This window comes from Silurus meridionalis, chromosome 9 (genome assembly GCF_014805685.1).
Source record: "Silurus meridionalis isolate SWU-2019-XX chromosome 9, ASM1480568v1, whole genome shotgun sequence".
In the NCBI taxonomy this organism is placed as follows: Eukaryota; Metazoa; Chordata; class Actinopteri; order Siluriformes; family Siluridae; genus Silurus; species Silurus meridionalis.
Genome location: NC_060892.1, coordinates 3,206,506 through 3,278,594, shown reverse-complemented (window position 1 = coordinate 3,278,594; position 72,089 = coordinate 3,206,506). Strand labels below are relative to the sequence as shown.

General features: G+C 39.9%; 4 protein-coding genes and 1 long non-coding RNA gene across 6 annotated transcripts in view; 3 read left to right on the top strand and 2 right to left on the bottom strand.

The window, feature by feature from the left end:
- stx6 (syntaxin 6) overlaps nt 1–615 on the bottom strand; it is a 13,324-nt gene extending 12,709 nt beyond the window's left edge. The window contains exon 1 of the mRNA XM_046857174.1: nt 1–615. This exon is cut by the window's left edge and continues 1,160 nt beyond it. The gene's annotated coding sequence lies outside the window, so the exon portion shown is untranslated.
- Nucleotides 616–4,305: 3,690 nt separating this feature from the next.
- On the top strand, nt 4,306–5,938 carry ier5 (immediate early response 5). Its single transcript, XM_046856785.1, has one exon. It carries the CDS (start codon nt 4,587–4,589, stop codon nt 5,304–5,306), a length of 720 nt encoding a protein of 239 aa, XP_046712741.1. The 5' UTR covers nt 4,306–4,586; the 3' UTR covers nt 5,307–5,938.
- A 29,486-nt stretch (nt 5,939–35,424) lies between these two features.
- tal1 (T-cell acute lymphocytic leukemia 1) lies at nt 35,425–42,813 on the top strand. 2 transcript variants are annotated; one of them, XM_046858253.1, is made up of 4 exons: nt 35,425–35,522; nt 37,701–38,305; nt 39,118–39,209; nt 41,299–42,813. In XM_046858253.1, exons 2-4 carry the CDS (start codon nt 37,776–37,778, stop codon nt 41,736–41,738), a joined length of 1,062 nt encoding a protein of 353 aa, XP_046714209.1. In that variant the 5' UTR covers nt 35,425–35,522; nt 37,701–37,775; the 3' UTR covers nt 41,739–42,813. The 2 variants fall into 2 exon arrangements, with proteins under 2 accessions (XP_046714209.1, XP_046714211.1); XM_046858255.1 differs by having other exon boundaries at nt 35,429–35,522; nt 37,760–38,305.
- Nucleotides 42,814–43,483: 670 nt separating this feature from the next.
- Nucleotides 43,484–50,509, bottom strand: LOC124391583. Its single transcript, XR_006927006.1, has 3 exons — nt 50,432–50,509; nt 48,547–48,610; nt 43,484–43,513 (listed from the first exon to the last, which is right to left on the bottom strand). It is a non-coding gene; the product is annotated as an uncharacterized LOC124391583 (long non-coding RNA).
- pdzk1ip1 (PDZK1 interacting protein 1) lies at nt 48,887–53,771 on the top strand. Its single transcript, XM_046858256.1, has 4 exons — nt 48,887–49,051; nt 50,510–50,624; nt 53,178–53,255; nt 53,335–53,771. The coding sequence occupies exons 1-4, from the start codon at nt 48,982–48,984 to the stop codon at nt 53,405–53,407; spliced, it is 336 nt and encodes a 111-aa protein (XP_046714212.1). The 5' UTR covers nt 48,887–48,981; the 3' UTR covers nt 53,408–53,771.
- Nucleotides 53,772–72,089: the final 18,318 nt, after the last annotated feature.

Sequence of the window (72,089 nt, the reverse complement as noted above, 5' to 3'; positions counted from 1 at the left end):
TTGTCTGGTTGTCTCACTGTCTATCTGTCTCACAGTTTGTCTGATTGTCTCACTGTTTGTCTGGTTGTCTCACTGTCTATCTGTCTTACTGTTTGTCTGATTGTCTTACTGTTTGTCTGGTTGTCTCACTGTCTCTGTCTCACTGTTTGTCTCACTGTCTATCTGTCTCACAGTTTGTCTGATTGTCTCACTGTTTGTCTCAATGTCTATCTTTCTCACAGTTTGTCTGATTGTCTCACTGTTTGTTTGGTTGTCTTACTGTCTATCTGTCTTACTGTTTGCCTTTTTGGCTCTCAGTCTGTCTGTCTGTCTGTCTTACAGTTTGTCTGTATCACAGTTTGCTTGTCTTACTCTCTGATTGACTGTCTTTCTGTCTGTCTGTCTCACAATTTGTCTGTCTGACCAATTGACTGTCTGTCTCACTGTTTGACTTCCTATCTGTCTAACTGTCTGTCTGTCTGATGGGTTTTTGCTGAGGTTTTAAAAACTGGAAAATTGAATGACATTTGAGAAAACACCTAGTGGATATTCTATTGTCAGACTAAGACCATAAACACCAGTATTTGAAAAATCAAACTGTAATAAAATAAAATATAAACATATTGAATACAATGTCTAGTGGTCTGTCCCTACCTAGCTACTATGTTGTTTTTTTTTGTTGTTGTTTGTTTGTTTGTTTGTTTTTTGGGGAGGAGTGTTTTTAATGGAATGAATTATTAATATTGTATTAATATTATATTAATATGATATTCCACCAACCCATTCGATGATGATTTGCATGAGTCTGGAACACCTGAAAGTTGGAATGAAACACTTTCTAAATACATATTTTGTGCCTTTTTTATTTTGAAAGACAGAATTCACCAACATCCTAAATAGCGCAGTTCAACATTATATTTCATGCTTCTTGTTTTCTTGACACGGGTAATTGCTATTTAAGAAAAGTGAACATCAAACAAAAAAAGTGTGCTGGAAAAGGTTTAGAACACGTTCTGACATGCCTGTAGAGGGATAAAGTGCTATCAGTGTTTTCTGAATTTAAAACAAATCAAGACATGTATAAAATAAAAAGGAAATGAATCACAGTTTCACCTCCATTCCATGCAACATTACTGGGCTGAAAGGAGTTTACTCAGTAAATTCCAAGTTTATGATGGACGATGAGTATTAGTATGAGGTGTTATTTAATTTGTTAATTATGTCACACTGGTGTAAGAACTGCTTAGAACCCGAGAGCGTGGCAAGATAGAGGCCATTGTACATTTCATTATATTGTAAATGTGTAGTATTTTTCCTACACATATTGTTTTCAATGTTCAACTTGCGTTTTTTAAGTTACTGTATTGGTGGATGTCTCCTTTTTTTGTATGTTTGGCCTGTATCTAGTAATAGTGAATCAATAGTATGATAGTATTATTACTAATTTGCTTGAAAACCACTTGAACAGCTTCTTCACAAAGATCTTTTGAAACAGGTCATGAAATGAGACATCTAAGTCCATTACTAACAGTCGCTGTCATCATGTCGGGCCTAGTGCATTATTAACTGCAGGGCTAAAAATCATTCAATTATTTATATTGCTCGCTCATTAATTGCCATACCTACCCCACTAGCTAGCAGCGTTTTACTGATTACTGTTTTGAATATTATTGCCTACCTTAAATATCTATTTGTCAGTGGTCAGGGATCTGGGCCTTCCTGATTGGAAAGTTAGCAATTGAAGCTCCAGCACTGCCACATTTGGGTTCCTGAGCAAGGATTTCAACCCTCTCTGCTCCTGGAGTGCTGTGCCATGGCTGATCCTGCACTCTGACCCAAGCTTCCTAACAAGCTGGGATATGGGAAGAAAGAATTTCATTGTACTGTAATGTATATGTACCAAGGAAAAGACTCTTTCTATTCAGCCAGACAAAACCTTTATCCGTTCATCCAGAGGAAAAATGTAACTCTGTTGTGTAGTTGTTTTAAAGTCATATTTTGTGTAGATTAATCGTTCTACAGCATCAACACTGTATATTATATAATCCTAAAATGTTAATGCTTTACTGATTTTACTGCCAGAAATCACCATGTACAATCTGAATTCATCTCTGTATAATTATAACCATAAATAACGGTAAATTCACAACATATCCTTAATTATCTGTATATCTGTACATACAATGTACATATTTCATATTGTACAGATCTATATGTTATATTTTTCTACATTTATCATTCCTTACACGTATCTTGCACACAATCCAAAGTTAAAATTTTACATTTAGATCTTTATTCTCATTGCACCAATAGTTTCTGCACATTTTCACATTCTTACACACGATGAATATCTGTCTGTCTGTCTGTCTACCTATCTGTCCGTCTGCCGATCTGTCTGTCTGCCTGCCTGCCTAACTGTCTGTCTGTCTGTCTACCTATCTGTCCGTCTGCCGATCTGTCTGTCTGCCTGCCTAACTGTCTGTCTGTCTGTCTGCCTATCTTTCTGTCTGTCTGTCTACCTATCTGTCCATCTGCCGATCTGTCTGTCTGCCTGCCTGTCTAACTGTCTGTCTGTCTGTCTGCCTAACTGTCTGTCTGTCTGCTGATCTGTCTGCCTGCCTGTCTGTCTGTCTGTCTGTCTGTCTGCCTGTGCTGTGGCAGTTGGCATTAACAATAAATGCAGAAGGTAAGCAGTACACAGAGGTTATTCCCAAAGAGCCTTCTAGACTGGATAATTTTTAAATGCATGATGCAACATCATGTAATACTCACTTGGCATAAAAAAAAAAAACGTTGGCATAAATGCACAAAGAAATTGTTGTCTTCTTCACACCGCACCAAAATGCCTGTTTATAATAAATACTGCTCAGAGGCTTCTAATGCAGTTACAGCAATGCTGACAACCTACTTTCCTAGTTGTGTATCTACAGAGAAACGAGAAATGAAAGAAAACAACATTAAGAGTGTTAAGACGCTGTCGTGCTACCATAAGATAACAGCATTCGTCCAGTTCAGCCTCATCAAACTGTGCCCTATATTTGGGCAAGAAGTAATCCTTGAAAAGAAAACAGATATCAGCACAGAAATGTTAATCTTGATATAAAGATCACATCCTATGTTGTTGTTGTTTTTGTTTGTTTTCATATTTACGTTTTATGTCTGCAATTTGGTAGACTCTCTAATCCAAAGCAATTTACAAATATCTGAACTGGGCTGTAATTCATAAAATCAGTTCCCACAATCAATTCCCATAGGTGTGAATAAGTGTGAATGAGTGTGAGTCTGGGTTGTATTGTTTCTGTGATGGCCTGGTGTATGCATTCACATTCTCGAGACATTGGATCATACTTAGAGACATGGACGAATGACTCTATTTATATATGTGCACCACATGTGGGACATTTTGATCCACAGCCATGTGGAGACATAAAGGAAACTTTATATTTGTGGGGTCTGATTTGAAAGCCATGACGTATGCACTTCCAAGTCATATCTGATCCAGAGTGAAAATAAACCTTATACGTCACAACTTAGGCAAAGAGTCCCAGAGTCTTGTTTTTGGCCTTTATTTGTTTGGGGAATGTCACACTGAGCTAACGGTCTTTTGAAAACACAAGGCCGCATGTCTCCCATCCCCCCTATACTACTAACGGCCCCATTCACATTTCCACGGTCACAATTCACAATAGCGATCACGTGACTGCGCTGTAAACCACACACACACACACACACACACACACACACACACACACACACACACACACACACACACACACACGTACGCACACACCATTACATCAGTCTAGAACATTTTAAAGGGCCAGAGACTATTTTCTGTTCGATCAACCCAAAACAACCCTCCAGCCATTTCTAACATATTAATCATCATAATAAAAAAAATATATATATAAGACTTGTGACGTCACAGTCTCTAAATTCTGTTTGTTATTATTATTTTTTAAAACCTCGGAATTGATCCTGTCCCTTTCGACTTAATACTTGCCATCAGACGAGTCATTAGGCAAGTATGAATCTATCAAGTACGTCTTTGATTATACAATTTTAGCTTTTTTTCTATTGTACTATAATGAAATGTTTATTTAAAAAAAACACAGGCCGAAAAAAACATTACTGTCCCTTTTAATCTTTTTTTTTTTCTTTCCGACGCTCGTATTCAAATCGATTTCATTTGCATATCGCACTCCGATTGGCCCGTGTCGGATGGCGGGGCGGAAATCCGAACGCTCGCGCTCGCAAAAGTCGTGACGTGATTGGCTCAGGGCCGCTGCCACGTCCCGGTATAAAAGGCGCCTAAAAATAGACGCGGTCTCATTCCTCTTTAGGCTGCCGTTCAGTTGTGTTCGGAGACGGAGCGCGCTGAGGTAAATGACAACCTGAAAAAAAAACAACACGGTTTTATTTATGTGTTTGTTTTTAAAGCGATACGATCCTAAAACCCGATTGTGAACAGAAAACCGCCTTAAAGAGGAAGTACAATTTTTTTTTTTGGATCATGTTCAAATAAAAATCGGAAAATCCCTTCAGATTAAAGCGGAACTTATCGTGGAAATATTTTTTTAACCCTCACGAACCGATTCGTAGCGATTATGGAGTACAAAGTGGAGGCACACCGGATCATGAGCATCTCGTTGGGGAAAATTTACAACTCCCGAGTACAACGTGGAGGCATCAAGCTACACAAGAACCTCCTGGTGTCCCTGGTCCTCCGAAGCGCCCGACAGGTTTACCTCAGCGACTATTACAGTGGAATGTGTCTCAGTTCCCAGCATGGAGGAGACACCAGGGAGTGGGAAGTCGTGGAGGGGAAGGAGACGCTAACGGCGGCCGTTGAGGGTGAACCGAACGAGTGTCAAACGCGAACCGATTCCCAGCAGGACTCAAACGTCACAGGAGACTCGTCCGAACCCGGTGTGGTTACTGACACCGACTCTGAAAAGACCCAACTGGCGTCCTCGGACACTGCTTCAGAACCGGAAGGGATTTCAGAGCAAAAACCAGCCGCTTGTTCAACCAGGAAACGAAGCGCTGAGAAATCCTCCACCACCACCACCACGACGTCCACGGAATCTCCTCAGAAACGGACTAAAAAGACTTTAGATCCGGAGGAAACCGAGGAGATGGACACGGGCAACGTGTCGAACCTCATCAACATTTTCGGCTCAAGTTTCTCTGGACTATTAAGTAAGGAGAACCCGAAAGAGGACACTCAGGAGGAGGAGGAGGACACGGGGGACTCGGGGCAAATCTGCTGCGACCAAATGCTTAAGAACCTCAACCCATGGAGCACAGCGATCGTCGCGTTTTGAGACTGACTTTTCTTTTTTTTTTTTCTTGTCGACGTGTTCACTCGCACGTGGGGCTTTTTTGGGCCGAGGTTTTCTCGAAAACACGTGGTTGGGGGGGTCGGGACTTCCCCTCCCGCACCGCGGCTACAAGGCCGAACTGCAGCGTTTCCACCGCAGGCCAGTTCCAAATCCACTTCCTGGTTTCTGATGGGCCCTGGAGTATGTCCTCTCAACGGGAGCGGTTTGGATCGAAGCGCGTGCTATAAACTTTAACATGTTGGTGCTACTACAGATTAATGACGTCAAGGGATGTGACGTCAGTGAACGGAACTTATTTTTTTTCCCCACCAGACATTTGTGGGCTCAGCTGAATTTAACCAGCAATCAGATCAGAACGATCAGGAGAGTATTGATCATGTGTGATGTGTTTTTAATGCTGATTCGATTTGTACAAAAAAATGTCGAATGGTGATCACATGATATCCAGATGTTCTGTCTCCTCCCCATGATGTCTTTGTTTTATGAAGACTTGTAAATTTTGTAATGTTCATGTAAATATTGTTTTGCAATGTTGCATTATGAATCTGTATTTTTGGTATTTACTTGTTCTGACTATTACGTGAAGGTCACGTATTAAAAAAAGTGAAACCATCTCCCTTTTTTTCCTCTTTCATTTCTATTTGCACATCTGACTCATTAACCCATAAGATCTTTTTTTTTTTTTTTTAGAACTGATATTAATATTGACCAGGATTTGAATTTGGATTTTTTTTTTTTTTTTTTTTTTTTTATATAAACTGCCACTTCGTGTCTTCAGGAAACTCAGATCTTACATAGGGTGAATATAGTAAAGTGTAACTTCCAGCCAATAAAGACAACCTTAAATGCACTTGAACTCCTCCACTTCCTCTAAAACGAGCAGAAATAACCATAAGAGGAAGACAGTGGTGAGATAAGATCCAGACTTCTGCTGTTCAGAAACTGAAACCTCTTCTACCGCTCGGAAAGTAAGCCGTTTATTCGCTGAAGAATTCACGGCATGCAGGTTATAGTATCCATCTTGGCTCCAAGGCTTATCTTAACTACGTCTGTTTAGTGTGCTCTAAAACACTAGGCCATTCCGTGTGTGTGTGTGTGTGTGTGTGAGATGTTCAGGGAATTTATATACAACACTAGTAAGATTTACGAGCTGCTACTCCTGTAATAGCCTGTGACTGATGGCTTAATGATAAATGTATACAAGTCTAAATATAGATACACATTTTATATATAACTAGAATTGCACATTAATTTCTTAAGGAAATACAACCACTGTTATGACCCATATGGGTGTGTCCTCAAAGGAAAAAACCCAGAAGCTTGATAAAGTTGCTGCTGTTGTGACTGAAAAAAATAAATATGGGTCAGTCAAACCCCAAGTCAGCTGACCACAAGCCATCAGCGCTGCACTTTCCGAGGCTGAGCTCATGCAGGAACGACTGCGTCATGCCTCCATGGGAACTTCTAAACTGATCAGACACTGTTCAATTTATTTATTAGCACTTCAGGACTCAGGACCGCTAAGCTTGAAGCAGCCATGATGTCAGTTTGAACAAAATGTCCCTGGCATGTTGTCCTTTTTAAGATGTTATTGTTTGTGATGTAGTTGCTGTGATTTGCTTGATGTCCACTCTAGAACACTAGAAAGAAGATGCTTGTGAGTACGTGCCTGAGCCAAGCTAAACACATGCAGCTGTCCATCTCCTTCACCAGATTCTTCCCCTCCTCCTCCTCGTTCTCTTTTTACTCCTGCATTCCTCATTCCTGGAAGGAAGAGAGGGGGAAAAAAAAGGGGGGATTGCAAAAGTGTTTCCTGGCGATATCCACAGCAGGAGCACATGTGTGTCTGGAATGTTGGGTGAAAGTAGAGAAATGTTGGAGTAAATTTCACAATATAAGTAAATTCTATCTATCTATCTATCTATCTATCTATCTATCTATCTATCTGCCTGTCGATAAAGAGTCAGACAGACAGACAGACAGATAGATAGATAGATAGATAGATAGATAGATAGATAGATAGATAGATAGATAGATAGATAGATAGATAGATAGATAGATAGATAATGAGTCACTCGGTTTTGGAGATGAAACCATTTCAGATGCATCAAGCTCATTTTCAGTGCTATGAATGATTAATCACACACTCACCAGGAGCTCATGTGTGTGTGTGTGTGTGTTTGTGTGTGTGTCTGATTTAATGTGGTCACCGGTTGCGCCCTCCTTCCGCAAAAGGAACTGGGAGTGGTCCAAAGCAAACACCCGCCTGTAAACATGTAGAGACATGATCTGCTCTAACAGAGCTTTTGTTCTGTGACAGCGAAATAAAAAAGAGAAGTAAAGAAACAACTCCACTTGTTTCTATTTATTCAAGAAGATAGATATCTTCAAGCTGGTCCGTGATTTGAGTAAATTAATCACTTGGCTCATCAATCAATTACCCATCTTTAATTAAATGAAGTTATCCACGAAGCAGAGAAGAGAATTCGAGTTTACATATCAGACAAACACACACAGTGTATTTTAGGCCAACGGTCAACAGTGAGATGTTTGGTTTTAATAAACAGACTGAACACTAATGTAAAGACACGAATAAAGCGTTAACATTATTTAATGGGGACAGTATCTGCTTACATCAGCTTTATGGAAGATCTCCTTAAAAACTTTTTCAAATCTTTATCAGTGAATAGATTCTGGACACAGAGTAAGAATTCCATCAGTCTACAATTCTGAAGAAAACATGCTAATTAAAGTTTTAGGAAAAGTTAGGTCTTTAGACATTGTTTGAAGACCAATAGCAAGTCAAGCGCTGGTGTAGACATCAAATTGAAGTTCCACCCCTTTCATGTATCCTAAGAGATAAATGGAGCAGTGTTAGGGAATGGAGGGATGAGTGGAGCAGTGGTAGAGGATGGAGGAAGCGTGGTGCAGTGGTAGAGGATAAGGGGTTCAGCAGAACAGTGGTAGAGCATTTAGTCAGCATGGTGCATTGTCTGGGAACGAGGGAGTATTGCAGTGGTAGAGGATGGAGATATGAATGAGTGGAGCAGTGGAAAAAGGAGGTAGGCATCAGTGGTAGAGGATGGAGAGAGCATGGCACAATGGTAGTGGATGGATGGATCAGTGAAACAGTGGTAGATGATAGGAGCATGGAGCACTGTAGATGGATCAGTGGAGCAATCATCGAGGAGAAAGGTAGTGTGTTGCAATAGTAGAGAATGGAGTCAGCATTGTGCAGTGGTAGAAGATGGAAGAATAAGTGGAAGAGAGGTAGAGGATGGAGGGATTGGTGGAACAGTGGTAGAAGATGGAGGGATCATTTGAACAGTGGTAGAGCATGGAGGAAACATGGTGCAGTGTGTATTAGGATAAGTGTTGTGTGGAAGAGGAGTGGGAGGATATGGGCAGCTCTGGAAAGCAAGTTGAGGGAACATAGCAACTGGGTGGTGTGTGAAAACCTAGGAGACATTTAGTTTCAACTTTTTTGTTCATTTTTTCCCCAATTTGTCCATCTCCCAATTCTCCTGCCAGCTATAGAGCATGGTTAGTTCTGCTCTCAACCACACTACTCCCAATCACCAATGACCTCCTCTGTCCGAATTCCCCCGGCTGATTTGAAACACGCATCAGCCAAGGTGTAATCTATAAAGTCAAACCAGAAAACCAGCATCCAACATGTGATCAGTTAAATATATCTGAAGAGAAGTGAAAGACGTGATGCCAGGAGAACCTCACCTATAGAGGGCACGAATACTACAAATACTAAAACCTACAGGTAGTCACTGAGCTATACACACTATACCTAACCAACCCCATCCTCCACGCAACACACACACACACACACACACACACACACACACACATAGAATAACAAAGACAACAGTAGAGTGATTCTTTAAAGAAAAAGAGTAAGGCTGAGAGAAAGAGAAGGAGAGCGAGCCCTTGCTTTGGCCCCTCCATTCATTTCATGTGACCTCCGCTGGAGCGCAGACAAACTGAACTCTTTGTTTGTCTTGGGAACTGGCAGAGGACAGGAGGAAGAGATGGGTGGGGGAGGGCAGAGGGACAGAGGAAGGTGGAGGGATCCGGAGCAGAAAAGGGGATGGGTGTCAGGGTGGAGGGGTATCCTGGGAAAAATGCCAGCGTGGGATCAGTAGCAGGCTTCCTGAAACAGGAGCATGTATAGGGGGGGAAGGGATGGGTGGGTGGTGGTGGAACAGGGGAACAGGCCACATGACAGCGGATTGCTCGAAGAACTTGTGGCGGAATCCAACACATATTCACGCACAGACTTTACAAACTGTGTGACGTGTGAGAAAAAAATCTCCTTCAGGCTAAAAGGTGGGAGCAGATCCCATGACTCATGCGTTCACACCATTAAAACCTGCCATGAGCAACTACAATGGTTTCAAAGCTGACGAGCGAGAATGGAAGTGCGTGTACGCTCGTTCAAGCCCAGACATGCTTAGCGAGAGTTTGGCTCAGAGCCAATGGACGAGACAGATGGTCCTTGAGGAACAAATAGCCGCTGCACTTTTCTCATATTCTGTTAAAACAGAACTAAACGCCACTCCACAAGGAAGCGGCTACACGCTGAGCTGCTGGGAAGAGTAGCATTACATTCCAGAGGAGGGGTCAGCCGGTTTGCTACCTCGCTGTCTTCCGCTTTCCCTCAGACACACACACACACACACGCCATTAATGCCATCCAGGTGGTCACAATATTCCAATAAATTCTCAGGTTTTCGTAAATGGAAGCAAGTTCTCTTACAATTTTTTTTTTATCAAACCAACACATACACACTAAGACAAAGTTTCTCACTAGAAAATCAGAATCAGGTTTATTAGCCAAGTGTGTTGACACACAAGGAATTTGGTTCCAGCTATTGGTGACTCTCAAAATCAATAACAACACTACACATTTAGCTTAATGACAGTCTATACAAGACAATACAGACTGTAGGAGACTATATAGACAATACTGATAAAAAAAAAGACCACAATATACAGAGTATATGAGATCAGTAATGTACATAAAGTGTAAGAGTGCATGGTGTTGCAAAATAAAAACGGTCCTAATGCCCCAAGCAATAAATATAAAGTAGCTTAGAAAACCCCCAAACTGTACTTAATAGGAAAAAAGGAAGTACCAATGATCACACCGGACAAAAATTTAGCTTTTCCTCAGATCTTTAACTTCTCCAAACTGGTTCAAATTCCACTTAAGAGTCTAAAAGTACAACATTAGACAGAATGTTTGCGCCAGAAACATGTTGACTGTTATTAAGAATGCGCTCATGCTGTCTCACGCGAACGAGAAAAAAAGAAATCCACCCTGATGACACAGCCAACCTTTGGAGCATGAGCTGTCATCACTGTTTATCAAAGAGACTGGATTTCCAGCCACTGAGCCTTTGGAATCACTGTGGATTTATGTAATACAATATATTTAAGGAAACAGGACCTATTCACTCCAAAATGTAACTATTGTTTAGACGTTTTTTTAGTGTCCTCTGTCTCTGCGCTTTATACAGTCAGAAATTGCTGGTCTGACACAGGAGAGCCGAGTGTTTTCCCGCTGCCATGTTACTAGGAGACATAACACGCCTTGCACTGCACTGCATAAATAGCCTAGTAACGTACAGCAGCTGCCACAACAATAAACACGACAGAAGAGCATTCGAAACTCTTCTGAACGAAACCCCATACTTTTCCATTCATTTTTCCACGAAGAAGGAATCCACAGGACTTGGCTTGGATTACTGAACGATTTGACGTAATGACTAGCGTTCAATCATTAAACCTTGCCATGTGCGCTAACCTACAACCCAAAGTTGACATTGCATCACTATAGCAACACTTTTGGGTGAATTGTTCTAGGAAACACTGAATCTTTTATGGTTTACCATACGGAAATCTGATATATGGCCATATATAAACATATTTATAAAATGATAGTTAATAAATGTGAAAATATATATATATATATATATATATATATATATATATATATATATATATATATATACAGTATATACGAACGTTTGTAGTTTTATTGGTTGCTTGAGACATATGTAATAAAGTTCTGTATATGTACCTATGTGGAAAACGTTTTTCATTTTTCACTTACTATCTTGTGTTTATATAGATATGTAGGATACACACAACCTGACTGTTGACTTATGGAATTAGTTACTATGTGAAAATAGTATCATATAGATGTTAATGTAGAATTTACTCATGGGACTATTCAACATTGATACACTCGTAGAGAGTCATTTGAGAGCACGGTCTTGTGCTGATCTCTGCATCTCTGCTGTTGTTGTGGATCTACCAAATGCATAAAGGTAAATGCAGGGGAATAAAATTATTCAGGCTCTTCTTTGACTCAAAGCAAACAATTCAAATAAGATGTAGTTAAAATGCTAGAACTATAAATGGTCCAAATTACTCTTGAATGGAATGAAACCAACCTGATCAAATGACATACACTATACCTGATTTTCTGTTCACAAAAAATTAATAAATAAATTCTAAAAAATAAAATAGATGGTGGCAAGTCAGGGTATAATACGTCCTGCAATTGTGACTCCGTGACAAGGAAGGTTTCGATAAAAAGATGTGGAGATTTTACAAGGTAAAGCTATTTTCTATATTTATTCATTTTACTTTGCTACAAAATGTCCTTTGCAAATATGCCAAAACGTTGCACATTTGGTCAACTGTTTATGAAAATTATCTACAATTAAAGGTTTGGTTTTATGTTAAAACAAAAATGTATACATGAAGTAAAACATGCATTTTAATGCTGAGTTGTAACTTTATTTAAAAAAACATCTAACTATGATCTATTTTTTTTACTATTTTAGAGACTTAATCGTTGTTACATCATTACACATTCTTGCATTTTTTACTTTGGGACAATCACTAAATCATGGTATGTTTTTTTTCCTTAATTTTTGTATTTTTTTAAACAACTTTACTTGTGTAATTTCTTTATAAAGGGTTGATGTCTTTTTTTTTACTTTTAGATATGTTTTATAAGTGACATTATTCCAACATTTTGGACTTCAGGTCCCAGATCAGGGGAAAGTGCAAATTGATTACTGTACCATGCAATGATCTCACAATATTACCTGTGAAAATGTGAAAATAATGTTTAATATTGCAATGTTACAATTTTGTTAAATTATGTTTAATGTTTAATTTTGGTTCCTTGTTGATCTCTGTTACTTGTTGGCACAAAGGTTTTAAACAATTGCAGTAATTGAAGTACTGCATTAAACCAACAATAAATGTTTGAAAATAAAACATGTTTTTGACCATTTATTAAATATAATTAGGGGAATTTAAGGTAGTTATATAAAGTAAGTAATAAGTTATAAAAAAAAAAAAAGAGAGAGGGAATTTTATTTATTACTCAGGTTAAAATCACAGTTCATCAGTTTACATAAAGTTTATTTAATTAATTTACACACACATTTATTGGCACCCCTGTTTAAGATGTGTTCTTAGGTTTCTAATGAATTATTTTTTTAATGAAGAATCATAATCTCACACTGAAAATTGTAAAAAAAAAAAAAAAAATCAAACCTTTAACTGAAGTAAAAAAAAAAAACCTAGACTAAAAAATAGTTTTTTATAAAATCACCTGTTCCACAATTATTGGCATGCCTAACTATTCCTATAAAATAAACGTAATCAAAGCCTTTATTTATTACTGTAGTTTTTAAAGTTGATCAGAGTATCTAGAAACGTTTAATTAATAATTCATGACTTCCTGTTTCCCTGTGGTATCAATATGATGACACAGAGGCCTATTTCTCTTATCCAATCTTCAACATGGGAAAGACCAGAGAAAACCCCATTGTGCAGATGTGTGTTGACCTTCATAAGTCAGGCAATGGCTACAAGAAAATAGTCACTCATCTAAACTTGCCCATATCTACATTCAGAGGAATCATTAACAAGTTTAAAACAACTGGAACAGTGACAAACAAAGCTGGACGAGGACCAAAGTTAAAAAAATCTCCAAAGCTCACTGTAAAAGAACTGCAACAAAGAGTGGCATCTTGGGGCCACAAAGTCTCCATACCAACCATCAGACACAATCTACATGCCAACAAGCTGTTTGGGAGGTATGCAAGGAAAAAGTTTGCTAAGCGGTACTGGGATTTCAACTGGGACAGTGTGCTTTGGTCAGATGAGACTGAGATAGAGCTTTTTGGCAACAAACACTCTAAGTGAGTCCGGCGTAAAACAAAAGACAAGTATGCGAAAAAGCACCTCATGCCCACTGTGAAGTATGGTGGAGGATCTGTGATGCTGTGGGCCTGTTTGTCCTCCAAAGGCCCTGGGAACCTTGTCAGGGTGCCTGGCATCATGCACTCTTTAAAATACCAGGACATTTTAAATCAAAACCTAATGGCCTCTGTCAGAAAGCTGAAGATGGATCATCATTGAGTCTTTCAGCAGGATAATGACCCAAAACATGGCCAAATCTACACAAAAATGATTCAGCAGACACAAAATCAAGCCCCTCCCATGGCCATCTCAGTCACCAGACCTCAACCCATTTGAAAACCTGTGGAGTGAGCTGAAGACAAGAGTGCATAAGAGAGGACCAAGGACTCTGGATGGCAAAAGGGGGTTGTACGCAGTATTATCATCAGGGGGCAGTTCTAATGAGCCGCAGTCTAGACGGAATTGCATAGCGTAATGGTGAAGTATGGATTGGTTGCCATGTTGGTTCAGGATTCTTTTCACTTTCCAGAATAAGTCTCCAACCTTCTCTGCGCCAAAACAACCCTAAAACTTTAAGCTTCTACCTCCAGGTTTGACTGTGGGGGCGAGGCAGTCTGCTAACATTGTTTTTTCCTGTTCTCTGTCTTACACAAGTATGCTGTTAGAGACAAACATGCCTAACTCATCCATAGGAGTCTGTTTCACTCATTTACTGTCCAATTATTGTATTTTTACCTTGTTTGTTGCATAGAAACAAAAGGAACCTGCATGTATTTTAGGAAAAAGCAGTGTGGTGTGTATTTAGCATTTCACAACTCTACATATGGTTGAACATACTTTGTTTACTTCTAGTTTTCACTGCCACAATAATCCTCTCGGGTAACTTTCCTTCAGCTACAAATACAACAAAATCTGAGTCAAAGAGTTTGTGCAACATCTGAAAAAACAAAAAATCTATAAAACACTGAGCATGATTAGCAATTCTCACTAAAGCACTAGCTCACACTTCACTTGAAACACAGCTTTATATTATTAGCAAAAAAATATATTAACAGTGTGCTTACAATATCATATTTAGCTTCTTCAGTGCTGAATTTTAAATTCTGGACATACTGTATATTCACAGATATTTTATTGTGACGGGACATTAAAGTGTTTTTGTGCTACATAAGTGGCTGTAAGGCTTATAATAGTTTATTTTTTTGGTTAAAAAGTACTATAAATGTAAAAATAGATGAATGTGTAATAAAACATTCTAATGAACTTAAACCAGTGTCTGTATATAATTCACTGCTGTAGACGTTATATTTATTTGCTGTACATACACATCTATCTATCTATCTATCTATCTATCTATCTATCTATCTATCTATCTATCTATCTATCTATCTATCTATCTATCTATCTGTCTGTCTTTACAAACATACAGAGGCTCTTACATAAGGTTCACACGTCTATCTGTGCTCGTCTGTACTTTATGGACTGTTTGTAAGAAAACATATGCTAATGCTAACAGGGGCCTTGGTTGAACCGTTTAAACGTTTGGGTTTCCCAATGTGTCAGATGTCATTGTGATGATCTCTGTCCAACTTCCTGAGGGTGATACCACTCATTTAGCCCATTCACCAGCTGCCTTTATTCTTTGGGGTGCAATTATTTTCCAAATCAGACCGAGTTCATTCCCACCTGCTAGCTGAATGTATCTCACAACAAATATCAATCAGAAAGGGTGATTTCTAATAACACATGCTTCCTCTTGCACATGTAGTGCTAACCAATGCATACTTTCAAATGCAGCATAATAGAGGGATTATGCTAATCCCTGTACTGTATAAGTTAACAGATGCTCACAATTGGCTACAATTATGGTTTATTAGAATTCTGGCCATGGATGGTGGTTTGGCTTCTGACTCACTAGAAGATATTCCAAGGCAAAACAGACGATTAAGGAGATGTGAAGGATTTAGTACAAATGATAGAATCAAAGCCTCCTCCTTAGCATTGATTTAAACTAAATTAACTTGGACGCTAATTTGGACGCATGGACCGATAGAAGGAAAGAACTCAGGGACGAGGTTGCATGTTTTGTAAACTCATCTACTTATCATTAGTATTTAAGGACACTCTGTTATTTATGTCATTTGGCCGATGCCCTTATCCAGAACGATTTACAATCGAGCAGTTGAGGGTTGAGGGGCCTTGCACAAAGGACCAGAAGTGTCAGCTTGTTGTTGCTGTGATTTAAACTTGTGACCTTCCGATCCAGAGTCTAATGCTTTAACCCACCTCTCCGTTATTCAGCAACGCTTGAAGAACCACACACACTGCATTAAAGGAGACCCTTCCTGGAATGCTGTTGGCATCACTATCTGATGAACTCTATGTATATTTATTGGTTTGTTAGCAGGAGCTTACAGTGCAGCACAAATAAGACAAATAATATCCGATTTTAGCACTCAAACTGCATATTCCAGTGTGAAAAGATAAGGATTAGACTGGTTGTTACATTTATCTCGTTCATGCAATAGAGCAGCTTTGCGATTAAGGACCTCGCACAGGGGCCCAGCTTGGTGCGGTCGGGATTTGAACTCACAACCTTTGGAGTTAAAGTCTAATGCATTAACCACTAAGCTACCACCTCCCCTGTGCAGCATCCTGTTAAAGAAATCTACTAGGCAGGAATCCGACGTGGACCCTCCATAAACCGGCTCACAATTAGTAGCTCCCTGGACCACCCACTGCGTCTTGGAAAGAAGATGGCCATGAAAACCGATCTCAGAACGCACCAATGTTCACCCAAAATATACAACGGCTCATGAAATTCTCAACAGCGTCTGATGGAGCCATCACAGCAAATGGACGGCATCCAGAAGCCGGCTAGACAGTAGACTGTACATGTGTGACAAATTGGCAAAGGAGGGTACTGAGCAGTGAATTATGCAGCTTGTGTGTGTGTGTGTGTGTGTGTGTGTGTGTGTGTGTGTGTGTGTGTGTGTGTGTGTAGGTGCGAGTGTGTGTGGTTTGGGGTGGTGCTTAGCCAAGAGAGGAAACAAAGGCCAGAGTAGAAGAGAGGGGGGAGATCAGAGGGACACAGGAGCTTGCTGAGGGGTGGATGTGGTGGTGGAGGGTAACAGATGCTCTCTCAGCGTGACTTCAGTGAATCTGTGGGGGAGGGGGAGGGAGCGCAGCCTTGTTTGACATCAGCAACAAATCTCACCGAAGCGCACGTATGGGATTGTTTGTGTTGGCGTTTGTGCGCATGTAGACAGATGAGGCGACGGGAATGAGGGTGGCTGAAGTGTGCTCGTTTGTGGTTGTGTCATAGTGTGTGTATGTGTGTGTGAGATAGCGGAAAGGGAAGGGTGGAATGATCCTGCTCTTGTGTGTCCTCTAAATGCCTGTGTATGGATGGGATTTTAGGTTCTCATATAGATGTTTTTCCCCCACAAAGGCATATGGTAAAGAGGGGTATAAATCAAACATCACAGAAAAAGCTCCAATGTGAAAGTTTAATACCGATACACAGCACAGATGTGCATGAGGGCCTGGTTTCCTTTTACAAGACGACTTTTTCAGGGGAATTCGGCATTAATGAAAGGGAGACGTGTGATAATGTGATATGATCAAGGTAATGAGATCAGACTTCTGAAAAGATTTAACAACGTCAGTCTATTGGTTAGACTGTCGTTTTGATTCAACATTCAGGGCTCAATCTACAAATTCCCAGAAAAATATCAGTATTTGTGATGATGAGAACAAAAGCAGACGCATTTTTTAGGAAAAAGAAGATGGCTGGATACAGAAATGTCAAATGTGGAGAAAAGAAAATCTCCATCCATACCGCCGTCTCCAAATTTCCAAATACGATCAATTTCATTAGCTGCTGTTATGTGGGATTTGATAGTACATAAAATTGGATGCAAAGCACAGACATTATTAGTGAAGTTCTTTTCACCAACAATGCCCCATTCGAGTGTGAAAGTACTATAGTAGCCTTCCTCCAAGCTAATCTCTGGAGACTGAGTAGCTAAACATTACCTTTGTAGTTATCTAGCTGTTTAGCTAATGTTTAGCTACTGCACTGATAGCCTTTTCTGTGGTAACACCAGCTTATTTTAGAGCCTTGTTGCAGTTTTTTATGTTTATACTCTTATACCAAGCTGCTTAGTGATTTTCCCACTGTACGTTAAGCTACAAGGGACACCCCTTCTATATATGATGCTAGCCAGCTAGTTATAATTAAAGCATTTTTAATGAAGCTATAAGTCTGTAAAGATTAATACTGCTAACTGATTTACTCCAACACCCCTCATAATAGCGTCTATTTAGTCTATATTATCTGTTATTAGTCAACAATTGTTTGTAACTGTGCCAAGCTATATTTAGCTAGATAATTATGCTTAACCACTTTGCATTTTTTCTTTCTAGCCGTCCTCACCCATGGAAAGACACGTAGCTTTTGAGTCATCAATAACAGTCTGACGACATTCTGACACAGACATGGTAGTGATACCATGTAAACTCTGTGTAACCATCAGAGTGATAACAGAAGGATGACTCTGTGTCAGCATTTGGAAAAACAGAGAGAGAGATAGAACGATAGAAGGAGATAGCAACAAAACAGAACTTTTCTTCTTCTTCTCTTTGCCTTTGTGTTGCTGCTATAACAGTAATCCCTCACTTCCTGAGAACATTACACACACACACACACACACACACTCACACACACACACACACACACACACACACACACACACACACACAGAACTCAGATCCTTTCCACATCAGGCATGTTCACCCTCCACACACCCACACAACTGCCTTTCTCCCCCTTTTTTTTCTTTTTAACCCACATACTCTGTTCTTTCTCTTCCTGATTACACTGTCATGTTTTTTGATCCCTTCTTCATCCCCCTTCTTTATCCTTCTCTGTCTCAGCCTCCACCGACGTCTCTCTTCTCCCCCCTTCCTTTAATGCCCTCCTGCTTAAACTCAACCTTTCTCTATAATTAGTGTTCATTCTGTCACTCGCCCTTCCGCCTCTGTCTCCATCTGACTGGTGGAGATCAAAAGCAAACTGTCGCCGCCGAGTCCTGTATTAACTACAGCTGGAATTATATAACCAGACACATAGAATATGTGTGTGTATGTGTGTTTGTTTGTGTGTAGGTAGGTGTGTCAGAGGTATTGTAATTCTGAATGTCATGAACAGCTGAGTATGTTGATCATGCTCGTATCTGTGTGTGTGTGGTTGTGTGTATGTGTGTGTGTTTGTGTGTGCGTGCCTATATTTCACTGCATGTTTTGTATGACGGTTACTATTTACGTATGCAGCACAATAGCAATAAAAAGCATTATTAGAAAAAGCAAGGGCATTTGAAAAGTCAAAATTGTACATCACATGTATGCTTATTTATATAGGTATAAATATATATAAATAAATTCATAAATATATACATAAATCAGGCAGAACTTTACGACCACCTGCCTAATATTGTGTTGGTCCCCCTTTTGCTGCTAAAACAGTCGTGACCTGTCGTGCATTACCAGCATTAACTTCTTCAGCAATTTGAGCTACAGGATTGGACTAGTCAGACCAGCCTTCTCTCCTACGTGCATAAATGAGCCTCGGCTGCCCACTGTTCCTTCCTTGGAGCACTTTTGATAGATACCAACCACTGCAGACCAGGAACAGCCCACAAAAGCTGCAGTTTAGGAGATGCTCCACCGTTTTTCCTGCTTCTAACACAACAAACTTTGAGGACAAAATGTTCACTTACTGCCTAATAAATACCACAAACTTATAGGTGCTATGATGAGGAGATAATCTGCATTATTCACTTCACCGCTCCTAATGTCATGCCTTATCGGTGATGTATATATGTGCGTAGGGGGGCTGAATCGCTTCACTAAAATCTAACACACTCAAAACAAGAAGCAAAAAAAAAAATCTTATTATTTGTAAATAAAGACTAAATAAATGTCCTGACCAGGTCATAACCATGATGTCTTCCTGTGATCGTTAGATAAAGCTATCTAGAAATCAGGACACACACTCACACACTACCAAAGAACAATCCAGGGGTGTTATTTGTTGCATATCCAAGCAATGCTAGGAAGCTATGGTCAGAGCAAAGAGAGCATAGAGGGTTAAGGGCCACCCAAGGGCCCCAAGAATGCAGCTTAGTAATATCAGTGCTTGAACTCCCAACCTTTGAATCCATAACCCACAGCTACCACCTCCATAATTATATTGAATCACTCAGTCAATGGAAGTATCTTATCAATCCTCTCATTTACACTAAAGTCAACAGACAGCATGATGATAGATGATAATGATAACACTAAATCGGTGATGTAATAGGTCAAAGTCTGTTTACTCTCTGTTTACTCTCTGTACAGGTTAGTTTTTGCCACTGTAACAGTGACAAAGCAGTGTGATAAGGAAGTGCTTGTTTGCATTTAACATTCTGATAAGGAAGTATTGGGTTTGTTGTCAAGGCAGAAAAAAAAAATCCTAACAGTGTCGCACTGGAGATTCAGGCGTTTAACAGGTTTGGCAGGAGTGACGCATGGTGAGCGAAGAGCCACAAATCTCACTCATGCGGTTCAACTCGTCCGGTAAGAACCCACACCCGGCATGACATCTCACACCTTCACATTTAAATGTTGTCTAAATCAACACTGTTTTCTCTCAGCAAATCGTAGTGAAACCATTTTTATCCCTCTTCCCCTTTCACTGTAAATGTACAAGCACTAAAAAAACCACTAGCGGTCATTACGTGTCATGAGGGAGAAACTGAAAATCCCCAGCGCTTCACATTTTTTCATTATCGAACTGATTATTTATACTCACATAGTACATTTGTGATATGGATTTAGAAAGATAATGATCATAATTTACAATAAACACAGTTTAGTCCTATTTTTGTCCTATTTTTAATAGCACCAGGCTATATATTTAGCTAGATAATTATGATTAGCCACTCCGTGTCATATTTTTCCTTTGTAAATATTTTCACCCGTGGAAAGACCCCGGGGGCTTTTAAACCGTCAACAACAATCGAGTGAAAGAAAGAAATTTTACAAATGCTACTGAGGTACCAGTGATCAGTGTTCCTGTCCCTATCTTCTCTCTGAAACTACTTGAGGTTGCATGAGAAGTTCTGCGTTTAAGTGACTGAACCTGTGGTGGACGGAGTACACAAAGAGATACACTAGATGTTACTCCAGAAAGTCAAATGGTTTAGAGACTTCGTTGTCATTGTAGTGATACAATTTTAGTTTATAGAATATAAATATCTATAAAATATAGAATATATATATATAGAGAGAATAACTCTATAGATTAGTGAGAAAACTAGTTATTAAAAGTAATTTTTTTGGGTGAGAAGGTAAAAAAAAACAGCTTTGTCCTGAGGGGAAGGTTAGCACTATGGGGTAAACTGTGACGAACAAGACAAACGAGATGATCGCTGTAAGTTTGTTTGCATTTGTTTGTGAGGAAAGTGGCATTAACAACCCAAACAGTGTAATTACACCGTGAGCTACAGGCTGCATGTGTGTGTGTGTATTATTGTTTCAATGACCTCAAAGGACCCATCACACCCCTAAGGCTTATAGGATATTATCCCCCTCACATTAAACTCCCTCTATCAGGCCCTCGTTTTCTCTCTCGGAGGGAAAAAGAGGAAAGATTTAATGGGTTAATTTCACCCAGGAGGCCGCATACAAGTTGCAGGGGGAAACAGAAACGTATCGGTATATGCGTCAAGGCATAAAACAAGGACCGATTAAACACACATGAATGTTTTTAGAAGCTTCCAATCAGGAGTCATGAATGGCAGATGTAAATAGGCCACTGAACGTTAACACTCTACGGCGGGAAACTTTTTGATGAGTCAAGTGTTGATGAGAGAGCAACAAAAGGCCCAAGACAAGAGGTCCATTTAAGAAAAGCTAACCTTACATCAGAAGCCATCCTGGGAACTGTGAGGGCGGTCAGCAAATGGGGGAGGGTTTGGGTATGTGTGTGTGTGTGTGTGTGTGTGTGTGTGTGTGTGTGTGTGTGTGTGTGTGTGTGAGGTAAACACATTCCTGCTTGAGGAGCTGTGGCAACCTCCCATCCCCCATTACAATACACAAACAGCATGGCCTCCCCTCCTCCCACGCCCTCCCCCACTTTTTAATGCCCCCAACTGCTAAACCCCCCCTCTCCAACTCACACCCCGGGGGCAAAGGGGTCCGACCTCCTGCCGGCAAGCTGCCCCATTGTTCAAAGCCAGCCAGCGATTAAAAGAACAGGATAAAACACATACGGTACATAATCTGTTTTCACCTATGGCTGGCTCACACTCTCACTGACAACTGCCTCCATACTGGAGATGACGCTTCTTTTTTTTTTACAGCTTATTGAGGGAATATTACCCCAAAACTGTCACACGTAATCCTAGTAATAATGTTTATAAAATTGGGTAAATCATGTTGTATGTTTTAAAGCAAATTTAACGTATTCCTGATGTTTCATGTAATGTTTTCGTTGTAAACCAATTTCGTTTTGATTTAAATATGTTCGTTATGCCAATACGACATAGATAGATAGATAGATAGATAGATAGATAGATAGATAGATAGATAGATAGATAGATAGATAGATAGATAGATAGATAGATACACTAAATACATAGTTAGAGTAGTTATTTGGGTTGGCAGGACCACATGACACCTTTTTTAACTGGAATAATCATGTATTTTATAGATTCCAATATTTTCAATGAAGTCCAAAATCCAAATTTTCACTGAAGTCCAAAATCTTCTGAAGTCCAAAAATAAATAAATAAATAAATAAAAAATAAAAATCTTCTCAAGTCCAAAATTTGGAATCCAAAATCCAGTTTTCAGTGAAGTCCAAAATCATTCTCTAATGTTCCTTAGATGTTAAAAATAATCCCTGTTTAAACTGTATTGTTTATGTAAATGATATTTAATGGTATACAATTACTGGGGGGAAAAATAACCTTTAAATGAGACTAATTCATATTTATTGTTGCTTGATTGCCTTTCTTTTGGTTTTGTTCCCGTTTCCTCACATTCTAATGATGGCATCTAACGTGGTCTGCATTAGCATGTCTGGCAGGTAAAAACACATCTCCTTAATATGTATGTTGGGGGTGGGTGAAAGTGAGTACGTGTACAGAAACGTGCCCTCCGGCGGGGTGACTACACGCTTGTCAAAACAGCACTTCTTCAGACCCGTCTCACCTCAGACAGTTTTGTCTGACATGAAGTCGCCCCTCCCCCCCACACAGCCCCAGCACTCGTCTCGACACGTCCTGGAGCCGACGGGGTCAAGGTTCAACACCTGAGGTGCATGAGAACACATTTGCACACCCGTATACATTTACACAGATACACAGACACACACACATAGACAAAAACACAACTGAATATGAAGCCATGTGATAGACACACTCCACCCCTGCGCATGGAGCCGGTCAGGTCTTTCTGAATCCATCACATTCCTTTGAGAGATCTTTTTCCCACAAGACACAGCAGAGGCTGTGAATAAGCCGCCTGTGACCAGGCCGATGATTCAGACAGCAACACACAGAGGTGAGAGGTTTGTACGTGCCCACGACAAGAAAGGCAAAGCTGAGCTACAGCGCCCCCTTTACACCAAATATAGCGTGGGCTGAGTATTTATAGAGGCGAAGAGGAGGCGACTGAGCAGCCTGCCAACACGAGGATGACTCACTCTTCTAACCTGAAGAGATGAGATGAGAAAGAGAGAGAGAGAGAGAGAGAGAGAGAGCACATCTGTCTGCCACACACTCCTCCACGACTTTTTATCTCATCCCTCGTTCTGGCAAATGCACTCGCCGACGCGTCAGCATGCAGACACTCATTGACATTCCCACCTACTGGAACCAACTCACACGTCCCAGAATAGCATTTTTATGCAGCGGGCTGTAAACGTGTAGCAAATCATATGACTCAGACAGGCATGAACATTTTCACTGTCCATCATAAATGTACATCATGTTCCACCATAGTTACCCAGTTCATGCCTATTTAGAAAATCAAGATACATAAATGAATAAAACCAAACTGCTTTGTAAGGTTTGAGAAGTGTTGAGCAGCCACTGCTGGGCCCTTGAGCAAGGCCCTTAACTCTGTTGTATCAAAATAGCTGTGGATTAATCCATCTACCAAATGCTGGAAATGTATAATTGCATATTTACATTTATGGTGTTTGGCAGATGCCCTTATGCAGAGTGATTTACATTTATCTCATTCATAAAACTGAGACGCTCTGGGGTTGAGGGCCTTGCTCAGGGGCTCAGGAGTGACAGCGTATTGTGGCTTGGATTTGAACTCACGATCTTCTCATACAAAGTCCAATGGCTTAACCACTAAGCTACACTATATTGCAAATGTATAGAAGATGTCCCACCAGATTTTGGAGTGTGCTTGTGGACATTTGTGTTCATCAGCTGCAAGGAGGTTAGTAAAGTCAGGTATTGATGTAGGTGAGGTGATGAAGCCTGGGGTGCAGTCAGCATTTCAGTTAATTCCAAAGGTGTTCAGTAGGGTTGAGATCAGAGCTCTATAGCAGGTCACTTAAGATCTTCCTCTCCAAACTATGTAAGCTAGATCTTCATGGAGCTGGCTTTGTGAACTGGAGCATTGCAATGCTGGAACAGGTTTGGTGAACAAGTGAACGCAATATTTTATTGCACCGCATCCAAAGATGTCCAATACAATTATGTGCCTCCGGTTTGGAGAAGAACCACATTTGACAGGAAATTTCAGGTGTCCCAATACTTTTGTCCATATAATGTATCACCTCCCTCCCTCCCTCCCTCCTTCCTGCATATCAGATTAAAGTAGATTAGAATAGCAAAGTCCACTAAAGGCGGTTAAGCATTTTCACATTTAGCTCCTAAACTTTGGAATAGTCTTCCTGACAGTGTTCGTGGTTCAGACACACTCTCCCAGTTTAAGTGCAGATTAAAAACTTTTTAGTAAAGCCTACACATAACACACATCAAATATCATAACCTTGTGCTCCAGAACATCTGATCACATGCACATTATTATCTTGTGCTGTTCATATCATGAACAGCAGCTACGCTAATTCCTCTCCAATGCTTCTCTTTATCTCCCCATCCTGAGGCATCCTGAGGTTGCTCCAGCCACGTCCCACCTCATGAAGATTGTGGACCCTGCAAACTCCCGAAGCATCTAGAGCAGACCAGTGCCAATTGGATCCTACTTCATGTGTGGAGTTTTGATATTGGACCTCCTTGAGTGTTTAAAGGCTCTGGCATGGAGAAGCTGGTGTTGGATCTGTGATGATCGCAAATGTTGAGCTATTTTATAGTTTTTATTTATTATAGGAGTTGCTAAGTAGCTCCTAGTTTTATAACCACAAATGACTGTAGAAGACTGTAGAAAGAACATTACTTATAATCTTACACTCCAGTGCTCATGTTAGTTCTCACTCTCCAGTGTTCTGTATTGTTTAAAGATTTATAATCACACCAAATGAGGATGGGTTCCCCTTTTGAGTCTGGTTCCTCTCAAGGTTTCTTCCTCATAACATCTAAGGGAGTTTTTCCTTTACCACAGTTGCCATGGCTGCTCATCAGGGATAAATAAACATTGTTCACTTTAACTGTTGATTTTGTAAAGCTGTTTTGAGACAATGTCTGTTGTGAAAAGCGCAACAGAAATAAACTTGACTTGAATCAAAGTGAAAAGGAAAGAAACGCTGCACCTTACCTGAGCATTAATATTGTTCATCTTGTTCTTTCAGACAAAACCACTAGCTTGTGCACATGCATCTGCAGAATGGATCCATTTGTAGCTGGCCATGGTGTATTCAGATCTGAAACTGACCAAAAACTCTTGATGATGAGATCATTCACCTTTGATGAGATGCCAGTCTATTTCAAGGCATCCTGCAAACATACAGTGAGGACATTCAGGCATACGTTCACACCTGGTATGTTTTTGCAAGAAAACTCTGATTGAACATTAAAAACTCCACACAAACAGCAACCTGGGTACAGTGCAGTTCTGTAAGGCAGCAACCTTACCCAATACACGACCTGGCATTCGTTCCAGCGCTCACTTCAGTACACATGAACTGTTTTGCCGGCTGACCTTTTCATTCACACCCACCCTAATGTCCACCGACAGCACCGCAATGTGTTAGATCAGACGTCATGTTTCACGAGTTCTGAGTTGAAAAACTGACGTACGAAAACACAGAGGCCTGTGTCTTCTAAATCGACATGAGAATTAATTCAATTTCAGGAGGGTTGTGTAGGATCAGTGGCATTCAGTGGCATGTTACTGACGCTGTGGATGAGTTGGCACCATGTTGATCCACTGCTGAAGAGTGGGCCTTGAACCCGGAACTGGACTGGGGGATGTGGTAGATCATTGGTTAAGACATTGCACTTCTGATCTGAAGGTTGTGCGAAACAAACAAACACACAAACAGACAGACAGACAGACAGACAGACAGACAGACAAACAAACAAACAAACAAACAAACAAACAAACAAACAAACAAACAAACAGACAGACAGACAGACAGACAGACAGACCTGCACTGGGGGAAGGGGTAGCTTGGTGGTTAAGACATCAGACATCTGATCTGAAGGTTGTGAGTTCAAATCCAAGCACCACCTAGCTTCCACGGTTGGGCCCCTGAGCCAGGCCCCCAATCCTCAACTGCTCAGCTGAATGAATAAGATAACTGCAAGTCGCTCTGTATGAGGCTGACAAATGCCGTAAATGTAAACGACTGGTCAAAGCACATCAACTAGATGCCCTCTAACAGTAAGAAGCCTAATTTTTAAAAGAACAGCTTTACATTGACCCCATTTGCTGCTGTTTATTTAGGACACATGACCCCATTCTGCTTCTCCTCTCACAGCCACTCTGAAAACCAACTCACTCCCTGTGGCTACTGTACTACACACCGTGTATTTATGAAGGACAGTGTATGTGTTGTGCCCACATGTCTCAGTTTGTTGACATTGCATTAAAACACAAACTGGACAAACAACACTACAAATTTATTCCAATGAGTGTTTTGTTGAAGTAGCTTAGTTACAGGATCGGATCAAACGTGCAGCTATCCTACACTCCCCCCTTCTGAAGCTTGTTCTGGTTTTGATTCTTCTGCACTCCCAATACACAGGGAAGCATACCGTGAGTGTAATGAGCAGTCTGACATATGGACCTAGTTGCTTTTGATCGAGTGGTTGGAGAGCGAGTGTAATGAACACTGAGCGAGCGAGTGGGTGGGTGAGCGGAGGGGTTGGCTGACCTGGTTTGAGTGGAAAGAATTTCTTCCCTTTAAAAATTACCTTCTAGAAACTCTCCACAGTCCCCACCTCTCTTCCACAGCCCACTAAAGACAAACAGCATGACCTTATACGGACAGAGATTGTGGGGAAGACCAGGAGTCATGCTCAGGATCTTTGTGAGCTTATAAATGGTTCCTGGCTCTGGTTTGACAGTGTGACTGGAATCAGGACAAACATATTTCAAAAACTGGGAAAGATTTTTGTTCTTAGAAGCACTGATGCGTTTGTAAATGTAAACCCAGGCAGAGCAGAACAGATATGTGCAGGCTGCCATCCAGTGGACAAGAGCTATACAAATATGTCTGGAAAAAACCAACTAACTAGTCTAGATACTGTAAGTAGGTAAGTAGGAAAACAGACAGACAGGCAGGCAGGCAGACAGACAGACAGACGGACGGACGGACGGACGGACGGACGGACGGACAGACAGACAGACAGACAGACAGACAGACAGACAGATAGATAGATAGATAGATAGATAGATAGATAGATAGATAGATAGATAGATGTGTATGTACAGCAAATAAATATAAAGTCTACAGCAGTGAATTATATACAGACACTGTTGAAATGTTCATTAGAATGTTTTATTACACACTCATCTATTTTTACATTTATAGTACTTTTTCTATAGATAGATAGATAGATAGATAGATAGATAGATAGATAGATAGATAGATAGATAGATAGATAGATAGATAGATAGATAGATAGATAATTTTGCCGGAACCTATCACGTGATGAACCCTGTAAAGATGTTGCAGTAATATCCAAAAATAAATAATAAAACCTTACACCTGAAGTAATTTTACTGATTGACATTATGATATGAAATACGTTATAATTTTATATTATATATATTTCCATGCACTTTATATATCCAAGTAGTTTATATTTTCTTTTACAACTCTAGCTACACGTCAGGCTGAACATAGGCAAATATTATTTGATATATTTATTATGAGTTATCAGCCATGGTTTACTTTGTAGAATTAATGATTAAAAGCTCTTTCAGGGAAAAGTCTAATTATTAGGCTTTACTGCCATCTACTGGCCAAATGAAATTCTCTTAATTGCACTCTACATTATACATCTTGTTCTTCTCCCACTAGGGGTCGCCACAGCGGATCATCTGTCTCCATACCCCCCCTGTCCTCTACATCTGAATCTTTCAAACCAACTACCTGCATGTCTTCCATCACCACATCCATAAACCTCCTCCTTGTCCTTCCTCTTTTCCTCCTTCCTGGTGGCTCAATCACACCGTCCTCATCTTTTCTCCAAAACATCCTACATGCGCTGTCCCTCTAATAAACTCAATTCTGTCCATCCTCGTCACTCCCAATGAAAACCTCAACATTTTCAGCTCTGCTACCTCCAGCTCCACATGCCACTGTCTCTAAACCATACAACATCTCAGGTCTCACCACAGTCATATAAACTTTTCCTTTCACTCTAACAGATACTCTTCTTTCACAAATCACTCCTGCTATCACTCTTCTCCACCCACTTCACCCTGCCTGCACTCTTTTCTTCACTTCGCTAACACACTCTCCATTACTTTGCACTGTTGACCCCAGGTACCTGAACTCCTCCACCTTCTCCACACATGTACTCTGTCTTACTCCTACTGACTTTAATTCCCCCTCTCTCCAGCACGTACCTCTACATCTCCAGGCTCTTCCCAACCTGCTCCCTGCTCTCACCACAAATCACAATATCATCCGCAAACATCATGGTCCATGAAGACTTCTGTCTGACCTCGTCCGTCAACCTGTCCATCACCACTGCAAACAGAAAAGGGCTTAGAGCTGATCCTTGATGCAGTCCAACCTTCACCTTAAACCAGTCTGTCATTCCTACTGCACACTTTGCTGCTTTCACACTGTCCTCATACATGTCCTGCACCACCCTCACATACTTCTCTGGCACACCAGACTTTCTCATACAATACCACAACTCCTCTCTCCACCCTGTCGTACGCTTTCTCTAAATCCACAAACACACAATGCAACTCCTTCTGACCTTCTCTATACTTTTCCATCAACATTCTTAAAACAAATAATGCGTCTGTGGTGCTCTTCCTCGGCATGAAACCATACTGCTGCTCACAGATGGTCACCTCTTCTCTCAGCCTGGCTTCCACTACTCTTTCCCATAACTTCATGGTGTGACTGATCAACTTAATTCCCCTGTAGTTACTGCAGGTCTGCACATCTCCCTTATGCTTAAAGATCGCTACCAGCACACTCCTTCTCCATTCCTCAGGCATCTTCTCACCTTCCAAAATCTTGTTAAACAATCTGGTTAAAAACTCCACTGCATCTCTCCTAAACATCTCCATGCTTCTACCGGTATGTCATCTGGTCCAACCGACTTTCCACTCTTCATCCTTTTAATCGCTGCTCTCACAACCTCCTTACTAATTCTATCCACTTCCTGCTTCACCATCTCCACACCATCCAACCTTCTTTCTCTCGCATTTTCCTCGTTCATCAGCTGTTAAAAATACTCCCTCCATCTTCTCAACACACTCTCCTCATTAGTCAACACATTTCCATCTCCATCCTTTATAGCTCTAACTTGCAGTACATCCTTCCCAGCTCGGTCCCTCTGCCTGGCCAATCGGTATAAATCCTTTTCTCCTTCCTTAGTGTCCAACCTCTCATACAGCTCCTCATATGCCTTTTCCTTGGCTTTCGCCACATCCCTCTTTACCTGCTGCCGCATCTCCTTGTACTCCTGCCTACTTTTCTCATCACTCTGTTGATCCCAATTCTGTTTCATCAACCTCTTTCTCCTTATTCTTTCCTGCACTTCCTCATTCCACCACTATGTCTCTTTCTCTTCCTTTCTATTTCCAGATCTTACACCAAGGACCTTTTTAGCTGTCTCTCTCATCACCCCTGCAGTAGTTGCCCAATCATCCAGCACCTCTTCACCACCACCGAGCCCCTGTCTGACCTCTTCCCTGAACCTCACACTACAGTCTTCCTCCTTCAGTTTCCACCATCTTATTCTTCATTTAGTCCTCGTTCTCCTCCTCTTCTTCACCTCCAAAACCATCCTACAGACCACCATCCGATGCTGTCTAGCTACACTGTCCCCTGCCAACACCTTAGAGTCTTCAATCTCCTTCAGGTTGCATCTCCTACATAGAACATGGTCCACCTGTGTGCACCTTCCTCCACTCTTATACGTCACCCTATGATCCTCCTTTTTCTTAAAATAAGTGTTCACCACTGCCATTTCCATCTTTTTAGCAAAATCTACCAACATCTGCCCTTCCACATTCCTCTCCTTAAAGCCATACCTACCCATCACCTCCTCATCACCTCTGTTCCCTTCACCTACATGCCCATTAAAGTCTGCCCCAATCACCAATCGTTCATTTCTAGGTTCACCTTCTACCACTTCATCCAATTCACACCAGAATTCTTCCTTCTCCTCCATCTCACAACCCACTTGTGTAGCATAAGCACTGATGACATTTATCATCATGCTTCAACTTCCTACTTCATGTTCATCACCCTATCAGAAACTCTCTTCACCTCCACTACACTCTTACTGTACTCTTCCTTCAGAATCACCCCTACACCATTTCTCTTTCCATCCACACCATGATAGAACAGTTTAAACACCTCCAATGTTCCTGGTATTACTCCCTTTCCACTTGGTCTCCTGAACACACACCATATCTACCTTTCTCCTCTCCATCATATCAGCTACCTCTCTCCTTTTACCAGTCATAGTACCAACATTTAAAGTACCAACCCGAACCTCCACTCTCCTACACTTCTCCTTTCCCTGTCATCTCTGTAGACATCTTCCTCCTCTCCTTCTCCTCCTTCGGCCAACAGTAGCCCAATTTTCACCGGTACCCTGTCGGCTAACGATACCTTTGGCGGTTGTTGGTTACCCGGGCCTCGACCGATCCGGTATGAAATTCTGATTTGTGATCATCATACCTTCCTAACGCAACCCTTCCCATTTATCCGGGCTTGGGACCAGCACTAAGAGTGCACTGGCTTGTGCAACCCTAATGGATGGGTTTACTATAGACTATACAGTAAAATAGTAAAATAAAATACAAAGGCATTGTTAGTTTTTTTTGGAAGTTGTCAATAAAGAGTTTTTCGTTATTATTATTGTTGTTATTCAATTCACTCATAGAAAAGCGCATCATATTTGGACCTAATAGTGGTTTGCAAGATTTGGACTTAGCGCCATCTAGCGGAAATAAGAATGCAGTGAATGAAATGTGTTACTGTGATTGGATTAGGCTACAATAATTTAATTATTTACTCATTTATGATATAACTCTATATTTATATCTAATGTTGTTGTAACTATAATGTAAATGTAAAACCAGTTGCACCAAAAGCCTATTTCTTTGTCATTCACATATTTATGTATAAAAAACAGATTATTCAATTGGAATAATTTATTGGCCACATCACTTCAGCTTCAGCTTCAGGAAAAGCATGAGAGAGAAAGAGATTGGTCGTCCAGCACCTTCATACAAAAAAAAGGAGCAAAAGTATTCAGGGACCATATGTGGTTCCAAACCACAAAGCTTAAGGCACACGGTTGAATAGAATGTCTCTGCCTTCACTTGAACTAGGAAACCCAAACCTGTAATAGCACAACAATGCCCCTGTGCACAAAGCCAGCTCCATAAACATCTGCTCCACACGGGTTGCAAGTATCTTTAAGATCTTCAGTGGACTGCTATTGAGCTCAGATCTCAACCCTGTAAAACATAATGGAAGACTGACTGCATCCCAGGCCTCCTCACTTCCCTCAGATCAGTACCTGGCTTTACTAACACCCTTGTGGGTAAATGAATCTCACACAAATCTCAACAAGCATACTCCACAATCTAGTGGAACATCTTCCTAGGAGAGTGGAGATTATTATAGGGGATGTTTAAGAAGCACAAACCAATTTTTTGGTCAGGTGTCCACAAACTTTGTCTATTCAGTGTATATTGTGGAATCACTTGGCTATTTGTTTTGTTTGATTATTATATATATATATTTTTTTAATTATTATTATTCAACTTTTATTTTACAATTTATTGAGAAGTGATTCCAAAATAAATCTATCGTGACAGGGCCAATTTTATTAGAATTGCTGAGAGCGCTTGCAGGATGTCACCGGTAGGGGGCGGTATAGCAACAGATTTTAACTGATAGCATTTCTTAAAATTTTCAGCACAATGGAGTAAATCTAACGTTTGGCATCATGAGATGAAAACCACAAAAAGCTGAATTTTTTTATTATCCAATCCAAAACACAATCCAAACCATCCAAAACACAATATTCATATTATCGGATTTGATGCAGCCGCACTGAAAAAACGAAAAAATGTTTTAATGAACAAACCAACCAAAAAAAGAATAAATAAAATATGCATCTGTGTCTCATGTCCATGTATCCTGGAGTTTTTTAGTAAGCAAGTGAGTAACGAGGTCCTCAGTAATTGCATTGTTTGAGAGATAATTGCCAAAGCGTGTAAAGAAGAGGAAAGACGTGTTGGGAAGAGTTACACGTGATAGCGTGGTATGGCCAAAAATCCCCCCTGCACCAAAATCCAGGAAGTGTGTCGTGACCATTAACCTCCCTGTAAGACCCCAGCAGACAGACAGTCGTGACTTCACCTATGGGTTATGAGGACAATCTGTTTTATCTGTTGGACTCTTTATTTATTTATTTATTTATTTATTTATTTATTGATCATTTCTGGTCTTGATCTAAAAAAAAAAAAAAAAGGCAGACCAATAGAAGACCACCTAAAGGAAATATTCTCATCTATTACATTAAAATTAATTATTGGAAAGGGATTTTTATTTTATTTTATAATAAACTACAGATAATTAATAATTGAAATCATTCAGCATTGTAATAATTATTTGACGTATTGTTTTAACAGTGTGTAATTTTTACAACATTTTTATGATCATACTCGCGTGTGAAAAGTGACTAAAAGGTTTTGGTTTAAGCCCCGACATTCTCTAAACCAGGGCTCCTCCATTACCGGGCAGCGGACCGGAACCGGAGCATGGATCATTTGGTACCGGTTCTCACAGAAAAAAAGGGTTAGTGGGTTAGTAATTATTCAGTGGCATTTTTTTTCTAAGTATCTTAAACATTGTCCTAATTAAAATCATTAGTATAATTGAAATAGAATTCAATTGAATTATAATTATGCACGTTAACGAGCGTGACAATATTGCGTACACGCGCGTGAAATCACTCTTTTCACGGTCTTGCGTGAAACTGGACCGTGATGCAAAAAAAAAGGTTGTTGACCTCTGCTCCAAAAGACTTAAAATCCTCACGTGCAATTCCCAGTAATTACACAATTTTCTTAATGGCTGTTCCACACCAAAAAGATGACCGTCATGGAGCATTCGATTCGATTCGATAAAATCCGGTTTTTTATTAGTATGGCGTGTTTAATAATGGACTGAGATGGCTTGAGGAAGAAACCTTGATAGCAACCAGACTCAAAAGCAAACCCATCCTCATCTGTGTGGCACCAAATTGGTGGTTCAATACGTCGTACTGTGAGACAGGGGTTCCAACCAGACCCCTTGTCACGGTGCGACCAAAGAAACTCTGCATGAAACCCAAATGTTTCGACCAAATGTTCATCTTCAGTGGGTTTGATATTATGGCTGCCTAGAAGGTCAGAGGGTGCTATAAAAATCAAACATGATCCAGTGCAAATTTGTTGTGTAGATGTTTGATGATTGTGGTGTGGAGGAGATCTACAGTACAGTGTGGTGTGATATATGATAATGATGTACAGTAGATCGCTGTGTTGGTGTGCATCACTGTAGTGGGTGTATACCTTCATGTTCAGCTCATTCTGAGATGTTAAACGTTGGTCTGCTCGGTGTCTCTCTCTCTCTCTCTCTCTCTCTCTCTCATCCTCAGTGTGATGAGCTCGGGGTCTCGGTAGCTCTGATATGGTCTTATCGCGGCCTGCAAGCTGCAGCTCCGGGATTCACACCACATCAGCTCATCTCCCCTGGGCATCCTTCCCAAATCACTCAGATCCGCAGCAATGAACTAACAAAAGACAAGAGATCAGAGGCTCTCAGATAGAACCGAGAACTGATTTCACCTCTTATTTAAGCCTGTTTTATGCTCATTTCATTCATCAGGATGTGTTAATAATGCTGCTAGAAAACTTCTCTTCTAACATCAGACCTAAAAAAACCTGATGATGATAATGATTCTAACATTATTGTTTCTGCTCACGTGTGTAATGTGCTGTTAATCCTATAGGGTCATCAATTCGGTTTGTCTTATTGATCTGAAAATCTGATTTTTTTGCTGTATAATCTTTAAATACCACATTTGGTCCAACAGACACTAATGATTTTATTCTGTTTGATTGTTAAGGTCAAGATCATCATGATGTCTTCATGTTCATGCACCAAAAACCAGACGGACAGGAAACTCCAAAGAGTAGCAGAGATGTTTCCATCATAGTTTAAACAAAAACACACGGGAATGGGAAAGAAAACTCTTAGTATTTTACTATTTTATATAAAAAAAACAAAACAAAACATTATTTTGGTTTTAAGTTGGATTGCGCTGTCTCTTTCTCTTTATATATATATATATATATATATATATATATATATATATATATATATATATATATATATATATATATATATATATATATATAGAGAGAGAGAGAGAGAGAGAGAGAGAGAGAGAGAGAGAGAAAATATATATACAGTATATATACATCTCTCTCTCTCTCTCTCTCTCTCTCTCTATATATATATATATATATAGAGAGAGAGAGAGATAAAATATATATACAGTATATATACATATATATATATATATATATATATATATATATATATATATGTGTGTGTGTGTGTGTGTGTGTGTGTGTGTGTGTGTGTGTGTGTGTATACGTATCTCTCTCACTCTCTCTCTCTCTCTCTCTCTCTCTCTCTCTCTCTCTCTCTCTCTCTATATATATATATATATATATATATATATATATATATAAAAGAGTAGTGTTATTAGGTGTTTGTTACATCATTGTATAACATTGTAAAACATTACAACACATTTTCCGACTTTTCTTCCCGCCCTGATGTTACACTTCCCCTCAAACACATGCTCTTGTTTTGATCATTTTGCGCTTCTTTGGGTTGTTACACACCTGCCCATACTGTACGTGTTTCAAATCATTTCTTCATAGTTACCTATGTTTCTATGCATATCCATTAACAATATAAAGTATATATAAATATATACCCCCCCCCCACCCCCTTTCGGGTTTACATTCAGTGATTATAATATAAAAAAAAAACAGAATAATAAGAAATGGTTTGATAAGTAATGGCTTTAGGGTTCTTATCTGCCACAGCCACATTTGCCCCTGTGTTGTTGTGCGGTGTGTGAAGGGTGATTATAGAGAGCTTCACTCCCACTTCCACACAGTGCATGGAAAAAAAAAAGCCCTCAGACATGGACGAGCACAAAATGGCTCCTCACACACACTCACACTGACCACAGCCCGAGCACGGTAAGACCAATATATACACACACTCATATATATATATATATACATATACATTATATATACAGGTACATATTCATAACCTTTATAATCGAATAGAATAGAATTGTTGATGATTCCGTCCCACTTCATACATTTCATTTGATTCGAATTCGATATTGAGTTTTTTTTTCCTCCTTAATTTGCGCTGGAGAACCCGCACAGGCCCAGAGCTTTACCGGTTTAGCGGTTAATTATCGGAATGTAATTAATTTGGACGATATGAAGAGTAAAAAGTAGCTGATTCGATGCCACATTCGATCCTGGAATGTTTCAAAAATGTCACTTTTTTTCCAATCGAAATAATGAACCGAGTGAACAAAGCATTCATGCAAAAACAGAGAAAAATCACCCGAATAATAATAATTATTAAGATTATCCCGGTTTTAACTGACCTTCTTTTTTAATATTTAAAAGAATATTTGAGGTTTTATTGTAGGATTCATCAAGCTGGTGTCGCTTTTGAATATCTATTTGTTTATTTATATATTTGTTTATATGTGTTTGGAGACGGCACGATGGGAAAATGCCGTAAAAATGCGCACGTTCGATCGAAAAACGTAAACGACTCCCCAAAATATTGTTTTTTACTACAAAATATGTTTGATTTTAACACTTAATGTGTTCGAGGTTATTTAGTAGAGCAGTGAATTTTTAACCTGAGATGCAGATATTCTTTTTTTATAGAAATGCATTCCATATTATTATTATTATTATTATTATTATTATTATTATGTCGCAAAGTTAATTTGTTTTGGATTGTGGGCCTAAAAAAATAAACATATCTAAATATATAAGACGTCTTTTTTCTTCTGTCAAAAATATTAATACTAATATTATTACTATTATGCTATAATATATTTACTAATATAAATATATTAATACTAATAATAATTAATCAAAAAAGCAACTTGTCAAACCTGAATGAATGAATTAGTATATTAGACCACTGAAATATTTTCTGAATCTATTTTCGGTGGCCATTTTCAAATTGAAAATAAATCATATTTAATTCTGTAGAAGAGAAAATGTAAATGTCGGATGTAAATCTAATTGAAATGGACAATTTGTGCAGCAAAAATGAAACAATGCGATGCTCCTAAATTAATAATACGAATTAATAAGCCTTATGATATAAATATATACCTCTAAATATCCACAATAAGCAAAGGATAGTCAAAGAAAAACTCTAGATTATGGTACAGTATGATTATAAATGCACTGTACCACATACCAGGGAGGATGAAAATTATATTCTGTTGTACCCAAGAAACACTGTTTTGGAGAGATAAGCTCCCTGTCGACTGAGACACTGGTATGGGTCCCTTATCTACAGACACCATGACCAGAATATTGATATGATGGAACAAGGTCAAGCAAAAAAAGAAAAAAGAAGACACTTGGTCGTTTTTACAATTCGGAGCAATAGAACTATAGTGACGTCATAGATTCAGATTTCCAATGTGCATTTTATTTACTCAAATATATTACAAATAAGATGAGAATTATTTTGTACTCATGTGTACAAAACATAGATAGATAGATAGATAGATAGATAGATAGATAGATAGATAGATAGATAGATAGATAGATAGATAGTGCAACTTTATTTACATCATTGTGCAAATGATAAATATATAAATATGTACACAAAACCAATATAAAGGCTCTATATATGTATTTCTTGGTCTAATATGATTGGTGCAGGTATCTCTAGGGGGTGAGGAGCAGGTATCTCTAGAGGGTGAGGAGCAGGTATCTTTAGGGGGTGAGGAGCAGGTATCTCTAAGGGGTGAGCAAAGCACCCATGCTGGTGGACCATCTCTTCTTTTCAGTCCACTCCATGCAGCCTATATTTAGAGTAAAATCCTGATTAGTATACAGTGATGATATGATGTGCATGAGCTGTGCTGTGTAACACACGCTCATCCTCATCCTCATCCTCATGCTCTGTCGGATACTGTACTGCTCAGCTGTCAGCTTTTGCAGCGTAGGCGCGCGCACACGACGCACAGGTACACACACACACACACACACACACACACACACACACACACACACACACACACACACACACACACACAGGTTGTGAATACGCTGGGGTTTTTTTTCCCATTCGAAAACACTCTGTTTTTGTTATATAAGGTGACTGTAGGAGACATTGGGAGTCTGTTTTTGGATTAACAGTCAGCATCCCCACACAGCGAGACAGGAGACAGGATGATGGAGAAGCTGAAGCGGGAGCGCGCCAGCCCGGGCGTCGAGGACGAGCATAAAGGGGAGAACGTCTCGCCGAGGGGTGACGGCGCTGGGGAGGAGGTCGAGGCGCACGGGAAACAGGAAGACACGACGTGCACCACCGCCATCTCCACCATCACGACGACCACCATCACGACGACGCCCGGGTGCGCCGAGAGCGCTCGGAGGGAAGCCCCCCACCTCCTGCTCCTCCACCTGAACGGCGTTGCCAAGGAAACGGCGCTCGGAGGAGGCGAGCTCAAACCGGAAGTGGCAGTGATCGAGCTGGCCACGAGAGGCGGTATAAAAGGCGCAGAGCTCGAGGCGGACTTCAGACATACGGTGCAGACCACCGAACTGCGCAGACCACCCGTTCCTCTACCGCTGCCCCCGAGGGAGCCGCCGAACGAAGCCAAGCGAATGGTGCAACTGAGCCCGGCCGCCTTCCCCGCTCTGCCCGCCCGCGCCATGCTCTACAGCAACGTGGCGCAACCGCTCGCCACTCTCAACAGGTCAGTACCGGTACCGGTACCGGGGGGCTTCTCCATCCACATTTATTACGAGTTTATTATTCATTAATTATTATTATTTTTATGGATACAACATTTAATCTAAACACCTCACATTTTACCTGTGCAGGTGCTTGTAGACAGAGTTCACATTTAAAGCTACTAATTAATAATGCTAATTGCATTCTAAAGGCACGTGCACGTTATATAATGGCGTGTTTGATTTGTACTAATTGTTTTTTTCACGTGTACATTTTTTTGTCACACGTGCGCATTTGAAAATCAACTTCAGGGATGCTTCATTTTTGACTTTGAATTATCCAACAAACCCGTCAATAATTGTTGCTCGTGCAGGTGTGCAATTCAATAGCACGATATAAACGCATAATATTGGGATATTTGTGTATTTTTACGACGATTCGATTTATTTCCCTATTTTATATAATAATATGATCATTTTTGAATAATGTTAAAGAATTATATTACAAAGCATTTTATTTTTTGGGAAAAAAAGGTTTAAAAGAATAGCTTTTGGTATTCCCGTAGTTCCATGTGTAGTGATTTCAATATAAATCTAAATAACAGATTAAATAAATAGCCGAAAGCAGCGTTAATACAGAATGTCATTAATCTATTATGCGTCACAGATGTTTTTTTTCCGATATCTTATTATTATTATTATTATTATTATTTTTACATTAGCGTCATTTGACGGTATTTGACGGTACATGACTTTACTGTCTATTGCTGTATAATGGAGCACTATTGCACCATTAATTCTGTGCTAATGGTGGTTCACCTCATTTCCGGTGCAGTGGCTTCGCTGGGGATGCGGAGCAGTACGGCATGTACCCCAGCAACCGCATGAAGCGCAGAGCTGCGCCCTACGAGATCGAGATCAGCGATGGTAGGAATATTTGAGATCTTTCTAAATAAACCACTCTTCGGCTATGACCTTTTTTATTTTGCTCTTTGGTCCTTCATCTATTTTTTTCTCCTGGCATCAAACTAAAGACTATAAAATCCTCAGCAGTTCATGTGCCCCAATTCCTATAACCAGTTTCTTTTATATCGAAATGAAAATTTGACAAAAAATAATATATGTATAATATATATATCAACCATGTCATTTCAAATCGAAACCATTTACCCAAAAACTCGTAGTGTATGTAATGTAGCCCCCCCCTCCCCTAATGCACTAATAATATTCTTCATTAGGATATTTATATCTCCTAATGCATTGCTATTGCTTTTAATATTATACAATGCAATGGCACTATATTTTTGTTTCATGATGATATAGACAATGACAGACTGATATGCATTAATATCATAATGTTTTTTGCCAATTCATATTTTTCAATCATTTCTCATTCATCCTGCATGCATCCTTTTTTTTTCATAATCATTTATATCATTCAGTAATAAAACGGTCAAGTTATACTGGAGCTCGTGGATAATCCCAGACCTTTCATAATAAAATCGGACACTATTTATGCACAAACAAAGCTCAAAGAATAAAGCATGAAGCATTATAACACATTATAACACATTATAATTATTACACATTACACAGTGTCCTAACCTAAAATTAGTGCATTTTAGACATCTTTTTTATTAAACCTGTGACTCAGTCCATATTAATGAGCAACACTTACATTTCTTGGAAAACGTGAATTTAAGGTTGATCGAATGAAAAAATTAATCTCTGAATTTTGCCTTTATAGAAATAGAATTTATTATTTCAAGTGTTAATGCAGACCAGGATTGCGAGATTAGTACGTGATCTCTGGAGTCACCTGATGCTCACTGGACATTTTTACACCGTTTCTCTGCACAATGCACCTCTAGGTTTTGGGCACATTATTTTTGCAACCCCAAACATGCACTTTATATAGAATATAATATACTATTATGTGCACTCACACACACATTTATTGCTATTTGGACCTTTGGTTAAATACTAGCATCAATCCATTGGCTCTGCACATGTACTCTGCGTAATGATAATTAGATTAGACTCAACCGTATTAAGTCGAACTAATTTTTATCATGATCATGTGATCAAATTTACAGTTGAGTAATGTTAGCTGAGGGATGCTTCATGTGAAATAATCCTGAGGAGAAAAAGCAGTTAAATATATAAAAGGTGGCTCTGATCTCTATACCTGCATTTTATTAATTATATCCTGGAAATAAATCATTCCATTAAATAAAAAAATTCATGAATCAGCGGTGATGTCAGTAAACCTGGGGATTCTGACTTCAATACATACTCAAAGATGAAATCTGACTCTGAGTCCATAGTAGAGATTCTTTGCTGGGTGCTGATGGTTAAAGCTTCTGAGCTGCCATCTTTAAAAAATGCAAATGTTAGACAAAGTGCTTGAGTGCCAGCTGAGAGAAGCGTGCAGGAGAGAGTGCAGAAATGTTTGCTTGAAAATAAAACTTAATGCAACACTCACTCAAGCGTGAAACGTGATTCCGAATGCCTAGCTACCCTAATTTTTAGTGGCGTTCGAATAAAACAGTCTATTATTCGGCTTGATTAATAATATGTATCCGAGCTGAGTAGCTTACCGTGCGCTCAGTCATCAGTTTATTAACTGCAATGCGAGACGGAGCTGGTTCTGTTCCAAAAGAGCTGTCTGGGATGAGGAATGAGCTCGAATAATTGAATGTAAAATGGCATAGATAATAGAAAGGTTAATTAATTCTTCGCTAAATAGGTTGAGATAAAGAGCTTATCTATCACTGAGCCGAGGAGAGAAGGGACTCGGCACCAGAGGTGGATTCACAACCACCACAAGTCCTGCTAAAGCCGGTCAGCCGTTCCGAGATTGCACGCTGAGATTCTGACTTGCTAAAATAACATTTAATTGAAGAAGGAGTGTAGGGATTGAGTTGGAGTCAGTTGAGATTTTTGAGGCATTATCAGTACGATCGGATATCACCAGTGTTCACCCTGCTGATGCTATTCCTTCGATTTTTTTCAGGTTCACAGCCGAAGATTGTGCGGCGCATCTTCACAAACAGCCGTGAGCGTTGGAGGCAGCAGAACGTGAACGGTGCCTTCGCCGAGCTGCGAAAACTCATCCCTACTCATCCTCCTGACAAGAAGCTGAGCAAGAACGAGATCCTGCGCCTGGCTATGAAGTACATCAACTTCCTGGCCAAGCTGCTGAACGACCAGGACGACGTGATGGGCGGCGAAGCTGCGACTCGGGTGCGGGACGGACGAGACGGGGGTCTGGTAAGGGAAGACCTCCTGCAGGACATGCTGAGTCCAAACTCCAGCTGCGGGAGTCTGCTGGACGGAGAAGGAAGCCCGGACAGCTTCGCCGAGGAGCAGGACTCGTCGGTGGAGTCTAGAGCATCTGGGCGAGGAGGACTCCACCACTCGACCATTACCGTAGACACCAGTAACCAGCGATGACTGAACGCGAATGGAAATGGACTCGAGCGAAACTGTGTGGAGCACAGCTTAATGGAAGCTGATGGACCTGAGATGATTCACGTTATGTGCAGTCATAACCACCCCCACCCCCACTCTTTTAATTATGTCTTGTGCTAATTTCCATTTGGACACTGCCCCCTATGGGTAAATGCTGGTACGGGGGAATCGTAATGGTAGATTTTGAGATAAGAGAGCATGGTTTTGAGACACAAGTGAGATTTTCAGAACGGTACCCTTCCTAGAATTCAGCTCCATCATCTGGTCAGGTACACATCACTATTGAAGAAAAAAAATCCCATTGAATATCGCAGGAATTTTTCTTAACCATCCTTCAGTGTGGAAAATATCAGACAGAACTCTTCCTGGTGTTGGAGGTTGATAAGACACTTTTTTTGTATAGAACATGTCTATGTTATATTCATGGTAATTACTGTACCCACAGTAGCAGCTACAATAATGAAGAAATAAAAGCTGCCATTTTGTAAATGGCGTTTAAATACGAACACATTGGATATAAACCTACAAACACACACACACACACACACACACACTTAAACACATGTAAGTAAGAAGGTCGTGATGGTCCGAGGTACAAGCGTGACGCTCCAAGTGTACATAAATAAACTCAATAATGTCGTACATGTGTATCTAAAGCCGAACCCCACGCATCCGTACTGTTCATCTTCATTGTGAATATGGTACAATGAAAATCAAATATTTTTTTTCCCCCTTTTCTTACGTTGTTCATCTCCTTTTCCGAAATCATTCCTAAAGAATCCAGTAAGTGTGTTATCACTGTATTTAAATTTTATCCAATTGATCTGCTTTTTCAGCAGACTATTGAGTAACCAGTCTTGGTACCTTTAATTCTTTTTTTTTGTGTATTATTAAAAAAAAGAAAAAAAAACAACAACAAAGCTGTTATTTTAAATGTGATATTTAGTAGACAGACCTTTGTTGTAAGGTGAAGATGAAATCTATATATAAACATGCAATGTTATATCTTACAGAATTTTATAGAACATGAAATAAAACTGAACAAACAGGAGTGAAATCTCACACTCATTTTTGTCACTTGCGCACACACACACACACACACACACACACACACACACACACACACACACACACACACACACACAGAACTCATAAGGCACTTGACTATCTAATTAAGGACACACACAAAAAAGATAAAATTTATAGTTGTTTTTAATGAAGTGCCACTTACACCAGGAGTCTGTTCATGAGAGCTGGAGGTTATTTACACTTCCACTCTGGCGTTTCAGGTTAATCAGACAGCATGCTAAATGTGTGTGAGACTCGACTAATGTTAAAACAAAGATACACAAGCAGATTTTATTACCACAAAGAATAATGCAATTTCATATTGCATATACAAAATATACACACACACACACTACATAGACAAACGTCTGTGGACACCTGAACCACAAGATTCCTATGTGCATTTTTAACATCTCATTACACATTTAGTCCCCATTTGCTTTTTATAATAACCTCCACTCTTTGTGATGTTCTACAAGATTTTATGAAGATTCCCAAAGCCACAAGAGTTTTAGTAAAGTTAAGTACTGGTGTAGGTGAAGTGAGGAGGCCTGGGGTGCAGTCAGTGTTTACATTTATCCCAAAAGCGCTTAATAGGGTTAAGGGTCAGTGCTCTATAGCAGGTCAGTCATGATCCATGTAAAGCATATCTTCACAGAGCTGGCTTTGTGCACGGCGGCATTGTCATGCTGGAACAGAAAAATTTGTGGTAACAATTTAGTACCACATATGGCTGGAAAAGTCTCAATACTTTGTCCATATATTGTACATATATCCACATTTTTATATACAACTAAGCTATTTTTCTATAACCATCATTACCAAGGGTTCCAATCATTCTTGACTGTGTGATTACCCATCTGCCTCAACTTCCTGTCACTGGTATGAAACCAGACCTGCTGAAATGAAGCGAATGGGTTTTTAAGGCATCCAGATGATATTTATCTGTATTTATAGTTACTTATATTATACTTGTCTATACTTTTTTTTTTAAATATTTGTAATATATTGTATAGATTGTAATTTAACTAAGAAAAAAAAAAAACAATAAAAATTCATCAATGCAAAGCAACAAAATGCGACTGTAACAGTACTGAAATTTTAGACCCCAAAAACGAGATCTAAAATTGCCATAAAATATAAAACGCATATAAATGAATATATGATGACGAGGTGATGGCTATATGGTAACGATTCCTCCAACTCTCAGTGATAAAACTATGCAGTAAAGCATACAAACCATAACCTGCATAACATACACCGATATACGTCTAAAGCAGAGCGCAGACCCCATCAGTGTCTCGTTGGCAGAGAGACCGGGGGTGTTGGCGTCTGAGTGAAGGGAAGGGGAGGAGATTTGGGGTTTGAGAGCGGGTCATTATTATTTGAGGCAGTGGCCTGACTTTATGGATTTAAATTGCTGATAAGCATCAAAGCCAATATAAAAGTCATTGGTGGGCCGAGCGGTCTCCGGAGACTGCAGAGACTGAATGTGAAAAAGCAATCCAAGGACAGTTCCCAGCTACTGAGATCGAACATGAATACACACACACACACACACACACACACACACACACACACACACACACACACACACACACACACTTGCTGCATTTTCTAAATCTTTGAAGTTGTACAGGTGTGTAGTAATTATATAAAATTATATTTAACCTTTACATTTTTACTTTATGGCAAATAAAACCAATAATGTATTAATTATGTGTTGCTTTACTTGAATGTAAAGGAATAATAAATACACATGAAATATGATTTATTACTACTACCACTAATTATAATAATTAAATGCTTTAAAATGGCATTTCTTCATTTATATTAAAAAGATTGTGTAAAAATTAAACCTGTAACAATGTGGATTTTTTAAAAATTTAATAAATACATTGTAAGTAAAAGATATTTTCTTGTATACACGTTTTAAAAGGGAAATAAAAAAAAAAACACAAATCATGAAATAATAAAAGATAAAAGAAAAAATCTAATCCTACAAAATCAGTATATTTTTTGGAAGAATAGCCTTTATTTGTCACATATACATTACAGCACAGTGAAATTTGTTCTTCGCATATCCCAGCTTGCTTAGAAGCTGGGGTCAGAGCGCAGGGTCGGCCATGATACGGCGCCCCTGGAGCATAGAGGGTTAAGGGCCTTGCTCAAGGGCCTTGCCCAAGAGTGGAAGCTTGGCGATACCGGGCTTGAACCCCCGACCTTCCGATCGGTAACCCAGCGCCTTACCCGCTGGAGCTACCACTCCCCACTGCTTTTTTCTCTCTCTGTCTACAGAAAATTCCTCTGTGGCGTTTACCTGCCGTCTGCTTTCCTTTCCAGATCTTCATTACGCATAACTTCCGTCAGTCATTATGGAAACGTTCAGTATCATTACATCTGGCAAGAATTTTGTGCACATTAATGAAAAGTCTGATCTAAATCGAGCTGGGTCGAGTTGTTCGGTATCAGTATTGTGCAATAACTTGTTCACGTTCCTTAATTTGATTGGACAAGCGACAATGTTTAGTGTTAAGTGTACTACTGGTACAATTCACTTTGTGTGTGTGTGTGTGTGTGTGTGTGTGTGTGTGTCTACATATGTCCTGTCAGTCAGTCTGTGTGTTGTCATGGCAACACACAATGCTCTATCCAGCTGTGGCTACTTTGGGGACTGTTTTTGTTGGCGGACCAAAGATTTGCTCAAGTTAAGTTATAAAATGACAGTTACTTGATTATAAAATGTACTTTCACTTGTAATAGATGTATATCTAGCGTCAAGACAGATTAAAAACTCTTCCATTACAATGAAGAACAGCTTTTTACACACTCAGCATTCGGACGTTCATTTCTCCAAAGCTTCATCTGAAACGCTTCGCCGTGCCGCTTGTAAAACATGCTGAAGCTGTTTTTCACTAATTGGAGATTTCTTTCTTTCTTGCTTTCATCCCAGAGCAGTTTAATAGGATTCAGGTGTGGTGACTGGGCAGGCCATTCAATTATAAATATCACTCCAGACGTCTGTTTGCTCTCTAATTAACACTTACAGAACTCAGACGTACGCTTCGGATCATCGTCTTGTTGTAGGCGAAGTCCGTTGCACTGAGCCGCAGTTCAGACGGTGTTGAAGTATAGAATAAAATGGTAGCCATGTTGATTCAGGATTCCTTTTACTTTCCAGAAAAAAACCTTCCCTGCTTCAAAAGAACCCCAAACTATTAAGCTTCCACTTCCATGTGTTGACTGTGGGGGTGAGGGAGTCTGCTTCTTTCCTGTTCTCTGTCTTTCTGTCAAGTTCTTCTCTTAAAGACAGACATGTCAAACTTATCCATCCACAGAACTTTCTTCCACTCATTCACTGTCCAATTCTCAGAGTTTGTTGCATAAAAACACGAACATAACTGATACAAGACTGAAGGTTTCCACACTTTTCACAGGCGCTGTATATGTAACACGTATACCGTAAATACCGAGGTAAGACATTTAGCAGGACATGTTTCAACCTTTGCTCTAGTGACTGGAATGATGGGTGACCAAATCCATGTCTGTTAAACACAAACTCCTCATCTGTGTGCTTGGATTAGATGAAAGTGTCTGCAAAATGAAAGCAACATAATGTATTTCAAGAGGTAAAGAAAAAGGAGTTTTCCACTGGCACAAAAGTGTTTAATGTGAGAGGAGGTGGTACAGGGTCTCGGATCTCCTTGTCGTTCAGCATGGACTCAATGAGCTTCACTTTGGCCCATTGGTCAGTCATGTAGAAACACAATGATATTGACCGAGTGGTTTATTAACACAGCATCAGATACAGAGGACAATCTGAGGAGATGATACACTATACATAAATATCTATACTCTGTTTATCTAAATTTCTCCTCTGTGCTCCTTTTAGACTTATAATATACAACCAAAGGTTTGTAGACACCCAACCATAAGATTCCTATATGCTTTTTAAACATCCCATTCCATATTTATTCTCCATTCGCTGTCATAATAACCTCCACTCTTCAGGGCAGATGTTCCACCCGTTTTATGAGTGTGCATGTAGAGATTTCTGGAGATTCCTTCAGCCACAAGGGTGTTCGTGGAGTCAGGTACTGATGAAGGTGAGGTAAAAGGGCCTGGGGTGCATGAAAAATTCATCCCAAAAAAATGTTCAGTAGATCTCAAGATCTTCCAAAAAACATCAGGTGCCCCAAAAGATTTAGTCCATATGTATAGTGTATATTGATGCATACGATTTCCTTAAAACTGCATTTGTGTGTGAACAACGTGCCGAATTCGTAAAAGAGAGAAAACGTGATGGTGTGAACCCAAAGCTCAACACAAACCTAATTGTGATCAGCAGTTCTGATCAGCGAGGCAGAACAACCTGCTGTATCTATCATCCATTTTAAGTATTTTTAATTTTTATAAAACAAGTCTTTTAATATAAATCGGTGAACGTTTCTACAATCAGAGCTGCTCTTTCAGAAAACTGATCAACACCATCTGATCTGATTTGTGTAAACCGGGACAATGCATTTGCTCTTCATTAAAAAAAAAAAAATCTTCTGACAATCATCACTGGTTATGAATACTAAAAACACCTGTCATTGATGGCCGCGTATTATATCTCACTACAGATTACACCCATCATCAAACACTTCCAGGACAATCTAATTCTATTAAGCCCCTCTATTCATCTTCTCACCACTCGAAACACTCGGCGTGATGGATTCGACGTGAGCTCTCTTTTGACCACCGTTTGACAGCAGTGTTTCCCTTTTTAATTATCTGCAGCAAATACTCCTCCTCTTTTTCCCACCAGGAACCCAATGTGTGTGTGTGTGTGTGAGAGAGAGAGTGTCTCACAAACATGGAAGCATGGAGAGAGTGATGGATCTCAGAGGAGTCCACTGACAACAAAGGACGTCCTCATGGATGGATAAAAAAACATTATTGCCTATTACAGATAAGTAGATTTGGGGGGGGGATTCAATTAACAGACCCCTCCCTGTGTCCGGCAGTGAATCCTGGAGGCCACCAGTTCTCAGAGCTCTGCTATGGAAAGATCCGACCCACGGCTCTCTCATGGCTATCTGCTTAGCCATCACCGCTGCATGCCCCCCAGGGGAGAAGCCCACTGTGTGTGAAAGCTAAAGAGGAGGCAGGACAGTTTGGCTGCTCATAAAGAGCTGCTAATTTGGCCGGCGCTGAGACGACCTTGGGGAGAAAGACTCATCTCCTCAGGATTGTAGGATGCTCATGAGTCCCCTGAGTGCTGAGGGGGCGGATCCTGCTGTCCTTCAGCCCCGCCCCCATGCCCTACACTGTTGCTTTGTTAATCAAGCTTTTCACACCCTGATGCTTTTCTCTCCAAACATTAGAAAATAATTAACGCATCTTGTTTTTTTTTGTATCCCAGCACTTTTGGTATTCCATGTGCACATTTATTTATATTTATTTTCTAATAAACGATCTAGATTTTTATTTCACCTAAACATATTAGATGGTTTCTTCTAAGATTGGCTAATGGACAACTTGGAAAAGTTGCAAGATTTGCTTTCTAGGGTGATCCTTTGGTGATGTATTACTCGCTGAAACACACACACACACACACACACACACACACACACACACACACACACACACACACACACACACACACACTCACACCTAACAAAGCCAAAGTCCCCCATAATCGGCTACATTCATGGGCCAATGGAATGTGTTTACTTACTTATGAGCTTCCTGCTTTGGTGGAGAATGACTTCCTGCAGCAATGTGCACACTGCCATGGACATCTACCAAAACAGAGAACACACAGCATGTGGCATTATATATATATATATATATATATATATATATATATATATATATATATATATATATATATAATAATAAAAAAATCCTGATCTGAATGTTTTAACACAAAAAAAAATTAACAAAATGTCAAATGAATAAAATACACTTAAAAAAAAAAAAAATCAGGCTGCATTGATTGATGAAGTGAGTAAATGATTGACTTCACAGGTGTGGGTTTAATAGATAGAGAGCTTCATATGACTCTCCTGCTCAGTCTGAGGAACTCGTGATAGAACCTGAATGCATTTCAGCAGTGTATCACATTATAGACTATAAGTGTTGTAGTAATTTTGTAATAAAAAGACCTGAAATGGGAAAAGCGAGTGTGCGAGCGCTTTACTGCCTGCTGCTGATGCTGGGAGCTGTTACAGCACAAGCAGGTGAGATTTCTTCAATCGTTATCTTGTTGGGGCGAGAATTGTGATCTTGACATTTTTAACATTATTAAGGGTATTCTTTATTATTCTTTAATATAATAATTATTACTGGGGAGGTGGTAGCTCAGTGGTTAAAGTGCTGGGTTCAGAAGGTTGGGAGTTCATGCCAAGCAGGCACTATTGGGCCCTTGAGCACGGCCCTTAACTAACAAGAAAGAATTTAACTGTGCTGTAATGTACATATGACATGTACATTTTTATATTTTAAGATAAGATTTACCTTTATTAATCCCACAGTGAGAATTTCTCTGTTACAGCAGCAACGCAAAAGAAATGCAAATATATAAAAGAATAGAGACATAATACAGTATACAGTATATACACAACACAAAAATAAATTATATTAATATTATAATATTATTTATTAATCTTTAAATAATTAATATTATAATAATATAATAATAATATTAAATAACTAATATAATATTAATATTATATTAATTATTTAAAAAATGATATTTATATACTGTAGAATTATTATATTAATATAAATTTTATTATTTATTATTATTATTACATTTACATTATGGCATTTTGCAGTAATTTAATGACCTTCCTGTTATTATTATTATTATTATTATATCATCAGCATGTAAAAACAAGGCACCTGACCATGGAAACCAATATGCAAAAAATACCCAATGACATTGCAGTGTAATGTTAGGACCCCTGGGGTATTTTCCTAAACCAGCATATCCCAGGTATGCTATAGCTTAACCCCCTTATACCTCAATAATTTGCAAGCAATTACAATTTAGATAAAAAAACCATTTCATTTGTACATTTTGATCATTTATGTTTGATCATGGAACGTCATCGATTGTGTTATAGCAGCAATAAACGGTCATTCTTTCACCAAGCCTCTCTTTTCATTCCTCTTGTGCTGTTACTAATAACAGAATTTATTTGTAACCTGAGAAAAACGAAACGCATTTATGTTACATTCTTACAATCATCTCATAACAAGTGAGCAGTAGCTCAGAAACGGCAGGTTATATTCGTTGTGCTGGGATTAGAACTCACAGCCTTCTGATCAGACGTCAAACATCTTAACTGTTGAGTTTCCACAAACGCCTTTGATCCGAAGTTGTAAATTTACAGCTTTAAGTGTTGTTAAAGAGAAAACCCACTGAAACTAGAGACTCCTTTCTCATCTGCTGAACCAGTGGCTTCTTACGGAAATCTCCAGCATATCAGTGGTTATATGTTGTTTGGAAATTTCTTTTTTACGAGGATTTGACCATAGAATCCCTGAAATGTTCTAAAAAAATATATTCATTTCTATTTCATTACATCAAATACTTACAATAGTTGCATACTTACAATATCTGGACATTGAGGGAAGTGTTTTATCAGCATCATGTGTAGGTTTCTACATATATGGTTTGGTCTGTGTTTTAGAGAGTGCTGCTCGAGCTCTACCAAACTGGCTCACTGGCATCATCGCTGTTTCAGTGTTTCTCTTCCTGGTCTTCGTTGCTTTCCTTGTCAACAAAGTCTGGTTTGAGGACTCGAGGTAATCACCTGAACATTACCTCAGCCTTCGTTTATCATTTAGCTCACAAAGAAATGCTGAACACTATTTTTTATAATTACCCAGTGGTATGGTGTATCTGAATCCTGGATTGTGATTGACTGAAGGGAGTTCAGGAAGCTTGCAGTCAGTTTAACCATTAATGCTTTCAATATAAACATATGTATCCATAGTAACGGAGTTAGAGTTTTATAGAGAGTTGTACATTTCCTAAAATGACCTACTGAGCTGAGGATTTCTGAGTGTCATTTAAGTCATATGAAGAATATGCAGATTTGACAAAATAAAGAAGAAAACGTTCAAGAAGAAAACACAACATTAAAATGCTTTATTGATTAACTGGTTTGGATCAGCAGAATTCTAAACCCGTATATACAATAATTTACAAAAGTGATCCACTCTTTACAGTGGTGTGAAAAAGTGCATGTTTTTGGCATGTTTGTCACACTAATGTTTCAGATCATCAAACTAACTTAAATATTAGTAAAACTTAAAACAAGTGAACACAACATGCAGTTTTTAAATGAAGGTTTTTATTATTGAGGGAAAACAAAACCCAAAACTACATGGTCCTGTGTGAAAGTGTTAAAACAGTGGTTTATCACACCCGAGTTTATTTCTCTCGCCACATCCAGGCCTGATTACTGCTACACCTGTTCACAATCAAGAAATCTCTTAAATAGGACCTGCCTGAAAAAGTGAAGTAGATCAAAAGATCATCAAAACCTAGACATCATGCTGAGATCCAAAGAAATTCAGAAACAAATAAGAAAGAAATTAATTTCTATGAGTCTGGAAAAGGTTATAAAGCCATTTCTAAAGCTTTGGGACTCCAGTGAACCACAGTGAGAGAAATTATTCACAAATGGCAAAAACATGGAACAGTGGAGAATCTTCGCAGGAGTGGCCAGGTGACCAAAATTACCCCAAAAGCACAGTGACGACTCATCCAAGAGGTCACAAAAGACCCCACAACAACATTCAAAGAACTGCAGGCCTCACTTGCCTCAGTTAAGGTCAGTGTTCATGACTCCACCATAAGAAAGAGACTCGGCAAAAATAGTCCAAGTGTTCCAAGACCAACACCGCTGATGAGCAAAAAGAACATAAAGGCTCATCTCAGTTTTGCCAGAAAACATTTTGATGATCCCCAAGACTTTTGGGAAAATACTCTTGGACTGAGGAGACAAACATTAAACTTTTTGGAAGGTGTGTGTCCCATTATGTCTGGTGTAAAAGTAACACCGCATTTCAGAAAAAGAACATCATACCAACAGTAAAATATGGTGGTGGTAGTGTGATGGTCTGGGGCTGTTTTGCTGCTTTAGGACCTGGAAGACTTGCTGTGAAAAATATAACCATGAATTCGGCTGTTTCCCAAAAAATCCTGAAGGAGAATGTCCAGCCATCTGTTCGTGACCAAAACACACCAGCTGACAAAAAAACAAAATGAAGACTTTGGAGTGGCCTAGTCAAAGTCCTGACCTAAATCCTATTGAGATGCAGTTCATGCTCGAAAATCCTCCAATGTGTCTGAATTACAACAATTCTGCACAGATGAGTGGAGCAAAATTCCTCCACAGTGCAGTAACAGACTCACTGCAAGTTCTCGCAAACGCTTGATTGCAGTTGTCGCTGCTAAGGGTGGACCAACCAGTTATTAGGTTTAGGGGCAAACACTTTTTCACACAGGGCCATGTTGTTTTGGATTTTGTTTTCCCTCAAAAATAAAAACCTTCATTTAAAAACTGCATGTTGTGTTCACTTGTCTTCTTTTACTACTCCTTTAATAAAAATGGTGATAATGATGAGGTTAACAGTTATGACGTCATGATTGTGACCCGTCTGCTCATGTAATTACAACATTGGTGCATCATTACAAAGACACGGCTTGACACGGCGATGACGCGTGCTGTGGAACGGAGTGGTGAGAGCTCCTCAAGATTTCAGCTCGAACAGCCTCGATATTCTCTGGCGCAAGCGTCATTGGAACACCACCTGGAAACCTCTTTATTTTTAAGGCTAAACCGGTTGCTTTGAAATAATCAAAAGGGATTATGACATTTTTCCTAGTAATAACACAAGATTCCTTTTGTGCAGCACTCACACTATCAGGATTCATAAAAAAAGGCTTTACACTGAACGCTCGTTGCGCACCAGTCCACTGCTCCATTATAACTAATGGCAAGGGGTTCATTATGAGCTCGGGTTCCAAACAATTGCAGACGCCCTCAGGGTCCTAGTTCCCAAATTTCCCCTTTTCCTGAGCCACTCTGTATAACGTGATAATCCACAGCAAGATGTGAGGCCTTACACCTTATAATGTTCTCCATATTTAATCATGAGCTTATTTAGCCTTTGGTGTCGTACATTAAAATCATGTAACACATGCCGAGCCCTGGATTATCATTTCACAATAACACTGTAGCATGATGCTAGCTCCTGTTTTAAACACTAGTCGTTTCAGCAATGTCTCAAAGAGTAATCAATAACTTCCTGAGTCGACACTTTTTGCTTGTTGTCGTTTGATACTAGCCAGGAGGAAAAGGTTACTGTAATACCCAATGAATATGCCATGAGCAACGGATCGAACTCAAATCTCGATTCAGTCAGGTGAGATTTTAAACTTTATCATCTTTATCTTCCATCCTCTATGCTAATCAGTACTAACTTACCTTGTTCTGATTTTCAGGAGCCATGAGCACTCTGATGCTTATGAGAATGTGACTTTTCACAAATCAGAAGAAACCGTGACGGCCATGTGACTCTGGAAACAGATCTGCAACTCCATTCCACGTTTAGGATGTTTAAGACCTTAATCTTTTTTGGCCACTTTTATACACGTATACAAGTTTATGGATATACACATATGGATCTATTTCAAATGATTTTTTTTTACCAGTTATGTCACTATGTGCTAATTGTATCCATAAAGTTAAATCACAGGAATGAATTTATATGAATCGAAATTAATTTGATTCATTATTTCTCTAATCGGACACAAGCTGCTGAAATCCCGATTTATTTACTAATAATAGCTACTATATATATATATTTACATTTATTACATTCGTCAGACTCCTTTATCCAGAGCAACTTTTAAAAGTGCATTGAAGTTTCTATTAATAAATACATTTTAATATTGTTTCATTTGGACCCAAACTGAGAATACAATCAGTGTAAAATCCCTCTTGAAAAGAAACTTTAAAGCAACGGGATTTTATTTGGTTAGAAGTGTGTATTTAAGCACTGCTGGAAGAATAATTTTTGAAGATGGACAGTGACGCAGCTTTAAGGACATCAAGTTGAAGTTTAACCTTAACCATCTAGGTGACGGAATATAGAAGAGTCTTAAAGAATGTCTTCCTTGTAACCTGTGAGAATGGTGTAGTGGTAAAGGATAGAGGGATAGGTGAAGTAGTAGTGGATAGAGGGATGAGTTGAGTAGTGGTTAAGGATGGAGGGATGAGTTGAGTAGTGGTTGAGGATGGAGGGATAAGTTGAGTAGTGGTTAAGGATGGAGGGATGACTTAAGTAGTGGTTGAAGATGGAGGGATAAGTTGAGTAGTGGTTGAGGATGGAAGGATAAGTTGAGTAGTGGTAGAGGATGGAGGGATGAGTTGAGTAGTGGTTGAGGATGGAGGGATGAGTTGAGTAGTGGTAGAGGATGGAGGGATGAGTTGAGTAGTGGTTGAGGATGGAGGGATGAGTTGAGTAGTGGTTGAGGATGGAGGATGAGTTGAGTAGTGGTTGAGGATGGAGGGATTAGTTGAGTAGTGGTAGAGGATGGAGGGATGAGTTGAGTAGTGGTTGAGGATGGAGGGATGAGTTGAGTAGTGGTAGAGGATGGAGGGATGAGTTGAGTAGTGGTTGAGGATGGAGGGATGAGTTGAGTAGTGGTTGAGGATGGAGGATTAGTTGAGTAGTGGTTGAGGATGGAGGATGAGTTGAGTAGTGGTTGAGGATGGAGGATTAGTTGAGTAGTGGTAGAGGATGGAGGGATGAGTTGAGTAGTGGTTGAGGATGGAGGGATGAGTTGAGTAGTGGTTGAGGATGGAAGGATAAGTTGAGTAGTGGTTGAGGATGGAAGGATAAGTTGAGTAGTGGTTGAGGATGGAAGGATAAGTTGAGTAGTGGTAGAGGATGGAGAGATAAGTTGAGTAGTGGTTGAGGATGGAGGTTTAGTTGAGTAGTGGTTAAGGATGGAGGGATGAGTTGAGTAGTGGTAGAGGATGGAGGGATGAGTTGAGTAGTGGTTAAGGATGGAGGGATGAGTTGAGTAGTGGTTGAGGATGGAGGGATGAGTTGAGTAGTGGTAGAGGATGGAGGGATTAGTTGAGTAGTGGTAGAGGATGGAGGGATGAGTTGAGTAGTGGTTGAGGATGAAGGGACGAGTTGAGTAGTGGTAGAGGATGGAGGGACGAGTTGAGTAGTGGTTGAGGATGGAGGGACGAGTTGAGTAGTGGTTGAGGATGGAGGGACGAGTTGAGTAGTGGTTGAGGATGGAGGGATGAGTTGAGTAGTGGTTGAGGATGGAAGGATGAGGATGGAACCAGCATGTTGAGTTAGTAACAGTTTCCTCTCATCTCTAAAGTTACAGTTCGACTTTTGACATTTACTGACACTGAAAACTCCACTAACAAGCATTTCAAAATGCGTTCATGTGAAATCTACGACTTTCTGGTTGTTAAGAATGAAATGATGCCAATGGGCTTTAATAGAAACTATTCTGTTGGAGAAACTGACCAATCAGAAATGTATATTCAACACTCCTGTGGAACAGATAATATAAAAGCGAATGAAGAATGGAATCAAAGGGGTAAATGTAGATATCAGGTTTATTAGATCATCTCTCATTATCTGATAGAATGCATCTCAAACATGGTTTCTTTGGGATTTGACAGTACATGATCATTTCACAAAGACTGACCGACAAACTAAACATTTCCGGTGGAACGATTAACATTTGCATTTTTCTGTATTTGAAGTCGGGAAGGGAAACAGGGTTGGGGCGGGGTGGGGGGTTGACAGAGACAGGGTGAGAGAGAAAACAAACATTGGATACAGACATATGTTTTAAAGGGAGTTCAAGGCAGACAGCATAAAGGAAACAGTCTGCGCATGGAAGCCAAGTGAAGAACAAGTGTGCGCTGGGAAAACCCTCGACCAGTGGCACCACTGTGCTGCACTCGTTTCCAAAAAAGGACCGTTAAGCTGAAAGGTTAGGACCATTTTGAACGGGAGTGTCGGAGTCAGAGCATTCCCGAAATTATTCTAGCGAATAGAAATCATTCTACTTCATTTATCGCACGTGATTTAAGCCTTCAGCTACAAGTCAAGGCCTCGGACGATGTACTAGGCACTATTTTCTAACATTCTACACTAATACACAAAATACTGTATTTAATCATGTGTACAGCCGCTGGTCTCCACCCCTTTTCCATGTTTCAGGTGTTATAATGACCTCACAGGTGTTAATAGTGCATTAGAGCCGGGGTGAAGAAACTTCTCTGAGTCAGACACTCCTGATTTTGAACATATATTGGAAGTTCAAATGTAGTGTTTTCATGCTACAGCTCAGTACAAGCAGAATCCGAAACGTGTCGAATGTGTTCGAGTGAAAACCCAACGCAGAAAGTGGTTTTGGCGAGAACCTCCTCGTGAATTCTCTACGACCCCGAGGTCAAGCGGCTTTGCAAGAATCTGGCACATTTCCGTTTGAAGATCGGGAGTCCAGCTGACACAGGATTTCCTCATATTGTGGTCGACACTGTGTAAAAAAAAAACCATACCTCGCTCACGCATACCATTTTCATTTTAGTTACGGATAGGAACGCTGGGGCAAACCTACAAAATGAACTTGAATAAAGGAAATAAATTACATATTTACACTGACAGGATTTGTGCAATTAAATGATGAAACACTGGTGATAGCTTTAGTAAATAAAAAGAAAAAACAAAAAAAGAAAAAAAAATATTGAATTGGGAATCTAAAACGATTATTCAGTCAGAATCAGGGACTCTAAATATGATAATGAAGAGGACGTCTATAACGGAAGAATCGAATCTAATAATCGCCAGAGAAAAAATAACACCCAGCATCGGCCCCTTCTCACAGTTCATCCCTATTATTTTCTATGAAACGAACGATTTTTGAGGTCCAGAATGAGCGATTGGGAACGTGTGTTCAGGGTGTATGTTTTATTGCAGTGACAGATCTGGTGCAATGAATTAGTTTCCAGGCAAAAAAAAAAAAAGGTTGTTGGCAGCTTTGCATGAAAATAGAAATCATTTGTATCAGTTGTTTCCCAACATAACGGCAATTGGGTGGTTACCAATAGTGAGAAGTTTGACACGTTTCCCTGCTCTGAGAAAACACTGAAACCCGGAATCACAGCTCATACAGTGGATGTGAATGTGTAGAGACGACAGACACTGGAAATGCTGTTTTTCACTCAATCTAAAAAGATACCATGGTATATATTATATTTCCCATGATCAAGCCCTTGTTCTTGTGTTTTCCCTTTTTTGCGGCATTTCGCTCCAGACGTATTTATTTTTTAGTCATTAGTGACATTTGTGCTTCATGTAAAGGTAAAAGTGCTTTATATTTGTCACCTGTACATTATAACACAGTGATATAGTTTCTTCCTATGTAAGGAAGTGCCTCTGGAAGCACAAATGGGTTAAGGGCCTTGCTCAAGGGCCCAAGAGTGGATGCTTGGGCTTAAACCCCTGACCTTATGATCAATAGTCCAGTGCCATAACCACTGTGTTACCTCTTGCACCAGGTTCTCGCATATCCCAGCTTGTTGGAAAGGTGTTGTTATGATACAGCACCCCTAGAGCAGATAGGGTTAAGGGCCTTGCTCAAGAGCCCAAGAGTGGCAGCTTGGTTATACTGGGACTTGAACAGCCTTAACCACTGAGCTGACACTTCCACTAGGTTTTTGTATATCACATCTCGTCAGGAAGCTGGGCTCAGCATGCATGGCCAGATCATAGTAGGTGCCCCCTCATGGGCCCAACAGCAGTAGCTTGTCAGTGCTGGGGTTTGAACCCAACAACCAGAAAGACACTAGATTTTGTTTATCCCAGCTTGTTAAGAAGCTGTGGTCAGAGCGCATGGTCAGCCATGGTATAGGACCCCTGGAGAAAATAGGGTCAAGGGCCTTGCTCAAGGGCCAAACAGTGGCAGCTTGGCAAAACTGAGATTGAACCTCCAACCTTATGATCAGTAACCCAGAGATTTAACCACCAAACTAAACCAACATTGCCGTATAAATGTAAACAAACAAACAAACAAAAACAAAAACTAAGCTCTCCATCAACTCCCTCAGAGGACAGATTGGTATCATGGTATTTAAATAAAGCATGTACCTTCTTATATGTAAAGTTTGTTCAGAACGACTTGTATTGCTTCTAGGATGGAAATCTGGAAACTTCCCAACATCTCTGGTGACATTCCATCACATCGTTCCTGTCTGTCTCATTCCTGGACTGTTACTGTTAATGCTTTATTTATTTTTTGTCATTGTGTCAGAACAGGGAAATGTGTCATTTATTTTTCATTTTGCCTCTGAAGGGTCGATCTGCCCTAAAGTCATAACCCTGAACCGCACCCTCACCTCATCTACACACTTGGATCGAGTGGAGTGTCGATTATTATAAGTTGTAACTGAATGAAAGGAAAAGGATTCAAGACGAGGGTCATGAGCAAATTCCCTTCTTGTTGAGTGAAAGTTTAGAGAAATGCACACACACACACACACACACACACACACACACACACACTGGGGTTGGCTCCATCTCATTCTCAAAAAGATCATGGATGGAGTTTGGGTTACTGAGCTCTACACACCTGAAGGAGAATTTAATCAGGGGCTATGCATGCGCCCACATCAAGGTGTGTGTGTGCGTGTGTGTGTATCGTGGCAGTGCCTACGAGTGTATGTTTGTGTTAGGACAGTACAGACAGTGTGACAAGCCCTCTCTGCTTCTTCAGGATGGCCACGGCCTGCTCATGCGTGACTCCTTCCAGACTCTCTCCATTTACAGATAGGATCTGATCTCCACGCTTTAGACGCCCGTCTACCGCTGCTGCCCCCTACACACACACAAACACAAACACACACACACACACACACACACACACAGATCAATATCAGGATTTCAGATTTTGTTTTACAACCATAAATTCCTCTTGGATATACAGCAGACGTAAAAAGCTTTCTGTACATTTCAAGTCATTTCTCACATAAACGGTGCGTAAGGACATGTACATTGTTTGGCCCAGGAGGAAAAAGTCAATTCCAGATGTATAACCCCAATTCCAAAAAAGTTGGGAGACTGGGTAAAATGTAGATAAAAACAGAATGCAATGATTTGCAAATTCCCATAAACTCATTATATTCACAATAAAAAACATCAAAAAACATCAAATGTTTAACCTAAAAATACATACCATTTTAAAGACAGAAATAAGGTCATTTTTAATTTGATGTTGTGTAGCATCACACCTTCTGTCTGTATTCATCTAGGAACTGAGGAGACCAGTTGCATGACATTTTAGGAGAGGAATGTTCTCACATAGTTGTCTTATACTGGATTCTAGCTGCGTAACAGTTCTGGGTGTCCTTTGTTGTATTTTTCGTTTCATGAGTCAAATGTTTTCATAACGTGAAAGGTCTAGACTACAATTGTAGCCTTTATTGAAAGTTATGATCACTCTCTAAATGTCTACATGCCACTCAAAGATCCTTTCTTATAAAATGTTTTACTTGAATGGCAACACGTATGTATCAAAAACGCAGCATTCTGGTCAGCGGTTTTCCAGGTTTGCTGTTTGGAAATGAATCCTTCTACAGATATATTTTGAGAAAAATTTTTATGGCACACTGAATTGATCTCATCCAACAAAAACTCCATACACACAAAGGTTTTGGTACAACCTTTCCAGCCATATTTGGTTTGTCTCCAAACTTTGGGATGCTGTAGCACTTCACCTGAACTAGTTCGAGCATGACAATGCCCCTGTGCACAAAGCCAGCTCCATGAAGATATGCTTTACAGGGGTTGAAATGAAAGATCTCTTGCTACAGCGCTCTAAACCCTATTGAACATCTTTGGAATGAAGTTGAATGCTGACTGCACCACAGGCCTCCTCAACTCATCTACGTCAATTATAATAATGCTCTTGTTGCTGAATGAATCTCCACAAGCACACTCTAAAATCTAGTGGAACATCTTCCTAGAGGAGTGGAGGATTCTTTGCTGTTATCCAAGAACAGGAAGCTGATGCTGGCTGGGCACAAGCTCACCAAAACGAAAGTTAAAGGCACAGCCACACAGATGGGATGGTCAGACTTTGACACCAACACTATGGAATCCATGAACCCAAGCTGCCTTGACTCAATAGTACAGGCCGGTGGAGGCGGTATAACGGTGTGGGGAATATTATCCTCGCTCACTTTTGCTCCAGTGAAAACAAATCAATCATCACTTGAATGCGATAGTTTACTGGGAGTCTTCATAAAGACCATGTGAATCCCTTCATTACCCTGATTTACCATATTCTAAAGGCTTTCTCCAACATGATAATGCTTATAGTAACAATCACTCTACATATGATAGAATAACAGAAAAACAATTCATATTGTAGCCTTGACCACACAGCGCTCATTAGGAACCAGAAGGCATGCACAAAAGACGGTTCCTCTGCAGCTCTTTGCTTCCTAAAAGGATTTTATTTGGAATCTTCAATCCAAAGAGCTGTTTAGGGTTGTGCATTATTTTCTTCACCGCAAAGATCTGACAGAACATGATCACCATTGGTGAGTAAAACCATTCTGCCGCTGAATCGGGTATTAGCTTTGATGTTTGACTCTTGTCTGCCCCCTGCTGGTTCCTGGTGGTTGTAGCACAACCAAGACAAAGCACAGATATTTGGAAACCCCACATTCTGTCGATAAGACTAATTAATTTATTAGAAATTTTTTTATTGGGGTTTTCAATGTATTTCTTTTTGGTTAATCTGTGACCAGTATTTATTAAATTCGTGTTCTGCAGATGATATTCAGAATCTTTTGAACCTCCAAACGAAATGAATTATGACTGGTTCGTAATCCAGAAACAAACAGACGATCCAGTCCTCCGTCTCTCATCTTTCGCATGGAAATATTTAATCGGGAGATTTATACACGCTTGTTTTTTTTGTACCTTGCAGAAGACAGTTTTGACGTAGATAGGCAGGTCTCCATGCGGACTCCCGAAGCCTCCTACGATGCTAAAGCCGAGGCCTTCAGAGCCCTTCTCCAGCGTGATGCTCTTTGGCTTTGGCGTTCTGTCACAAGAAACATACATTATGTTTTAAACACAAAAACTTAGACCAGAGACTTTCCATGGAAACGTCGACTGGAGAAATCTGGAAATATTCCAATATTATTATTCCAAGTTGGAAACTTACCAGAAATTTATGGGAATTTACACAAATGTATAGGAATTTGTTAGAAATTTGTATCATATGCATAAATATAAGCTGACGTACATGCAAACATGATTTAATTGTTAGTATAATTTGGTTGCACAACAGCTGGCGTACAGCACAAGGAGGTTTTAAACATAAATGGATGTAATATTCATGTAATTTACGTGAAAACTCGACAAGATGGACGTTATTTTGTGTGCAGGATACAGGAAATGATGTGCGTTATGTTATAGAGGTATGCACAGTGCATGTAGGGGGTGTGGCCTAAATAACCCTGCAGCAAGTGTGCCGTGTGCATGTGATACAGTAGATGGATGTGCAATTTCAGCTAGAATTGCATACATTTTTATATAATAAATATATAATAGATTTCCAGTTTATTCCAGTTAATTACCATGGAAAGTTTCCAGTATTGAAAATTCCCAGATGTTTGCAACTCTATTCTCAGTTTATAAAAAAAGAGTTTGAGTGACTCGAGCATTTGGAGTTCAGAGGTTGAGAGCCAGACTGGTTTGAGGTCACAGGAGGTTTGTGGGACATCGTCTTGTTTTGTCTTATTTAAAGTTAGTGACAAAAATATGATTTTAATAATAAAAAAAACATGTTCGTGTAAGAGGAATCAAATCTGGTGGAAAGAGTGTAGTACTTAAATGAAGGAATGTGATGGGATGGAGAGTCTCATAACTCACTCTGGATCTGTAATCAAGGCCTCGGGGTTGGTGCTCAGGGTGGAGCTTGAGGACATGCTCTCAACCTGACTGGCGATGGCGCTGATGTTCGTGTCCGCTATCACCTGTCAGAGAGACCCACAGAAGATCATCAAACATCCTGAAAAAATGGGCCTTGAAAGCATACACGCATCCAGATATGTCAAAACACACACACACACACACACACACACACACACACACACACACACACACAGCACTCCTATCAGTGAGTCTGAAAGCTTGTGTGTCATAAAGATGACTGTATGCCTGTGATAACGTGCATCTGCTAATGTGATGTGTGTGTTGGGCGTTGAAATGCACCCCTGTAATCCCTCCTGTCCTGGATGCCATGCGTACGATTGTTCCACAGACAGGCGCTGCTTCAAAGACATCGATCCTCTGACAAACACTTCCTACCATCACTCATCAGCCCCCGTCTCTATTCTCCTGCATTAATAAAGGACTTCTTTTTCTTTTTGCAGCATTTCGAGGGTTTTTTTTGTTGTTTGTTTTTTTTTTTTTTTGCCCACACATCAATTAAACCTGATGACTGCACTGACGGCGGTGGCAGAGCTCCGAAAGAGAAAAAAAACTCATTTCCATATTTAATTAGCGACGAGGCAATTAAAACTAAAACGCACAACAACAAACAAAAGCTAATTAAAGAATGACTTGGCCAGTTTGGGAGAAAAAGTGTGTAAACATTCCCTTGCCATCACATTCACTTCTCAGAGAGAGAGGGAGGGGGAGAGAAAGAGAGAGAGAAAGAGAGAGACAGAGAGAAACAAGACAAAGTTAGAAAGATAGAGACAAAGAAACAGAGAGAGGCAGACATACAGAATAAGAGAGAAACAGCGAAAATAGACAGAGAGACTGACAGACAGAAAAACAGACAGAGTCAGACAAAGAGAGAAAGACAATGAGACTGACAGAGAGAGACAGACAGAAAAAGGGAAACAGAGAGACTGACAGACAGAAAAACTGACAGAAAGAGACAGAGAGAGAGAGAGAGAGAGAGAGAGAGAGAGAGAGACTGAAAGACAGAAAAAGAGACAGAAATTGAGACAAACAGGCAAAAAAGATAGAGACAGACAGACAGACAGAATGAGAGAGACAGACAGAGAAACAGAGAGACAGAGAAAATAGACAGACAAACTGAAAGAGACCGATTAAGAGACCAAGACAGACAGTTAGACAGACAGAGCCAGCCAGACAGACAGACAAAAAAACAGACAGAAAGACCGAGGCAGAGACCGACAGACAGAGAGACAGACAGAAAAAGAGACAGAGAAACAAACAGAAAGAAATAAAGAAACCAACAGACAGAAAAATAGACATAGAAACAGACAGAGGCAGAGGGAGAGAGAGATGGACAAACAGAAAGAGAGAGAGAGAGAGAGAGAGAGAGAGAGAGAGAGAGAGACAAACAGAAAAAGACAGAGAGAGACAGAGAACAGTATTTGCTGAATTATTATTTTTTTTTTAAAGACCATGCAGATAAATCATATCCAGTTACTTTCTGGTCTCTTGGGGCCAAAACAATGTCAAAAAATAATCAAATAATCAGAGTAAATATTAAGACGTCAGGTGGCATCTGACACGTGCCAGGGGGGTGGGGGGGATTTCACATGTACCTACTATTGAGGGGAAAAAAAAGATGAGAGGACATGTACGTAAATGAGCAGGAATGGACGTGGTAAAGACTGAGAGAAGGAGAGAGGGAGAGGGACAGAGAGAGAGAGAGAGAGAGAGAGAGAGAGAGAGAGAGAGAGAGAGAGAGAGGGTAAACAGTAATTGGTCTCTTAGCTGGTTTAATCAGCAGCGTACAGGCAGGGCTCCCCCTGTTTGAAAGCTCGCTGCATTCCTCCTGGAGCGCGGCAGATAACGGCGCATTTGCATAAAGGCCCGGGATTATCTGGCAACCCGCGCTCAACTGCCGCACAGCTGCCGAGAGCTGATAACGGCGCAGTGACACAGCACCAACCACTCACACACTACAATAAATCCACACACACACACACACACACACACACACACACACACACACACACACACACACACACAAACACCTTCTCCACACCCCCACAGTACTGTATAGCACCCACATCCAGTCAGTGATCAGCACACAAACACAATCCTATACATTCAGTCAAACACAATCGCACACACAACCTCTCTTTTTTTCACACCCGTGTATCTATACACCTTTCGCACCCGCTCACAATTTTGAATACAATCGCGCATGAATAAACCGAGCAGCCCTGCAGAAGGAAATAAAAAAGCTTCAGGATGTACAGGTGGGTGATAGAACCAATGAGAAATTTACAGAAGACTGAAAAAGCATACAAAAGCAGACTTGGGTTAACGGCTAGGTCAAATGCGAAAGCAGCATTTACACACTAGCAATCGGCGAAAAAAATCGATTACACACACACACACACACACACACACACACACACACAAAAAATGAAATTCTGAGATTTGGGTTCGAGCTTGTGCAAACGCACCTTCTTTAAATCACGTCGCACAAAAACGCACTGATTACAGGGACAAAGGCCGATATTTCGTGTCACAAGATTATCAGTGTTAAAAAGCATCATATTTCATTGGAAAGTTACTGCAAGAGACTTCGGCTGGTCACAGTATTGAATATTAGAGTATTCTACAATTCATAAACTCGACATTAGGGACAAAATGTAGTTCTTTTTTTCAGACCTCCAAATCTATTAAGCACAATCGTATAGAGCACGGAATCTTCCCTTCGTTTGTACCAGGAGACCCAAATCTGTTCCAGCATGACAACACCCCTGTGCACAAAGCCAGCTCCATGAAGATATGCTTTGCATGGTTTGGAAGTAGAGGTCGACCAATAGTGGATTTTACAGATACCGATAAAAACAAACAAACCTAACACTCCGTGTAAAATACTAGTGAACACAACATTATTTTATTTAAATTTTTAACAGTATCATTAATTTGTTAATTATATTAATAAACATTTAGATAAATAAAAGACATTCATTTGAACTTAAACAAAAAGAAAATAATAAGCAAATTAGCAAATAAATAAAAACAGTTACAAAATCAACAAAAAACCTTTAAACAACACGTGGTGACACTGATTCGCCTCTAGAGGCCGCTCTCGTACTGCATAAAGCAACCCGGAAAAACTATCGGTATAGATTTTTCAATTGTTCCTGCAATCTAAACTATCAGTGCCAAATAATCAACAAAAATACATAAATCGGTCGACCTCCAGATAGAAGTGTGTGGAAGATCTCAAGTTATAAAGCTCTAAACTTATACCTACTCAACAGGATGAATGTGAGCACTGACTGCACCCCAGCCCTCCTCACCTCACCTCCCGTCAGTACCTGCCTTTACGAACACCCTGAATAAACACAAATCTCCACGAAAACAGTCCAAAATCTAGTGGAACATCTTCCCAGAAGAGTAAAGCTTATTTTAACAGGAAATGAGATTCTGATAAAGCACATACAATCTTGTAATCAGGTCTCCACCAACTTTTGTTCATATAGTATATCAGATGTCAGTGCATATACGCTTAGCAAAAGAAAAAACTAATTCCATTTTAGTATATCAAAAAGCCCCAAAAAAAAGTGCTGAAGAAAATGCAAATAAAAACCGCAGTGCCCACAAATGAATCCAGCGAAAACAGTTAATGTTCTCGTAAAAGGTCCGTATAAATCACTCTGAACTAATTATTTCCTCGCCAACTGTTCGAGATTTACAGCCACCCTCCTCTTTTCAGGTGCACTAATTTACGCTCGTCAGATCCGTGCCAGGTGGATTTGCGATTTCTGTGGTGGCAATTTGGCATCGTGGGGCAACAGAGTTACCATGAAACTGTGCACACGAACACTGTGTAGTTAATTTTATATAATCATGAATAAAAACACAGCCTCAGTTGCAAATACTTTGTACAAATATTTGCTTTACAAACAGGTTTAATGTATTCATTATTAAAAATGCTTGCTTGTTTGTTTGTTTTTGGAGCAGATTTCCTGACTGTGCTAATAACACAGCACAATGATAAAGAGGTCAAAGGGGATGAACAGGGAATAAAAATTTGCCATCTGTTACTATGCAGTTTATTTCCTATTTGCTATCAGATCATACAGAACTGCTCAACTGGTCCCACCATCTCTCAGGGTAAAAGCTAGGTACACATCATGATTTCTTTCAGTTCTGGCACCAAGGTGGTGGAATGAACTTCTCTTAGTCAGCTGAGTCATGATGTGTGAAGACCTGCCTCTTCCTATAACTAGCAATTATTTGCTGTAGCATAAACAGTAGTATTTATTCCAAAACAGGAATTACATTACCGTATTTTCCGGACTATATTTTTCCCGCACTTTCAACCCTGTGTCTTAAACAATGAAGCGGCTAATTTATGGATATTTCCTGGGTTTTCCCCGTTTCACAAGCTTCATGCCACCAAAAAACTGAGCCCCATAACATTAGACCAATAAAACTGCGGAACAGGTTCAGGTGAACCAATGAAACTCTTTATATTAAATCAGATGCGCTCCCACTGAATCGGGCCGCACCACATCATAAATATGGATGATGTTCCTCTGACGTTTAACCTGCCGCTCACTCGGACTGTCTACAGGAAATGCGAATCATTCGTCACGCTGAAAACAACCGGGCATGAAAACACACTTCACCTGTGTTCTGAGCTGCACGGCATCGGGAGAAAAGATTCACCGATGGTGATTTTTAAACGCACGGCGATGCCAAAAGATAAACTCCCGAGAGAAATAGTTGTGAAAGGAAGGAGGAAGACAGTGAACAATGACTTTCTTGGTAGGCTACTGTTTAGATACAAGCCGTGTAACAGACACTGTCTTTCATTAAAGCCTGTGTAAAGTTCATTAGTTTCAGTGTAGACAGCGGCTTATAGACAGGTGCGGCTTATTTATGTTCAAAATACAAATCTTTGTCAAATTCAGTGGGTGTGGCTTATATTTGGGTGCGTTTAATAGTCCGGAAATTACAGTATATTCTTATCTGCCATACAACTTTTTTATTCTTTCTTTTTAATTCTATAATAAGCACATAAAAAAAGACAGTATGCTTCATAATCCAACTCCATAAAACAAAGGTTGTTAATTGTAGATAAAAAACCATACTAATTTCCAATACATAAGAGCGGAGAAGTCTGCAAGGGGATTCACAAGAACCATTTTTTTATTTAAAAAGTTAATAATTTGTTCTATACCACAACAGCGTCTGGTTGTAATTGCCTCGTGTATTCAACTCACTCAGTCCAGAATTGAATAAACACATTTTTCTGAAGATGTAGGGAGAAAATAATCTTTTCCATGACACAGATGTCATTTACAAACATAGTAAATAGATGTTATACCAGAAATAGTGTAGAAAAGTGCAAAGGAAGGGCTGTGTTAAGTATGTGTTCCACTGCTTTATGAATCTCTGACCGAAAAGGATTTATCACTCGCCATTCCCAGAGTATATGCCAATGTTTGGCTTCCTAAAACCCACACAGTCTCCAACATTTGGTGTCCCCCCACAACAATATGAGCTTCTGTTTCGGTGTGATAAAAAAATCTAACAAGGCACTTCCACATGAACTCCCACCACATGTGAGATTTTGTACATTTCCATGTGAATTAACATACAGCGACCAGGCATAACTGTGGCCACCAATCAGCCATAACATTATGATCACCTGCCTAATATTGCGTTGTTCCCCTTTTGCTGGAAAAATAAAACCTGTCCAGCATTAAAAGCCAGAACTTCTTCAGTAATTTCAGCTACAGGAGCTCGTCACGGACCAGCCTTCGCTTCCTACATACATCAATGAGCCTCGGCTGCTCACGACCCTGTCGCCAGTTCACCACTGTTTTTGCCTTTAAGCACTTTTGATACTGACCACTGCTCTGTGGCAGTATGGAGACGCTCTGACCCAGTCGTCTAGCCGTCACCATTTTTCCTGATTCAAACACATCAAATTTGAGGACAAAATGTTCACTTGCTACCTAAAACATCCCACCTACTAACAGGTGCCATGATGAAGAGATAACCAGTGTTATTTACTTTACCAGTCATGATGTTATGCTCATACGCTATTATACGATATTGATAGAGACTTCAAAGCGCTTGGCGTAAACGTAAACGTAAATGTACATGTGAGCATGTGTGTGAGCTTCAGGGTTCAGGATCGTACCTGTAACGTGATGTTGCCGTAGGCGTTTTTTAGCATGGTGACCACCTCCCCGTGAGTCAGACCCTCTAGAGACTGCGAGTTGATGCTCACGATACGGTCGCCAACCTACAGAGAGAGAGAGAGAGAGAGAGAGAGAGAGACGGGGAGACATAATTATAAGGAACGCAAACATGCATTTGATTAATCAATTCCACTCAGAGCAGTGGCCTTCTCCTGCACAAAGCTCAATCAATAACACTTCTTCTGTCTGTATACTGAGGACAAAGATGAAAGGAGAGAGGGAAGGGTGTGTGTGTGTGTGTGTGTGTGTTGTCACCTTGAGGCGGTGTGTCCTGGCAGCGACACCGTTTGCCTGGATCATGGCGATGAAGATGGGGATGTCTCCCAATGGACTGCCCTTTCCTCCAGCTATACTGATCCCTAAAGCATCAGTTGGACCCTGTGGACACACACACACACACACACACACACACACACACACACACACACACACACACACACACAAAACCTTCATAAAGCCTCGCTCATATGAAAAGCTTTCAATATCATTCCCATGGTGTTGCTTCAGAAAAACAAGTTCTTACACGAGTGATTTCCACTGTGCGCAGCCCCGTTTCAACCACTGCAATGAGACAAAATAATACACACATTAAACTACAAATCTGTAGGACTATACGAGTCAATATTCATATACTCAAACTTTACAGTTTTTCACTTTACAGAGTTGCATTTCTCAAAACAATTAGTACAAACATGATGGATTACCTGCAAAAGCCTGTACTTTACATAAAATCCTTAGGTAATGTCTCAAAAGTATCAGTGTCAATAAATATCTCACTGACATCAGAACCGCTTTCGCCCTTATTCACAAACAAGATCATTAAAATGTGACGGTGCACGGTTTCAGTATTTCCTCATGTAAATTACGGTTTGGGTTACAATGATTGAAAATGCTCAAGGCTGAATTTCTTCTGTTTGGCATCTATACATTTCAACAGCACAAATGTACTCTGAATTTGTACTCTGTGTTTTGCTCCGTCACCAAGGTTGAAGATTCACAAGATTCACCTTTGACCCTGTTTTAGAAAACTAGTCGATTATCGGTTGATCTCACGCCGTTCACTCGGCTTTATTAGTGACATTCAAGATTCATCTGCACAATCCATCAATTCAAGACGCATTTACAAAACAAATTAAAAAGGTGAACAGAAATTTTCGCTCGACAGATTCTGACAATTGGTTGAACCATTTTGCATTCAATTAACTGATGCCCAGATGTTTTGGAAGTTGACACTATTCACGTGAGAACCAGTATAAGATTTTTTTGATCAGCATGACAAACAAATGATAATGTAGGAAACAATATACAATTGTACACAATCAATTAAATTAATGTACCAAAGCGTTCGCAATTTGATCAAAGCGACGAGAAAATTATTTTATGATGTGGACAAGGGACGACATGACGTGGAGGTTGAACAAGTAGACATGCACATCTGTATTCCCTGAATGGGGTCAATTGAATGTAAAGTATTTAATATTATTATAAAAACGTTTCCATTTATTTCATTTTAGTCAATTTAATTGATAACTCAACTTAACTAATATAATAAACAAGTGCATTTGATTTATTCAAATTTATTTTTATAACATATTATAAATTATTATTTTATATATTATTTAACAAAGCAGGCATTTTTTTAAATAGTTTGTAAAATTGCAAACTGTTCAAATGTGGATCACAAATGTTATTAATAATAATAATAATAATAATAATAATAATAATAATAATAAGCGTTACTAAAAAAACTAAATAAATGCAAGTCTATGTTTAGAAAACTTCTTCTGCAATGACAGATGTTTTCCAGACATTTACACATATTAGTTATACAAAATACTGTAATATAGATCGTTTAGTCTATGCACATGCATTCCTAGCCACTTTAACTCTAACCTGCTGTTAGTCATTCGTGGAATTATCCAATCAGCTCATTATCTGGACACAGCATTGGTGCGATGCATAACATTCTTTACACCCAAGACCATGAGAATAATGCAAAAAAACAAAAACATCAGAGTAGAAATACCGTTTGGATGAGAGAGGATTGAGAAGGAAGATTACAGTAACTCAAATAACCATGTTTTACCTCTGTACTGGATCGAAAAGCATCACAGGAGGCATGGAAGCTTCAAATGAGATATCTACAAGAAGAAAACCACAACTGGTTCCAAATAAAGAGTAGGAATCTTAAGCACAGCCTGAGGCCAGATTCATTACATTTACCCCATTTGGCAGACGCCCTCATCCAGAGCGACTTCCACTGTTCTCATTCATACAACTGAGCATCTATGGCATTAAGTGTGACTGGGATTTGAACTCGCAACCTTCGGATCCAAAAACCAACGCCTAAACCACTAAGTTGCCACCTCGCCAAATTCCCAGAATGCTGAATTGATGAGGACCAGATATGGCCTTCTGCTGTTGTAGCCCATCTGTCTCAAGGTTTCCTCATTCTGAGATGCTTCCCAGGAGTGTAGTGATTATTTGAGTTACTGTAGCATTTGAGTCAGTTCAGATCGGTTTACCAGTCTTCAGATTTGCCCAGTTCCAAACAAAAATGTTTGTTTGATCTTTGTTTTAACTTGATGTCCATGAAAAAACGGACATGGCGACGCAGAATAGTTGCGCAGCTCCCGATGTACCCAGTAGTAATGTCTTTCAACACTGAGTTATGAAGGGCGGTGCTCCTTGTTTTGTGACTGTGTTACAAAACTAGATTAGAAACTTTTTGATACCACCTCGTATAAGTGTAGGTGTTGCACTGACACCACCTGCTTGACTGGTTGGATATTTGAATGGTGGCTAAAAAGTGGTTAGAGAGTGTAAACAGATACCAGAGCTCTTGGTGTTTGCTTCGGTTCCAGTTTTCTCAGTGCTGCTGGGTAAGTGGCTGAGTTGAGGGGCAGTGGGAGGAGCCACAGGAGCCGCAGGGATGCTATTGGTCATATTACATGTATGACTCTGGAAACAGAAGAAGGACAGGGAATGAGCAAGACATTGAGAAAAGGTAAACATTATACACACTTCACATTTACACATGTAGCAAAGTTACTCATGCAGGTGAATGACCCTGTTCACACACGCAACAGAAGACCAAGCCAGTACGAGGTTATCGTGCGCACACACACACATATTGCTGTTTAACAGGCATGAATGTTGTACATTCAGTCCCATGGTGGACCATGCAGTGTCCAAATGGTGGTCGGGGCCACAGCTTGGTTTGGCGTTAGTGGTTAGAGTTTGGAGTGTGTCGAACGGGAAGACATGCAGAGCCAGCAGTGCAGAGTGCAGTGAGGACCCCGACCCTGGTTTACACACCTGGCTTCCCTGGGATGTGCGTCTGGAGGTGATCCAAGAGGCGGCCTTCAGTCGGCCTAACTCTAGCTGAACCATTCCCCTGGCACACTGGATCGGGGGGAACAGTGTAGGGTTTGTGAATGATGCACTCGTGTATTGATGTACACACACACACAAGTACACACACACACATGTGTGCTGTAAAAGCTATAGGTAAAGAAGCTTTATATTTGTCACATATACACAGTGAAACCTGGAGGGTTAAAAGCCCAAGCAAGTCAGCAGCTATCTAGTCAGCATTGATAATGTATGTGATTTCCTGCTCGTCCAACATGCTGCTTATGTACACCGTCCGAAATGTCTACATATCATTTGGCAGATGCCCTCGACCAGAGCGACTTACATTTTACTCAACTGAGCCGCAATGGTGTTAAGTGCTCAGGGGCCCAGGAGAGGCGGCTCGGTGTGGCTGGGATTTAAACTCATGACCTTCAGATCCAAAGTCCAATAATCCAAACTTCAACCACTAAGCTACCACCTCCCCATATATTAATCATTCATGTGTGTGTTTTTTTTTACCTCGAAATATCCTCCAATATCCGAATCTACCTTTATATATCATTTTTAAAATAGTTCACCACAGCAACGTTAAAATCTCAAATGTTATTAAATGGTGTTG

What these genes read in the sequence shown, in the direction of transcription:
- ier5 (XM_046856785.1), top strand. Translation starts at nt 4,587, where the DNA reads ATGGAGTACAAAGTGGAGGCACACCGGATCATGAGCATCTCGTTGGGG.
- tal1 (XM_046858253.1), top strand. Translation starts at nt 37,776, where the DNA reads ATGATGGAGAAGCTGAAGCGGGAGCGCGCCAGCCCGGGCGTCGAGGAC. An exon ending in CCGCTCGCCACTCTCAACAG is followed by an intron (nt 38,306 to 39,117) that starts GTCAGTACCGGT and finishes TTTCCGGTGCAG; the next exon opens with TGGCTTCGCTGGGGATGCGG. An exon ending in CGAGATCGAGATCAGCGATG is followed by an intron (nt 39,210 to 41,298) that starts GTAGGAATATTT and finishes GATTTTTTTCAG; the next exon opens with GTTCACAGCCGAAGATTGTG.
- pdzk1ip1 (XM_046858256.1), top strand. Translation starts at nt 48,982, where the DNA reads ATGGGAAAAGCGAGTGTGCGAGCGCTTTACTGCCTGCTGCTGATGCTG. An exon ending in GTCTGGTTTGAGGACTCGAG is followed by an intron (nt 50,625 to 53,177) that starts GTAATCACCTGA and finishes GTTTGATACTAG; the next exon opens with CCAGGAGGAAAAGGTTACTG. An exon ending in TCAAATCTCGATTCAGTCAG is followed by an intron (nt 53,256 to 53,334) that starts GTGAGATTTTAA and finishes TCTGATTTTCAG; the next exon opens with GAGCCATGAGCACTCTGATG.